At 43.0% G+C, this 69,747-nt stretch overlaps 8 protein-coding genes across 8 annotated transcripts in view; 5 read left to right on the top strand and 3 right to left on the bottom strand.

Annotated features, from left to right (window-relative positions):
• galnt18a (UDP-N-acetyl-alpha-D-galactosamine:polypeptide N-acetylgalactosaminyltransferase 18a) overlaps positions 1–9,624 on the top strand; it is a 197,058-nt gene extending 187,434 nt beyond the window's left edge. The window contains exon 11 of the mRNA XM_085360204.1: positions 5,736–9,624. Coding sequence (XP_085216330.1) covers positions 5,736–5,882 — 147 coding nt within the window. The 3' untranslated portion in view covers positions 5,883–9,624. The remainder of the gene's footprint in view (positions 1–5,735) is intronic.
• Positions 9,625–29,792: 20,168 nt separating this feature from the next.
• pyurf (PIGY upstream open reading frame) lies at positions 29,793–31,249 on the top strand. The gene is made up of 2 exons (XM_085358812.1): positions 29,793–30,042; positions 31,107–31,249. The coding sequence occupies exons 1-2, from the start codon at positions 29,840–29,842 to the stop codon at positions 31,240–31,242; spliced, it is 339 nt and encodes a 112-aa protein (XP_085214938.1). The 5' UTR covers positions 29,793–29,839; the 3' UTR covers positions 31,243–31,249.
• Positions 31,250–31,408: 159 nt separating this feature from the next.
• LOC146629700 (phosphatidylinositol N-acetylglucosaminyltransferase subunit Y-like) lies at positions 31,409–31,884 on the top strand. Its single transcript, XM_085358813.1, has one exon. The coding sequence runs from the start codon at positions 31,422–31,424 to the stop codon at positions 31,632–31,634; it is 213 nt and encodes a 70-aa protein (XP_085214939.1). The 5' UTR covers positions 31,409–31,421; the 3' UTR covers positions 31,635–31,884.
• A 2,768-nt stretch (positions 31,885–34,652) lies between these two features.
• On the bottom strand, positions 34,653–44,535 carry tat (tyrosine aminotransferase). The gene is made up of 12 exons (XM_085360202.1): positions 44,451–44,535; positions 42,535–42,839; positions 42,328–42,432; positions 42,125–42,192; positions 41,785–41,943; positions 41,207–41,345; positions 41,064–41,116; positions 37,230–37,382; positions 36,963–37,091; positions 36,678–36,761; positions 35,465–35,563; positions 34,653–35,374 (listed from the first exon to the last, which is right to left on the bottom strand). Exons 1-12 carry the CDS (start codon positions 44,453–44,455, stop codon positions 35,234–35,236), a joined length of 1,440 nt encoding a protein of 479 aa, XP_085216328.1. The 5' UTR covers positions 44,456–44,535; the 3' UTR covers positions 34,653–35,233.
• A 3,841-nt stretch (positions 44,536–48,376) lies between these two features.
• LOC146629698 (uncharacterized) lies at positions 48,377–55,310 on the bottom strand. Its single transcript, XM_085358810.1, has 8 exons — positions 55,275–55,310; positions 53,362–53,483; positions 52,922–53,145; positions 52,717–52,818; positions 51,397–51,498; positions 50,551–50,664; positions 50,220–50,328; positions 48,377–49,952 (listed from the first exon to the last, which is right to left on the bottom strand). Exons 2-8 carry the CDS (start codon positions 53,465–53,467, stop codon positions 48,436–48,438), a joined length of 2,274 nt encoding a protein of 757 aa, XP_085214936.1. The 5' UTR covers positions 53,468–53,483; positions 55,275–55,310; the 3' UTR covers positions 48,377–48,435.
• pdf (peptide deformylase, mitochondrial) lies at positions 54,809–56,813 on the top strand. The gene is made up of 3 exons (XM_085358811.1): positions 54,809–54,864; positions 55,644–56,254; positions 56,355–56,813. Exons 1-3 carry the CDS (start codon positions 54,860–54,862, stop codon positions 56,510–56,512), a joined length of 774 nt encoding a protein of 257 aa, XP_085214937.1. The 5' UTR covers positions 54,809–54,859; the 3' UTR covers positions 56,513–56,813.
• A 2,209-nt stretch (positions 56,814–59,022) lies between these two features.
• spata2l (spermatogenesis associated 2-like) lies at positions 59,023–62,495 on the bottom strand. Its single transcript, XM_085358808.1, has 4 exons — positions 62,416–62,495; positions 60,914–61,263; positions 60,538–60,831; positions 59,023–60,232 (listed from the first exon to the last, which is right to left on the bottom strand). The coding sequence occupies exons 2-4, from the start codon at positions 61,259–61,261 to the stop codon at positions 59,336–59,338; spliced, it is 1,539 nt and encodes a 512-aa protein (XP_085214934.1). The 5' UTR covers positions 61,262–61,263; positions 62,416–62,495; the 3' UTR covers positions 59,023–59,335.
• A 1,299-nt stretch (positions 62,496–63,794) lies between these two features.
• LOC146629695 (peroxisomal trans-2-enoyl-CoA reductase) lies at positions 63,795–69,414 on the top strand. Its single transcript, XM_085358807.1, has 6 exons — positions 63,795–63,879; positions 65,013–65,120; positions 67,274–67,413; positions 67,543–67,639; positions 68,232–68,356; positions 69,238–69,414. Exons 1-6 carry the CDS (start codon positions 63,795–63,797, stop codon positions 69,412–69,414), a joined length of 732 nt encoding a protein of 243 aa, XP_085214933.1.
• The last annotated feature ends 333 nt before the right edge of the window (positions 69,415–69,747 follow it).

Below are 69,747 nucleotides of genomic sequence, written 5' to 3'. Positions count from 1 at the left end.
ATTGTGTATATACACCGGCTCCGCTCCTGTACACTTAGTCTTAGCTGCAGAGTTAGCACATAGACTTTCTAAGTACATTTGCTGGAAGTGACTCAGGAGGTCAAACACTTAGACAGAGCCAATTGACTGGTTTTCAGCAGAGGAGGCAAGAATGATCATTGTGATTACTTTAATGGGGCACAAGCCTGCTTCTACTATACTATATACAGTAAAAGGCATCAAAGGAAGACTACTATGATTGCTTCCTCCTGCTATAACGTCCCATTAGCGGCCCACTGCAGAAGATGATGGAAACCTGAAAATGTCAATGCCACTCTGGCAGAGTACGTGCACTCTGTCTCACAGCAAAATGGCTTCATTTAGTCAGGCTTCAAACTGCTTTTAGTAACACTGCTTTTGATAGTTGGGCTTCTTTATCTGCAAGCCGCTTTACAACCCACATCCACCCCAATTCCTGCTTTCATCCTTTTACACCAATGCCTGCTCTGTGCTTGGATGAGGGGTGGGGGGTAGCATGTGTGAAGCTCCATGTGTTCCACAGTACACCTGCATCAATCTATATGGATTCTGCTTCACCTTTAACAAGATTGTTTTGAGTTGATGTCTGCTTACAAGTCTCACTCTTCCTTAAACACAACACTTCCTTCCTTATATATGTCTCCAAAAGTTGAATCTGTTCATCTGGACGTAGCGTTTTGTGGGAGAAACATTTCGTCATCATCAGGTGACGTCTTCAGTCTCAGCTGACTGCAGGTTTCAATCTTATAACCAGTACGTTTGCATAATGACTGAAACCAGCCCACTGAAGGAACAATGGGCTGGGAGGGCAGTTCCTTAATCTTAATTATGCAAATTCTCATGACCACTGATCAACAACCACTGATCAATGTCCATGAGTCCCATTCACAGAGAGTTGGGGAATGGCTGCAATCACAGCATTGTAAGATAGTGACAGATGTACCCTTAGGCCCCCTCCTCGATTGGTCTTTCCCTTTTCATGTAAATGGCCTCCTTGACTCCGCGCTCAAACCAGCGTTCCTCCCTGTCCAGGATGTTACATCCTCATCATTGAAAGAGTGTCCACTGGCCTGACGAGGTGGCTCTTCTGTGTTGTGCCATCCGCTTTCCCAGAGGTTGTTTGGTTTCCCTGATGTATAAATCCTGGCAATCCTCCTGCACTTAACAGCGTACACTGTGTTACTCTGTTTGTGTCGGGGGACCCGATCCTTGGGTTAAAAGCCACAGAGACCCGGTGTTTAGAAAAAATGCGTCTCAACTGCTCCGATACTCCTGACACATATGGGATCACTGCAGGTGGGCAGCGGTTGTCCTTCTCTCCTGGATCGGCTGGAGCTTTCTTTAGGTGCCTTTCCAGCTTTGACAAAAGTCCAGCTGGGATAACCACATTTACTCAGGGCCTTCTTGATGTGATGTTCTTCTGCCTCCCTGGCCGCTGTATCAGTGGGGATGGTGTTCGCTCTGTGTTGTAGCATCCTGATGACACTCAGTTTGTGCTCCAGTGGATGATGAGAGTCAAACCTTAGATACTGATCCGTATGTGTAGGTTTACCTGCAGTCAGCTGAGACTACGTCCAGATGAACAAAATCAACTTTTGGAGATTTACTTTCCTGGATGATTGAGAATGCATCAAGAAGTTCTGTATATATAGAGAAAATGTGTTACCATTATTATTAAAAACTCATCTGACCGTGGCTCAGGGGGTTGGGAAGCTCATCTGTAACCAGAAGGTCGCCGGGTCAATCCCCCTGCTCTCTCTGTCCTGGCCGTTGTGTCCTTGGGCAAGACACTTTACCCTACTGCCTACTGGTGTTGGCCAGAGGGGCCGATGGCGCGATATGGCAGCCTGGCTTCTGTCAGTCTGCCCCAGGGCAGCTGTGGCTACAACTGTAGCTGCCTCCACCAGTGTGTGAATGTGAGAGTGAGTGAATAGTGGCATTGTAAAGCGCTTTGGGTGCCTTGAAAAGCGCTATATAAATCCAATCCATTATTAATATTATTATTGTTACTCCATTTATGAGTGTGGAAAGGTAGGGAGGTGACAGAACAGAGCCATACAAGCAAATATAAAACTGTAGCTTGAAAGAACAATCTTCTTCAGACTCGATTCTGACTGAATTTCACTAATTTACTTGTTTTGTTTTGCTGGGTTTTTCGCTAACAACACTGTGCTGTCAAATATTGATCCTGTCAAATGGTGACGACGGTATCATGGTGTTGCCATGTAGTTAGTGTTGTGTTTGACTGCCAATCTCATGATCTTGTACAATTTGACACACCTCAGGTCTGAAAAATGGCATCTTGAGAGCCACACTTCCTCTGAGCCCATTCCTGATGAGGCTTCAGTGAACAGTAGATGAATCAGCTCCCGGTTTCTCTATCAGGTCCCGTTTCTTAACAACGTGACCTTCAGATGCTCTTCATCTGTTGTAGAGTTTTTTAGGTCTGTCATTTCTCTGTTTGTCTTCCTCTTGTTGTTTTTCTACAGTTTGTGGAAACTCTGCACACCGTGTGAGATATCCCAAGGTTGCAGCTAATAAGTCTTTGGAAATCGCCTTATTGTTTAAAAGAAAACTTTTTTATTTCTGTCAAACTGAAATATTTGTGGCATTTTTCATAGATTCAAGTGAAGAAATGGGAACAAATATGTTTTTCTTTTGACAGCTTTCTAGAGACAAAGTACCAGCGATAAAGATAAAATTTCATTGTTTCTTTGCCAATTTGTCTGTTATGTAGAGATACAATTCAGTTTCTCCCTTTAGTTCAGTGCCTTTTGTTATGCTTTGTCCTGTGAAAATGGTCAGTCTGGCTTCTTTAAAGCAAAATGAAAAGAAATGAGGGATGGCTCGTAGCGTATTTCCTGGATGAAGCTATTATCTACTCCTGGGTTTGGAAGTGCTAACACTTCAGAAGGATGTCCCTTTTAATCTCCAACGAGGCTCCTATTTGTGTCGCCCTTTATTACAGCCTCTGAGTCAAATTGCAACCTTCATGCCCTCCAAAAGAAAAATCCTCTGCTTAAATATGAATTTGAAAATATATCAGTTTGGACAAAAAAGGATCCAAATGCAGCTCTGAAGCAGATGAAGGTCCTAAATCTGAATCTTTAAACTGCAGCCAAGTAACAATGAGAACATGAATATAGAAAGATGAAGGCAAAAGACACAGAAGGTTTTTACATCCAGGAAGGAAAGCTGGAAAAAATGCTCACAGTGCAGGACACGAGACCTGAGCTCAGTTACAGGTCTGTAAAGGGCATAAAGGGAAGAAATATTTTTTAAAAATTCAAATCTGATACAAGATCAGCAAGTGCGATATAAGACTCGGGTGGCCGGTTTTAGGGTTAGCTCGAAGTAATCTGTGCAAAAACATTTTCTCTTAAGAGCATCAGAGGTTTTTTCTCACCTGTGCATCAGAAATGTTGACACCACAGTTATTATAGTTTTGTAGTTTCTCGTTTTCTCGTCTTTTTTTGCATCAGTTAGTTTCCAGAGTGAATTTTCTTACTTCAGTTCAGTTTTTATTGTTTGAAAATGTTCGTCTCACAGCCACTTTAACCAAGCTAACAGACGCTAAAGCTAAGAATATTTTCACTAAACATTTTTTATTTTAGGTCATTTTTTTTTACATTTGTGAAATAATTTTAGTTCAAAAGTATCGTTTTTATTTCTGTTGTAATTAAATAAAATGTATTTTCACATCTAGTTTTAGTTTTTTAGTTCAGTTTTAGTTAACTATAATAACCTTGGTTTCTACTGTTTTCCACATTGGTGGTTGGCCCTTGTACATCTAAGTTTTGCCCTGGGGTAGGTGAGGTTTGCAGCATGTATTATAATGCCAAAAACTAAAAAGGTAATAAGTGAGTTCGTCTATCATGACCCTGAAACTCCAGGGTTTAAACGGACTCACTAAGCTTTCAGGCCTTGTGTTTTAAATATAACAATAAGAAACCAAACAGGAACCCAGAAGGACTTCAGAAAGCACGTTAGTCGATTTCGAGGAATGTGTGTCGTCTCTGGGTGCAGGTGAAGGAAAATGCAAAACACAAAGCATTAGTCAGTAAAGAAGCAGTAATGCAGTCACACTTTAAGCATAATAAACAGGCTTAGCGAACACAATAAAGTTCTTGTTAAAGAGGTTTATTCTTTATATTCTTTCTTGCATAAAGGTGCTCTTAGAAAGTGTGCTTTGGAACACTTTTTCTCCTTTTTGGCTGTGAAAATATTGCACATACTTACCTTGAGCTTCGATAAGAAGCCCTCGAGTATTCCGAGTGTATAATGGGACACATCCAGCTACGGTGATCAGCCTGGGGTCAGCGTAAGGTCAGGTTCAAATCTCAGAGACAGATGGAGCTCCACGTTTCTGTCCCGCTCTCTGCATGAATGCATGTTTATGACAGGTCATATATGTGCATGTATGCTTTGGTCACTCTTACGTGTCAGCAGCTTGGGTTTTGTGGGTGAACAGCTCTGTGCCTGAGCAGCTGTGCACAGAGAAAAGCAAGCAGAGAGAATCGATACCTTTTCAGTGAGCTGAGAGCTGAGAGAAGAGCACTGTGTTAGCGCCGTGCACAGGTCCGCTTTTTTGTTGTGTTTCTAATGTAGTCAGGCATTCGAGAACAGCATGCAGGGTTAGCGGTGTGTTTAGGAACACGAAAACACTGCTGTACAGTCAGCTCTGTCCTCAGGCTGATGGCTGTTCCTTTGTGCTTGTGCATGTAATGCTGGGAGGTGTAGAGCATATTGATTTCAAAGCAGCGCTGGTTCAGTCTCCGCTCTCACTGCGCTCGGGCTCATTAAAACATATTACTGTTGTTTGCCACATAACTAAGGACCTACTTTTAGGTGCCAGCGCATTGTTCAAGGAATGGAGAGGCAGCTTTACTGGCACAGATGTCACAGGAGCAGCATTGCCAAAACATCTAAATAACTGTTAATTGAATGGTAAAATACTCACTATGTAATAAACATCAATCACCTGTGGAGGCTGAATTTATAATAATGAAATATTAGCTTCATTGCATAATTACCATAGCACCAAATGTTTAAATATTACTGGACATTAGTTGACCGTACATACACAAAATACTACTACAGACCATCTGTGTGTGGTGTGTTCGGTAACTAATACGGTTCTAATAAGGCGTCAGTCTGGACTCTCACGCTACAGTCTTAAACCGGCAAAAGTCCAAAGCCAAGGTCAAAATATGCTTGAGATACCTGACAGCTCTGCTGTAAACTGCCTCATACGTTTTATGGCAGACGTGTTGTAAACGTTGCAGAGACTCGGTTTCATTTGAAAAGTTGCTTCCTGTTTCTCCATGAATATGGAGATTGTTGCTCTGCTTTTGAGGATGGTGCACTTAATATATGTGTATGTTGGTGTATCAAACCACCAAGCTTCCGATCAGTAGATGACCTGCTGTACCTCCTGAGCTAAAGCCACCCTGTCTACATACATAGATATATCTATATACAGTATAGCCAATAGTCTATAATAGCCAGGCTATAATGCTGAAATTGTGCATTTTTACCATTGGAATCTATAGGAATTGACTTGAGTGGCCATTAGAGCAACTGCAGTTTTTGACACTCGTGCGCGTTGCTCTTCAGCCATGGAGGTTACTGCTCGTCCAAAAACACCAGTAGAACGTCACACCCGTCCTGCCTGTATGCTGAGATATTCCTCACCTCATTTGTCTCTGTCTCTCCAGGGTGGTCCCATCCAAAACATGGAGTCGCAGCGCTGTCTGGAGCTGGTGGAGAGCCGACAGTCAGAGTTCAGTTTCCAGCTGGCAATTCAGGACTGCACGGATCAGAAATGGACCATCACCAACATACTGACTGTCCTGCCACAGTGAACGTAGTGACACCAGTCAGACATTAGGAGACCTTTCATGTGATGGACTGGTCTAACTGAGGAAGTCTGCCACTTCACACCGAAAAACCAAACTGACCCAAAGCCAGGATGGACCATCATAGAGGTCTGGTGCACAAATGATAGTCCAGTTAGAGATGGACTAACACACTGACCTCAGCATCAAACTAAGCTCTCAAAAAGTTAGTTTCAGTACTGGACTTATTTTTAAGGAGAATCTGCATAGAAGCAGATGTGCTCCAATCAGACACGGACCATTAGTAACCTAATAACCATTTTATACCAATGACCTGGGAGAAGAGACACTCACAGATGGAGCCGGAGCTCTTAAAACTCCCCACTCTGCGATGGAAATGAGAAATATAGCCACTTGTTCCGGGAGACAGGCTCATGAAATCATGTAAGCAGTCTGGTTATTGCAGGAGCGGGCCTGTGATGTATTCTGGCTCCCAGTCGGTAGTTTAAGTTCAGGCCTGAGCTGCCACAGCCTCATCACACAATCTCAAAACAAATTGAGTGAGCGCGGTTCAATATGTTTGCGTGCAGACGGACAGATGCGAGGTGAGCGTATTGTTGCAAAGCAGCCGGCGTGTTGCTCACGTTTGATTTTTAGGGCAGGTTTTAAATCGTTACCATCACCGCTCGACTGGAGCGGAGCGACCGAGCAGGTGCTGTAGATTTCCTGATGTCACTAAAAAGGAGCTGGTCTAATGAAGAATACCACAGAGTGATTTAAACTGGCACTGTGATAGAAACACCGTCACTCAGGGGTTTCAGAGTGTGTTTTGGGATTAAATGGTTTACAGACAGAACCGCCAATCATTCTGGCGTGTGTGTACACTTCTAAACAGAAATCTGGAAACACCTGCCAGGACAAAAGACTTCGTGATGTGGAGAAGATGGAGCTTCCACGGCATCCGTCCACTGACACCTGGAGCAGTGTGCTGCAGTGTGCACGATTTTAGAAATGCTGAATTATCTCTGCAGAAAAACAACAACTAACTCTTAGATTTCCTCACTATTTAAAATTTAAGTTTTTCTTTTAACTTTATCTCAAAAATCATGTTTCAAAGCCCTCTCAACACTCAGAAATATAACGTGAGTGCAAAGATAATCCAGTTGGATCAAAAACCTACAGATGTCGTGTTGGTTGCCCACAGGTGGCTGTGTATCAGATGCTTTGCTTTGACTTTAATAGATACCTGCAGTATCCCTCAGCATATGGAAAAAGTGGGAATGATGTGCACATTTGCCCTTTCAGAACCAGACTTTTTGTTAATATGGTGGGGGGTTTGTTATAAACCAACCCTGCTCACGTTGGCCCAGCTCGGTGTCTGACTACAGTTTTCATCCTCACATTGTCTGGCTGCATCTGTGCTGTCTGTAAATTACTAACTGCTCCCATCAGCTTTTTCTCATTGACCTTGTAAAGGATGCCTCTCCAACGCGTTTGAAGAGAGTAATCACACAATGCAACCTTAGAGCAGCAGAAGACGTGGCCACAGCGCTCTCCTCGACGGCTCTGGCTTTTAAGAGCTTACAGCAGAGACGCAGTGATGAGAGCGCTCAGTCCATCATGGTGACTGCTGAGGTCAGTACAGGTCAAAGTCACACCTAAACTAAGAATTTGTTAGGGTGGCCCAAACCTTGGCTAAATATTCAGAAGAATTAAATACCACAGAACGTGTACTAAACCTGATTTCAGGTCCGTAGTTTATCACAGCATGTCGGCAATACTCCTACACGGTCCTCAGAAGATGTCTAATCAAGAAAAATTATTGAAAATGCCTGCGTAGGTGTAGCATAAAGGTGCAGAACCTCAGATATTTATTATCCTATTTCAGACACTTCCTCCTTTTTCAATTTTAAACTTTTCAACAAGAAACGCGGCGTTCTTTTCCCTGGATTTAGAGGTCACTGCTGCCCGCTCGTTGAGTGCCACGTGAATGAAAATTTAACCTTGGATGGTTGTTCATTCAGAATACACAGCAAAAAAGTATGAAAAGATCACAGTAAAATACAGATATTTGGAGTTTTATGAATTTACAAATCCAGCTGTGGTTGTTTTCATCCAGTCGTCACAGGTCTGAATTTCAGGCTAATTTCTTTCAGCTGTTCTTTTTTCAGGGTGAATCGCTGCATTTCAATGACTTAAAAGAAAAGAACTGCGTGCACAAGTTTAAACTTATTTTGGATTTTCTATAATCGACACATGGTCAGAAGTATACGTACAGGCTAAGGCCCATTAACTTGGTGATCATGATTGAATAAAACTTGTAGTTTCTTTGCATCATTACAAAGGACTGCGCTCGTTGGCCCGCCCATACTCGGAGCAATGGGACGGTCCAGGGAACTCAGTGAAGAATTAGTGAAAATGCAGATTTACATAACTTGGGAGAGTCTCTTGGAGCCATTTCTAAACATCTGTAGATTTCAAGATCATCAGTTCAAACAATTGTATAAATTATTCAGATGTGTCACCACTTTGCAGACGTCTGAAAGAAGACGAAACTGTCTCTCTCATGTCAGAGGCAGCTGGTTAGGAATCCAAAATAAATTCAAACTTGTGCACCCATTTCATGCTTTGCATCAAAGAAGTTTACCACACAGCCACCCCACTGTAAAAAAACATCCCACCCCAAATTAGCCTGACATCCATGGCTGTGATGAGTGGATGCAAACTTCTCACCACAGCTCTGTTTTTCTCAACTTTGAATGCTGTTGGCCGAGGCTGGGAAATATGGACCAGACTGACACTTGTAGGCTGGATATACAGTATCTTAAAAAGCAACATGTAAAATATCATAGGTTACACTTAAACAGCTGTTTTTTAGACAGGAGCGACTGTAGTTTTTAGGAATCTTCCCCACAGTCAGTGTGGATAATCACCTTTATTGTTTGCTGTCAAAGTTTCACGTAGCCTAAAAGCTCAAAGCTGGTTTACAGAAGGTTTGTCCTGAACATTGAAACAACTAATGCCAGAAGACCGAGAGCCATTCACTATGATTCAAAACAAACAGGTCATTAAACCACCAAAAAGTGCTTTAAAGACAGATTAGCAACACAACCTACACCTTCCTTAAACAGGTGTTAAAAGTTCCCCGTTTCCACAACCAGCGTTGAATTTTAAACTGATCTCATCAAGGAAAACAGTTTTTCAGATGATTCAATGCAGCTTTAAAGTGGACTGAAAGTGGCCCAACCCAAACCCTCCACGATGGCTCACGAAGGAAAATCAGCGGCTGGCATGACCTCAGCATCCAGGTGAAGGAAGGAAACAAAACAAAATTACACAGCATCAACATCTGTAAGGAAGGAGACCGCATCCATAGCATTGCTACAAACTGCAGCTGCAACTTTCTGACGTGATCAGATGTTTAGGGGATTAGCGACACCCGAGAGGAAGACCTCGGTGTCTCTTTGAAAGAATTAGCAGTTCACTAAAATGGGAGCAAGCACGACAATCCATCCTCCACCACCTACTCGCTGCAGTGAGGTCTTTCTGCACGTCTGTGTGGGCTTTTCAAAGGTATCCTGAAGGATGTGTACTCATCACAAACGAGTTATGTGCAGAATTAATGCAGAATCACAAAAAGTAACTGAACAGATGGAAATCTAGATAGTGGACAAGTTTCTGAAGGGGGAACTTTTTTCCCTTGAAAATTCTCCAACAGGAAGCAAAATCAATACAAACACTGGTGTGTGTGTGTGTGTGTGTGTGTGTGTGTGTGTGTGTGTGTGTGTGTGTGTGCGCGCTTAATGTTGTTCTGTTTTGTTCTTTAAAGATGTAATTCCCTGAAAGCTTTGCATCATAGGTATACAACATGTAATATTAATAAGAACAAAGGGAACCGGGAGCAGGTGGCTTTCTCTCGACAACTATTGTGTGTACAGCTAAACGATGCTTGCAACAACTTGTACCAACAAAGAAGAGTATCCTTCCCTCACCCTTAGGAGGAAACTGGCACCCACATACGCGTAGTTAATCAGCACAGCAGATGCTGCTCTGACTTACAGAGAGTCATTTGTGCTTCAACTCTAAGCATAGGAAGAAGTAGATTGATTGTCACATGGCAAAAATCAGGTCTGCACTGACTTGTGGCACAAATGTAACTCCATACATGTGAGGGTATTTTCTATTTTCTTTACATTAGAGTACATGAACCTTTGCTGATTGGATATGTGTGTTTACTTCTGCTGAATCATGTGCAGCGTTTACAGATCTCTGAAATTTACACTGTTGTGAAGCTTTTAATCAAATATAAGTGCATTGCAGTCAATCTCCCAATCATTCAACGCTGTCTAAAGACGATGAAGTCGAATTGTTAATCTGGCTGTTGTGTATTCAGATCTTTTGTTTTCAGCCGGAGCTTGCTGACGTGTCAGTAACGCGTTTCGCGGCGCTGGTAACTCGTGGAGGACTGGAGCTGCTCATCTTCTATCAGCTACTGTGTAGCATCGGTTACCAAACCTTCTGTTGATCTTTTGTTTTCGTTGTGGCTCAGGTTTGTAGATCCTGAAATTTTCAAAGTATCTCAATTTTTGGGAAGCTGTTACTATATCGAGTCATGAAAAATGTCCAAGCTATTTTGTTAGTGTATTTAAAGCAGATATTTATAATTACCAAAAATTAAAAAAATATTCATGGCTAAACTTGTACTGTGTGATTTTTTTCTTTGTTTTTTTGTGATGGATATTGATCACTAAACACTGTTGAGCTAATATTATTTGATTCATAAAGGTCTAAATAAAAATTGTTCTTTTATTCTTAATCTGTGTGTAAACACCATGAATGACATAAAGTCTTCTTTTCAGAAGAATGGAAAACTGTTCAGTGGATTCAGCACGCTGTTCTGAGGATGTACAACCCAGATTCCAATGTTGGGACGTCGTGCGAAACATGAATAAAAACAGAATACAATGATTTGCAAATCCTTTTCAACCTATATTCAATTGAATACACTACAAAGACAATATGGCTAATGTTCAAACTGATCAGATTTATTGTTGTTTTGCAAATTTTCACTCATTTTGAATTTGATGCCTGCAACACTGCTGGGACAGGGGCATGGTGCGGATGGTCCTTTTCCTCTTTGCCACAAGATTTGTGGACTCGTCAGGCCACAGCACACTTTTCCACTTTACGTCAGTCTGTGTCAGCTGAGCTCAGGCCCAGAGAAGCCAGCAGCATTTCTGGGTGTTGTTGATATATGGCTTTCGCTTCGCATGGTAGAGTTTTAACTTGCACTTGTAGATGTAGCGATGAACTGTGTTAACTGAGCCCGCATAGTAATAGCTTTACAGAATGATGTTGGTTTTTAATGCAGTGCCAAATGAGGGATCGAGGGTCATGGGCATCCAGTGTTCTTATTCGGCCTTGCCGCTTACTTGCAGAGCTCTGAATCTTTTTATGGACAGTAGAAAAATCCCAAGATTCCTTGCAATTGTGCATTAAGAAATGTTGTTCTTAAACTGCTGGACTATTTGCACACGCAGTTGTTCACAAAGTGGTGAACCTCGCCCCGTCCTTGCCTGTGAACAGCTGAGCCTTCTGGGGATGCTCCTTTTATACCCAATCATGACAAACACAATTGAGGTTGTATGTTTATGAGTGTGTAGTGTAGGTGGAGAGGAAAAGTACTGTAAACTGAAACTACTCCAAATCTCAAAAGACTGAAGTCTCATTCAACTCATGTCTTTACCGAGTTTGTGCCTGCACCTACTAAATGTTGCACTGGCCCATGCATTTTCCTGCAGCAGTGTCTCTGCTGAACTTGGAGTTTGACATCATGAAACATGTATGAGCGGCACTCTCTGAGCACTGCTAACATCAGTCCCGGTAATGCGGCTGTTTACGCTCCCACTGTCACATAAAGGCCATCATTTGCATGCACACAAATACGCACAAACATTTCATATTTCATGCTGCCATTTTTTTAAGCAAGGGAAATGAACGATACCTCGGGCTGTGGGTGGACAATAAACTGGACTCATGCAACACAGAGCACCTGTATAAAAAAGCCCAAGGCCGACTGTACTTCCTCAGGAGGCTGAGGTCTTTTAACATCTGCAGGAAGCTCCTGAGGATGTTTTACCAGTCGGTGGTTGCTGGAGTACTTTTCTATGCTGTGGTGTGCTGGGGGAGCAGCACAGCAAAGAAGGACTCATCCAGGCTGGAGAAACTGATCAGGAGGGCTAGCTCTGTGGTCGGCATGAAGCTGGACACTCTGGTGACAGTGGCAGAGAAAAGGACATTAAAGAAACTGATGGACATTATGGACAATGCTGGGCATCCTCTGCACACGGCCATTAACAACCAGAAGAGTCTGTTCAGTGACAGGTTGCTTCTCCCCAAGACAAGAACTAACAGACTTAAAAACTCCTTTGTCCCACACGCCATCAGACTGTTTAACTCCTCTCTGGAGGGGAGAGGGAGGGGAAACAGGAGGACAAAGGAGGGAACAACTAAGCTGTAGTGCCTCTGCACCTCACTGTACAATACCTTGTGCAATACTTTTTGTAAATAGTCAACAGTGCAATAGACTCAATACTTGAAATGTGCAATTCACTTGTATTTTTATTTTTTATTCCTATTTATTCTATTTATCCCCTTTGTATATTTTATTTATATTTGTCTCTGTATTTATATGTGTGTGTGTGTGTGTGTGTGTGTGTGTGTGTGTGTGTATATATATATATAACAGTTCTGTAACTGTAACTTCGGTCGTTGCTGTGCTTTTTTTGGAAGTCGAATTTCCCAGAGGAACCCACCCAAGGGATTAATAAAGTTCTATCTTATCTTATCTTACTTTCAGACCTGTCTCTTGAAAATGACAATATAGAACTAAACTGCATCCTCAGTAAGGTTCTGAGAGAAATGTGCATTTTCTCCTTAAAAAGAGCCTCACAGTTAAAAAAGTAAGCCTATCTAGGCTTGCTGCAGTGATTTAACTTTCATCCAGGGAGCTAAAGTTTGATTTGTGTGTGGTGGAAACTTTTCCTCTATTTCCTGTATTACAAGAGTAATGAGCCAAAGCTCATTTGAGCTATTAATGGTTGCCGATAAAGTCGTGACAGCAGGGAAGCAAGAACATAAATGGTGACAACATGATGATTAAAGTGAACATTTTCTACTCATTTCCACCTTAATGCTTTTTATCTCGGACGCCACTAGAAAATCGTTCACGGTTCAAAATAATAACTTTTCAATGTTGTCCAAAAGCCCAAAATTCCTCCAAAAGTGCATCGATGACTCATCCACCAGGATGAACACAGAACAACATCTACAGACCTGCAGGCCTCACTTGCGTTGGTAAAGGTCAGAGGTCATGATTCAACCATAAGAAAGAGACCGGGCAAAAATGGAGTCCAAAGAGAAAACCACTGCTGAGCAAAAAGAGAACAGAGGCTCGTCTGAAGGCTGCTTGTCTGTGGTCTGGATCCTGAGCTCATGGCTCATGGGCATCACTTGTACGTACACTGATCACATTATTTCAAAGGGTGTCCATGTTGAATATGAACATCCAACGTTGAAACACAGTAAATATGACAGAAAATAAGGAAAAGCAGGAGACAAGTGCATCTGTGATGTCACAAAAATACAAGATCTGGAAATGAAGAGAGAGCTGTCTGAAAAATATTTCTCCATCTCAGTGAAGGGTTGAGCTCCTGATGACGGTCTGAAAGCTCTCATCATTTCCAAAGTTATGATGCTCTGGGGAAAACAACCCAGACCAAAGACAAAGATAATAAAGCCTCACTGGTGCAGTTTATCCTCTGTAGTGCAGCTAAACTGGGGGCAGAAGAGTGGCCCTGTGCAGCCTTGCAGCCTCTGAGGATGCACTAATTATCACTTCCAGGCGGCAGCCCACTCTCTTGTGAGGCCACCGATGAGCTGCCTGGACTCACTCTTTCTCTCTGTCCCACTCGTTCTCGCCTCCTGTCATTATCCTCGCCGCTCTGCCTCCCTCTTCCTCTCACTCCTCCTCACTCAGACCCCATCCTCTCCTCTTTTTAATCCACTTTTCCTGCACTGCCTCCCCCTCTTTTAATAGATATCATTATGAAGCAGATGCATCTCCACTACAGAGGAATCCATCCTTTAACACGGCCCTTTCTTCAAGCACAACAGAGATCCCCAGAAAGGCTCAGCCTCCAGAAGCAATAAAGCATTTCCAAGGATGACTTGTAATAAAAGCCGAAGCCCTGCACCTGTATTGTTTGGGGGAGTTACCATGAACACCTCATAAACAAGCCTCTCGTAACATCAATGCCTTTGATGTTACGAGCACCTCCAATGAGCCGTGAGCACGCGTGATAATAAACACACACACACGCACGCGCACACACATCTGTGCAACAGCGCTAAATGGCGACTGAGTGATTAAAGCCAGTGCTGCACTCGGGGGCCTTGAAGGGAGCGTTAACGACTTAGCAGCAACCTTTGCTCACGCCTCATTGGCTCAGGCTTCTGCTGAGTAACCGGTGAGACTTAATTGAAGGGTACACTTCGTTAACACTGTTGCCAGGTGACCACAGAGGCTTAATTGAAGGGCAACGCTTCATTGGATCTGTGCCTGTCCATCAATCAGGTGCATTAGAAAGAGCTTAGCTTTTTATCTTTGTTGGCAGCCGAATGTGTTGAATGGAAGAGAGAAGAAGTACAGGAAGAAAAGGGAAGCAGGGAAATAGAGGGGGGGGGGAGTAAATGCTTGGAAATGATAAGGGGTGCAGAATGAGGAGAAAAGGGCAACAGAGAGGAGGATTAAAGGTCCACGGGAGACAAGAAGGGCACAAAAAAGAGGAAGTTCTAGGGGATCTGATTATCAGATTAAGGAGCCAACGCTACATCAGCGATATTTCAGCATGGAAATGAAAGCTCTCCTGGCAGGGAAAGGGCCTAATCTTCTGTTTCTAACTGGATAAAACCTGGGCTCAGCAAAGGAAACAATCAGAATTCAAACCCACAGTGGAATGACATTGAATTCTCATGTGCCATTCGGTTCCACAAAAAGATTCTCATTTTGTGGAATAAGCTCCTGCGGGCCAGATGGGGGGAGCTCAGGAATACGTTATACTTTTCCTCTCATTCTCCGTGTATGGCAGTTGTTAACTTTAACACTTTGTTAAAGTGCAGTCATTATTGCAGTTAGGCACACATAACTTCAGCTAGTTGAGTTTCAAGGCCGGTGTGAAATGGACCCAAGCAATGGATTCCTACAAATAGAATGAGATAATAAAATTTCAAATAAAGTCTTTTACTTTGCTAATATGGCAGAAACTGGATTATTTAGCATTACAAGAAATTGAGACTATGGTTCGTTTCTAATAACTGTAGGAATCTCTGTCTGTCTGTCCACGTTCTCTGCATCTATGTCAGCGTGTGGTGCTGTGAACATGAACAAGCACAGCATCACATGTCAGGAGTGTCTCAGGTCCACTGCTGCATGCATTAAAACACAAACACGGTTGACACATTTTTGAGGTCATTCATTGACATTTTCAAGCCTTTTACCCTCCTAGGTTTCGTCATTATGATTAAGTGCCAAACATTTACATTAAACTCAACCTAACCAAATCAAAGTTTAACCCCAAAGCCAAGTCTTAACTTTTAAACAGTCCTGTGAAAAAATGTGGGTCAGTCAAAATCGTTTAAAGATTTTTTTTATGATTACGCCTGTGGTTTAAAACTCAAGCTGGTTCTTACCATAGACTGTGTGCAAAAGATGGATGTGATGTGTTTTTGCTGTCACTTGACATTTTAAAAGTGCACAAGTGAGGTATGGAGAAAAAAAGCCACTGCAAGCCTGTTGGGTGGTTTGTCCTCTTTTTGACTCTAATGGACGCTGTCATAAAGTGAGCATCTGGATGTTTAAAGTAGCGAGTGGGTCCGTGGATTCATCAGTGTAGAGATGGGCGCATGACGCTTTGTGAAGCCTTTGAGACTTTCTCCTGGTATCAGAAAAAAATTTATCTAAAGCTTCAAAGACAAACCGTTCTAGTGACATCTAGTGGCCAGTTGTAATTATAAGTATTAACCGCTAGAAGTGTCGAGCGGTCATTTTGACCCTGGCAGTTAAAAAAAAAACTTTTAAGCCCATCGGAGTGGGCACACTCCAATTTGCATAACTATTTTTAAATCCTGGTGTAACTGCAACCACATAAGCTAGCGCAATAATTTTTTTGCAAATGAAACCGGAGGAGTTGTACTTACATCTTATGCATTCAACTTCCCAGGTCGCGGTTTCTTTCCACAAATGGCTTTTTGCAAAACTCGTGTAAAAAGCGCTGACAGCCACAAAAACATTATAATCCAAAACACACTTTGCCGATCCGATCAGCTGTATAGTTTCTGGGTGGCTTAGAGCTTATTTTGATGTACATGCTGGATTTTTTTGTAAACTGTCAAATTATAAAGACACTCAAAATAATTTTCCTGTAGTTGGAAACTATTTTGTGCAACTTTTTTGCATTTACAGTTTTGACGGATCTACCTCGAAATGTCTGTAACTAGAAATATGTGTAAAAATATATATTTTTTTCTTTTTTTTTGTAGTTTATTCCACTTTTTTGCAATTTACGTACTTACTTAATGCATACATATATTAAAGTCTGGGATATAATGGTATATTGATGTATAGCAACTCGAAATGCTCCCAAAAATGGTACTACAGCATGTAAAAAGATAAGGTCTGCGGGACTTGGGCCTATGGTGGGCTAAAAAGGTTAAAAATGTGTTAAAATTAAAATAAAACTTCATCATCAGACATTTGCTAAACTGGGCTTATAATGCTGAATTTTGGGCTTTAAAAGAACAGGATGTCAAAGGATGCTAAGGACGTCATTTTGATGTAAATTAAACAGCTACTGTCACAGGCCAGGTTGCCTAGCAACATTTATTGATTACACACATTTTGACATGAGGGCTGCTCCAATATGAGCCAAAGCTGGGCCGATGAAAAGATGAATAACTGAAGGATGGAGCATTTCACCTCTGGTTATAACAAATGAAAGAGCGAGTCACATGATCACTGCGATACAAGCCTCGGCACAGTGTTGTCAACGAGTCTGCTTCATTACACTCAAAAAAATTATTTTCACCCTCAGTAAGCATAAAGACATAATTTTGAGTAAAATGCAATTGAAATACACAAGATCAAATGTTTATTTTAATAATTAATAGTGAATTGTATTAAATCAATCAAGTAATTTCTTTTGAGCATTAAATTTAACATTTTATATTGTAGTTATGGAACAAAATTACATGTAATCAAATTACTTAAAGTCAACATTTGGCGGTGTGAAACAGGCGTCGGTGTCAGGCGTCCCGTCTCTAATGGAGGAGGTAAAGGATTTTTTCTGTCTTTTTCCAAACTGCCCTTTGGCCATTAAAGAACTGCAGACTTTCAGGACCTTCAGCTTTGGCTTCACTCTTCAGATCTGTATTGTGTCCATTCTTTATATACAGTCTGTGGTTCTCATAAATGATCAATTCTAACATTATGTATAACGGGCATTGGGCGGCTTCCAAGATCACAGTGCTGAGCTTAGATGCTGAAAAGGTCGAGTGGGCCTATATGCTGGAGACGTTCGGTTTAGGCAAACAGTTTATATCATGGGTTGATATGATATATAGACATCCCACTTCTTCCATTCTTACTAACCAAGATAGATCAGCGCCTTTTTCTTTACACCGCGGGACATGACGAGGCTGCCCTTTGAGCCCTTTGCTCTTTGCAATTGCTATCACAACGTTTCCCAACCAGAAGCCGTGGGTGGATAAAACCATCCGCGACGCTCTGAGATCCCGCACCGCTGCCTACAACACGGGACTCATGACGGGGGACATGGACCCGTACAAAGCCGCGTCATATAACGTGCGGAGGGCGGTGAAAGAGGCGAAGCAGCGCTACGGGAGGAAACTAGAGTCACAACTCCAACAGAGTGACTCTAGGAGCCTGTGGCGGGGACTAAGGACAATAACGGACTATAAAGCACCAACAACCGGTATGACGAACGCGGCCGTGACTCTGGCAGACGAGCTGAACACTTTCTATGCTCGCTTCGAGGCTGCAGCTAAGGTCTCCAACAATGCTAGTGTTAGCGGCGCTAACGGCTGCAGACAGGAAGATACTGCCAGCACCGGAAACGTGCTCGTCATCTCCGAGCATGAAGTAAGGAGAGCCTTCAAGAGAGTGAACACCAGGAAAGCAGCAGGACCAGACGGCATCCCAGGTCGTATCCTAAGAGACTGCGCATACCAGCTAGCTCCTGTGTTCACTGAGATATTCAACATCTCTTTATCTCAGTCGGTGATCCCCACATGCTTCAAAGAGTCCATCATTGTTCCTGTCCCGAAGAAACCCCACCCTGCTTCTCTCAATGACTATCGCCCTGTAGCCCTCACCTCAGTAGTGATGAAGTGCTTTGAACGCCTGGTCAGAGACTTCATCATTTCTTCACTACCAGACACACTGGACCCACTACAGTTCGCTTACCGTCCAAATCGTTCCACAGACGATGCCATCTCTCATCTCCTCCACACATCACTCACTCACTTGGACACTAGAAGGGGGAATTATGTTAAAATGCTCTTCATAGACTACAGCTCTGCATTTAATACCATAATTCCCTCCACACTCACCACCAAGCTGGAGCATCTGGGACTCAGCTCATCTATGTGTCAGTGGATATCCAACTTCCTAACTGGCAGACCACAGGCAGTAAGGATGGGCGGACATGTCTCAGCCTCCACCACTCTCAGCACTGGAGCCCCCCAGGGGTGTGTTCTGAGCCCCCTGCTGTACTCTTTGTACACATATGACTGTGTGGCCACTACCAGCTCCACCACCATCATCAAGTTTGCTGACGACACCGTCGTGGTGGGCCTGATCTCTGATAACAACGAGACGGCCTACCTGAAGGAGATTAGGAATCTGGAGAACTGGTGCCAGAGGAACAACCTCCTTCTAAACGTCAGTAAGACAAAGGAGCTGATAGTGGACTTCAGCACTAAGCAGGAGAGGAACTACCAGACCCCTGTCATCAACGAGTGCCCAGTGGAGAGAGTGGACAGCTTCAAATACCTCGGAGTTCACATCACGCAGGACCTGTCATGGTCCTGTCACATCAACACCGTGGTGAAAAAGGCCCGTCAGCGTCTCTACCACCTCAGACGCTTGAGAGACTTCCAACTGCCCTCCAAGGTGCTCAGGAACTTTTACTCCTGCACCATAGAGAGCATCCTGGCGGGAAACATCTTAACCTGGTTCGGGAACAGCACCATGCAGGACAGACGAGCTCTACAGAGGGTTGTGCGGTCAGCTGAGCGCACCATCCGCTCCGAGCTCCCTGACCTGCACTCAATCTACAGCAGGCGGTGCTGGACCAAGGCCAGGAAGATCGTGAAGGACCTCAGCCATCCCAACAACAGACTGTTCTCTCTGTTGAGGTCAGGAAAGCGATTCCGCTCCCTGAAGACCAACACAGAGAGACTGAGGAGGAGCTTCTTCCCGCAGGCGATACGGTCTCTCAATCACACCACCACACAGTACTGACCCACACATACAGTTCTTACACACACACTGGACTTTCTGGACTTTGTTTTCACTTCATTACTTAAATCACGCTGCTGTTATTGTGTATATGCTGCTGTTATTGTGCATATATTTATTTATATTTCTTCATACATTCTTATATAGTTCTATATTGTGTATTTTGTTGTACAGTTATTTAATTTTCAACTTTAATTTATATATTTTATCTTATTCTCCCAGTTAAATTTACCCTTCATTCTAATTTGTGTTGTACAGTTATTTCATTTTTAACTTTAATTTATATTTTATTCCTTCCTAGTTAAATTTACCCTTTTTAATTTTTCATATTTATTTCCTATCTTATTCATAGCCTTTTCCTTTTTTGTTCTCTTTAGGTCACGAGCAGTTGTCCAAGCATTTCACTACATATCGTACTGTGTATGACTGTGTACGTGACAAATAAAATTTGAATTTGAATTTGAATTTGATTTATTGAACCTCTTGCAGTAGCCAGTAGGAATGAGCCCTCCATTGACCCTGTCCGATTGGGGAAAATCAAGCACTACATTTCTTGTTTTATCTTGTCAAATCCTGAGCGATCTGTTCCTGTACTATTGGATCTGGTAAGGTCGTTTAGGGAAATCTCGGGTTATACAATTAACTGGCAGAAGAGTGAGTTCGTGGCTTTGACAGCAAATCTGGAAGTTGAGTTTTTGAAAACTTTGCCTTTTAAAGTTACAGACAGATTGAAATACTTGGGTGTTGCCTTGCCTAAGGATCTTCTAATTGATCTTTAAGTTGAATTATTCTGCACAAGTTGAAAAACTGAAAAAGGACATTAATGCGACCTGCCTATTTCCATGGTAGGTCGCATTAATGTAATCAAAATGGTTTCTCTCCCTAAATTCTTATACCTATTTTTAAACTTGCCTATCTTTTTGAATAAGCAATTTTTCAAATTGATCGACTCAGTAGTATAACCATTTGTTTGGGGCTTTAAAACTCACAGGATATCAAAAGTTCATCTATGTAAATCCAAACTTAAGGGGGGACTTGGTCTGCCACGGTTTCAGTCTTATTATTGGGCTGCGAATGCTAGAACTCTTGCTTACTGGCACTGAAGGGGTTGAGAATGGCTCCCTTCCTGCTCTTCTTTTTTCATCTTCTAATCCGTGAACCAAGGTCAATAATTTCTGTTTCAAACAGTGTTAAAATCTTTAGTCAGATCAAAAAAGGTTGTGCACTACCAGACACTTCGATCCATACTCCAATATATCGTAATCATGCATTTCCACCCTCATGTTTAGACGCCTCTTTTGAGGCACAGAAAGGTATATTTACTCTTAAAGTCTTATATATTGACAGGCAATTTGCATCATTTACCCAGTTGCAGAACAAGTTCTCTCTCCCTGCGTCACATTTTTTCCATTATTTACAGCATAGGTGTCAAACTCTGGCCCGCGGGCAAAATTTGGCCCGCAGCCTAATTACATTTGGACCACGAAGCCATGCCAAATTACTATCAGAGCTGGCCTACTGGTATTATACAGCTAATATATATATTGTTTAGTATTAAGCTTTGCTTGTTCCATATTCAGTTTTTCAGAAAAACTTGTTTGAGTCCATAACAAAAGATTCATTCTTATATCTGGAGGAAGATTTTTTTTTCAATAAATATTAATGTTAGCCCACGACTTTGTTCCAGTTTCGAATTTTGGCCCACTGTGTATTTGAGTTTGACACCCCTGATTTACAGATTAGAAACTATGTTCGTCAGAGTATCATCAACTTTCTATTTCTTCCGGAGGAGGAGCCAATTTTTAAGCTCCTTCTGAGCTCCCCGGCTTCTAAAAACCTGGTCTCTGGTTTTGCGAACGCCTTTTTCAGAGTATTTGACTTTTAAATTGGACTTTTTGAAGACAGCATTGGAGGAAGAGCTTGGTTTGCTAATTGGAGATGAGGTGTGGGAGAGGATCCATTCTTATTCTATAAATCTAAGGCATCAGTTAATTCAATTCAAAGTGCTTCACAAACTAAATTACACAGGATTTTTCCTTCCATTAGTCTAATATGCGATCGTTGTAAACTTGGAGAAGGCTCTCTTACCCATTTATTCTGGACTTGTCCCAAATTGCATAACTATTGGTTGGATATCTTTAAATGTTTTTTCTGACATGTACAACTGCACATTAGAGCCAGAGCCAGTAACTGCATTGTGTGGATCCTCCTCTTCCCTGTTACACCTCAGCTCTGCTGCACAAACTACAATTCTGTTTGGAATGATAATTGCTAAGAAAATTATCTTGACTCTCTGGAAGTCTGACATTGTACCTCAATTCAAAATGTGGCTGACAGAACTGACTGCTCTACTGCATATGGAGAGAATTAGGTATACATTAGAGGACAAACTTAGTAAGTTTTTTAATGTGTGGCAGCCATTTTTAGATCATGGAATAAAACTAGTGCTGTCAGCGCTAATCTGGTTAAAATGGCGTTAACGCCATAGCCGCATCCACTAATGGAGATTTGCCGCGTTAATGCGGCTATGGCGTTAACGCCAGTTTAACCAGATTAGCGCTGACAGCACTAATTAAAACAAATCCTCTTTGATCGATAATTCGGTCTACCACCCTAGTGTTTTATTTTTGTATCTTGCCAGTGTTGACGTGGTATCTATGCAGTGTAATTTTTTGCCCTTGCTGTGTTAGGGTGCCTGGGTCGTGTTAAGGTTCACAATTGAGGAGGGAGAGTACAAACCACCCATGGTCCAGAAGCTCTTGGTCAAACAATGATTTTTAATGAATACACACGTGTGGGAAGACAACTCTGTACGCCGACAGCAATTGAGCTTCAACTTAATCAAAGCATGAACAGATATTTTATAGCATCAGGGTTTGATTTACTGACGCCCCTTCATGCGTCACAGATACATTTTATACATAGATCAGATCAACACCACAAGGACTTTTAACCCAGAAGATCATCTTCTATTTTCATGGCTGGTACTTTCCGTTCTTGTCTTAAAGTGAATTGTTCCTCTTTCTTGCCGAGACATGACTAATCTCTCCTCTAAATAAATCTAACTCATGTGTGTGTGTCACGACCTCACATGCTCTTTCTCAATTCACCTGTTGCACTTCTGACCTTTTACCAGACCAGAGGCTCACTGAGACTATATGTATGTCTTCTACTAAATAAATGTTTTAACCAAGAACCTCTACTTAAACCTTAATATGAAATGACCTGATATATAAGTGTTTTGTAAGCATGTATTGCAATTCCTTCTATGGCTCCAAGTCACTTGCACAATAGATTGTCCGGACATCGCGCCGAACAAAGCTTCCGACCCCCAATTAATTGACCGAGCTCCAACTCTTTAATAAGCACAGATATGCATTGTGTATAAAATAGTCATAACTGCACCTGAAATACAAGGTCAACATAATAACTGTATGCATAACATCTTAAGGCCTTCTTAAAGCTATCTGTTACATTGTTAAAGCCTCGTCTTAGCCTGCTGCTCAAAATAACTTTCACTTCTGCAAAACTCTCCAAGCCTGTTTCCTGTCCTGTTACTTTTAGCCTTTCTGAAAGACACACACTGTTCAACCCCTGAATGCAATATAAACTCCAGATTATATTATTAATGCAATGGTAATAATGATGATTATTTAACAATAGCAGTAAAATAATTTCCCTGCTCCACAGTCGTTGACCCAGAGTTTAGAGTTTTCATTATTATCGTACTTTGGTTTTTGCCTTTATTTATCATTTCTAGTCTTTTGGTTTCTTTGTCAGAGTTGTGCCTTCTGGTTTCTGTTCTGTTCCATAGTTGCTGTGTCAAGTCTCTGTGTTATGTTTCCTGTTTTACTTTGAAAGTCTGTCTCATGTTAATGCATCTGGTTTATCTTCCTTTGTCTAGTCAGCCCTGATTTGTCCCAGCTGTTTCCCTCCTGTCTCTCATTCCCTGATTGCTCCTCTGTGTATTTAAGCCCTGTGTTTCTCTGTGTCGTGATCTACCCTTATCGTGCTGTGTGATCTGTCTGTGTATGCTTAGTTTGTAGTCTCAGTTTTGTTACCCTTTTGAGTTAAAGCTGTTTAAAGTCTGCACTTTGGGTCCTTTTCCTGCCTGCACACAGCCGTTTCATAACAGAAGATCGCGACCAGAACATGGACCCGGCAGACTGTTCCACCTCAGACTTTAAGACTGAGATGAAGGAGGTCGTTGATTTGCTGAACCGCATCGCTCAGGCTGATAGCTTACAGGCTATGGCTGTGGGACTGAGCGCGGTGGAGGCAATGATTATAACCAACCCCCAGCTTCATCAGTTCTCCATGGACACTTATCTGAGCCACACCATAGCCGCGTGGAGGGAGCACGTCAGAGCCACCGAGCTTGCTATCTCTCTCTCTCCCCACACCAACGCAGCAGCAGCAGACGGAGCTCGCTGTTAAGCAGCTGCGTTCGCCACAGGACGGCATTTCTGCTCGAGGTTCTGGAGAACCGCTCCTGTGTGATGAGCCAGAGGATTTGCAGCCTGTCTTCGCTGGAGGGTCCGAGGAACCGCTTCAGCCGTCTGTTCCTGCTGGAGGGTCCGAGGGGCCCGTCCAGCCATCTTCCGTCTCCACACAGCCGTTTCATAACGTGCTGTTGTGTTGTCCGTTTTGTTTTTTGTTTTTCTTTATATCAAAAATCTTAATAAACATATTTTTAATAAATAAATTATGATTTTATTTGTTCTTTACTTTTGATTTACTAAAACAAACCACTTCAGTCGCTCCCTTGTGCTGTCTCGGTGAGCATTCAGTGAGTGCATCTTCCTCTTTTTAAACAGTAACTTTCTGACTGCGTGCATATACTCATATGAAAGTCATAAGTACAAAACACGAAAAAAATGAACCTGGCTAACAGGGTCCCCGGCAGAGCCCTGCACTACTTAGAGTAATGAGCGTAAGTGTTCCATTATGTGACGCAAGCCTGTTTAAAGGTGTGCAGCCTTCACGGATTCACTGTATCGTTCTTAAAACTGTGCGCTCACCATGACAGCTACTTAGGAGGAAAAAATGTGAGAAATAAAAGAAGCATCATATATCACCACTGAGCTGTGAAAGCTCTGCCGAGTCTGTCGCTGTTCGTCACTCTTAAACCTCCTCCCGGTAAAAAGACAGACCGTCTGAAGCAGCCACAGAAGATATCAATGAGAACTTTGGTGCACAGGTGAGTGGCTGTGGTGAGTTCAGAGGAGGCGTGGGATTGCTGAACGTTCAGTCAGCCATCGCTGGGAGGATCAGGTTTGATGAAGAAGATATCGTTCAAGTTGTGAAATGGCCCACGCTTTGATGCCTTTCAAGCACCGCTCTGTCCCCCACTCGCAGGGAACTGCAGAGACTTTACTGTCTCTGAGGATCTCCTTTACAAAGAACGCACACCTCTGGTGAAATATGTCGCAGCCAGTCTTTCAAACTGGGAAATGTGACCTTATGCATGCAGGAGTGAAGGTCTAATTCTGCTAGCCACTTCAAGGTGAAGTGTTGAGTAGAGAGATTACGAGAGCTCTTTTTCCCAGGCCAGAAAGCTTCGAAGTTATTAGCGTTGTATCAGCTCTGGCAGGGACCCGTTAACTTCACTGCCAAGTCTGCGCTGCCTTTTGGTGAGGCCGCTGTGCTGTCAGCGGAGAAGCGCGAGGCCGTTTTTACATCAGACTCCAAGGTTTTCTTTAGAGGATGCTTTGATTGAGGGCCTAAAATCAGGACTGCCCACCGTGTCGCTGAGGTCCAGCTGTGAGGTCAAAGCACAGGCATGTTTTATTCAGCAGCCACCCAGCATGTGCAGCAGCATGATTCTGGCAAAGGCAGCTGCAAAGATCACCTCAGCTACTGGCCTAATAGAGACTCTTCAGGCCAGAAGCTCAGGGCTTGCTCAGCAGATGGATTTACTGTCGCTCGCTGTTAATATCAAAACATCAGCTGATTTAGACGCCGCATGGTTCGTCCTCTTCTGATCGATCAGCTGTTGCCCAATCTGTCCAGGCAGGAGTAAACCGAACAAAAACTCAACTAGCCCTGACAACTTGTGGCTTTCTTACTTTAAGTTTCAGACTTAATTTTCAAATGTGACAAACAACACTTTCATCTCTCTCTGTCTTATATCTGACTCTCTGGCAGTTCCACTCTGTGTGTCACTGAGTGTTATTTGTTTGAAGTAGGCATGCAAAGCCTCTCGGGAAACTGTAAGAGAAACAAAGCACAGATGGTGTGTGCACTGGTAATGCACTGGTGAGCTAACAGTAAGTACAAAATATATTAACGCAAAACATTTGCAAAGAAGGGGCTTCTTAGATGCCTTCTTTAAACTCCTAGTACACTATTCCTATTTTTAGGTGGTTTTTTCCAGCATCTGTACAGATTCAAAAGGAAAGACGTTAAATGCACAAGTTGAGCAGAGTAAAAGTACATAATCCAAATCTTTAACCCAGGCTAGCAGGCAGTCGATAAAGCAAACAGTCCAGGTGAGGAACCTGTACTATGAAGCAGGATTAGGGGCTTATCGAGGTAACTCCACGTTAAACATGTTTTCAGTGCTGCGAAGGTCCACTTCTGTAACAGCATGGATTACACTGCACACTGTGGAGCGGGTTATGTTTGAGATTAGACATCAACATGTACAAGAACATCGCTGCCTGACCACTATCACCACTCATCACTTTACTGTAAAATCGTGTCATTGTTCCTGAATGATGCCTCAGACGTCAGTGTGCAGGTGTCAGAGACAGTCCAGTGACTTCGTCTTCTTGTGACGAGCACTGAGGTACACCTTGCTCGTACTGGACTGGCTCTTTGCCTTAATTCTTCATAGCATCAATTTAATAACGTGCTGTAAAGGTTTTCGTCCATATCGGCATTATAGCATCACACAGTTGCTGCTCTTTGATTCACATTTCCTGTTTCACCACATCCCAGAGGGACTCTGTTGGACTCCACCTGAGTACAGTCGACTCACTGTCATGTTCAGGTTTGAGAAACCCTGCACCTGTTTAACTGCTTATTAATGCAAGCATCTAATCAGCCAATCACATGGCAGCTATTCTATGCATTCCGGCGTGTAGACATGGTCGAGACGACCTGCTGATGTTCAAACTAACAATCAGAAAGGGGAAGAAAGGGGATTTGAGTGATTTTGAATGTGGCGTGGCTGTTGGCCTGAGCGCGTCAGAAACTGCTGATCTGCTGGGATTTTCCCGCACAGCCACATCTGGAGTTTACAGAGAGTGGTCTGTAGAAGAGAAACTATCCAGCGCACTGCCGTTCTCTGGGTGAAAGTACTTTGTCAATGCCAGAGGTCACAGGAGAATAGGGAGACTGCTCCAAGCTGATAGGAAGGCAACAACAACTCAAATAAGCACTCGCTAAAACCAGCATTGCAAAGAGGCATCTTTGAATGCACAACATGTCAAACCTTGAAGCAGATGGGCTACAGCAGCAGAAGACCACACCGGGTCCACTCCTGTCAGCTAAGAACAGGAAACTGAGGCTACAGTTCACACAGACTCTCCAAAACTGGACAACAGCAAATCGGAAAAACGTTGCCTGGGGATCTGAATGTTGTGTTAAAAAACACGAAGTCATCCTGCCCTGTATCAGCAGGTCCATGTAATGGTGTGGGGATGTTTTTGTATCACACTCTGGCCCAGCTGAGCATCATTTAAATGCCACAGCCTACCTGAGTGTTGTTGCTGACCGTGCCACGTGTGTGTGTGTGTGTGTGTGTGTGTGTGTGTGTGTGTGTGTGTGTGTGTGTGTGTGTGTGTGTGTGTGTGTGCTCTGTTATTTCCAGGTGAAAACACAAATGCCAGATTAAAAACAGAAACGTGATCATTATCAAAAATAATCTGTGGAGGATCAGAGGAATTCCTCTTCTTCCAAAAAACATCTCATGACCCCTCAGATCAGATTGTTTCCTCGTCCTCTATATTTATACCCAAACCCTGTACAGTCTTGGCCTCATACAATCAATAGTCTTTTCTAATGGTGTTGTATCTTTGCCTCTTTGCCTTAGTGAGAGCATGTGGTTGTCTCACTCTGTGTGTTAGTCCTGTCGCAGATCGGCAGCCTGTCCAGGATGTACTCCGCCTCTCGCTGGATGACAGCTGGGATAAGCCCCACTGTGCCAAAGATGTGTTGACACCTGTTATTTCAAAATGGATATAGTGTGAAAGCGAGATATTTCGAATACCGCAGAAAATCGGTTAAGAGATATGAATGATGTGTTATGAGTGAGGCCCACTCATAAAGGTTAATGAACCTTTAAAACATTATTTTATTTATTTATTTTACTTCCTACATTACCTTGGCCCATTTTTTGTTTTCTTTGTTTGCTTGTTACAATTTCTATCCTTAAAAATTCATAAAACCTATGAACTGAATTGATGACAGAATAGATAATTCTCCCACCGTGGGAGAATCCAGCTGCCACTCGATGTGAGCCAAGCTCTCACTACAGTCCTTCAGGGAGGATCAGATCCCTCATATTCCCAAACAAGACTATATCTAGACTGGTTGGGCACACGCTTCTATACCTTGAAATATGTATGAGACAATAAAAACTGAGACTCTGAGATTTAACCAGTACACGGACTCTCCAGGACACCATGAAGTTGGAATACAGCCAGAACCAAAGGGCAGAGGGTGGTCAAAGGATCTCAAATGTTTTTCTCTGATTTTCATCAAGTGTCTGAGTCCACACGTCTCAGTTGGAAAAAGTAGGAGTTCTGATTGTGTCACATCAAAGAGTGAGGGAACAGTGGAGCAGGAGACTGACAGACAGATCTGTGCAGTGTCGGCAGTAATGTGGATCATCCACATGGAAAGGATCCAGTTGCGATGGTTCGGGTATCTGACTAGGTGAGGTGGTTCCAAAATTTCCAAGCAAGAGAAGATTCTGGGTCAGGCCCAGGATGCACATAAGAGAACATGTCTTTGGGAGAGATTATGTCCCCCACAGGAGCTGGAGGAGGTGGCTGAGAGGCACAGGGAGGTGTGGCCAACTCAGACTGCAGCGCCCCTGCTCTGTGTCGAGCACCCAGAAGATGGATGGATGTATTACACTGAAAATGTCAATGTGATTTTTAATGAGATTATTTTCTATTAAAGCAAAACACAAACTTTTAAAATCTGAGTCTGTTCATTCATGGTATAAATAACCTCATGCTCCTCCCAAACAGCTCTGTGAACCCACATCAGCACTTCAAGAGAAATGTTCATTTAGAGCAGGATGTTGGTGGCATGCCGGTCATGTCCAGATGTTCCCCAGAATTCATTAGGCAGTGATTTTTCTGCTGTCAGCAGACATCTTTAGTGTGATCTCTTTGATAAATGGGACATTTTGAACATCAGAGCATATTTTCTTCTGTATTATTTTCAACATGTCTGCTTTACTTTGTTGTTAAAGACCAATAATGACAATCAGCCAGTCATGTGCTGCATTTTGGCTTGAACAGGTGTCGACCTTTTTCAGTATCATTTCAGCCTCAGTCTGTGTTAGAGATGATGGATGCCTCTCAAGCAGGCCCATCTAAATATATATATATATATATATATATATATATATATGGGATATATTACAGCTAGAAGCAGTTTTAAAACAAGTTGGTTGGGGCCCTGCCAACAAAGTCTCAGAGCAATATCTTCAGACATATGGATGGGAGGGAATGCATTCTGCCCTGGCTGGCACTGAGCTCTACCACAATGTTTAATATTGTATGGCTCTAACCTGCTGGGAAATCATTCCTGGGACATCTACGGGGCTTAAAAGAAATCAGACTCCAAACAGCAACTGTTGCAAAATTCACAAAATGTGTATCTACATTAGTTTCCTTCACTTAAAGCCACTGTTAGGGTGGCCGTGACTTTTATTATTCTAAGGATATTTACCACAGTATGGTGGGCAGCATAGAGATCTCTCCTTATGGTGATGTGGTGTGTAGTCTAGCTGACCAAATCAGTGCTTTTCACATTCATTTAATGTTTATTGTTTCTTTGTATGTTTTGTCATTATTTTATTTCCACATCTGGTCAAAGCCCACACACAGAATACGTTTGAATGAAATTAACACTGGGGCACTAACAGTGGAACACTGCCACCATGCGGGCAAATGTGGAAACTGCGCGAACAAACGTTCACCAAATGACATGTACGACTAGCAGTGGTATCTACCGTGTTAAATATAGTATGTTAGTTTGCATATGTGAGCAAGCGCGTGGTAGATATTTTTATTGAATAAGTGAAAAAGCGGAACATTTTAAACCCGAAAGGGCCAGGGAGTCACAGGAAGCGGACTGATTTCACGGTTACACGCGTACTTATGCTTCCTGTAGGAGACTTGGACGCGGTAGGCACTTTGTGGTCATGTTTAAGAATGTTTTGAGCAGATTGCTGACTGAAACCTTCTTTGTTGAGCGTAATGTGAGAAACACGCCGTTATTACGGAGGGTAGCTGCCGTCTCCGCGCCGGTGAGGAGCTTTACGGACGTGAAGGACGAAGCGCAGCCGCCTTTCGACACCGCCCTGCTGGAGGTCCTCGTATGTCCGCTGTCCAAGAAACCGCTCAGGTAACACACACAGACCTGTGCTCAGGTTATTTACACGCTCTGGTTTACTCTCACTGTATTCTGCTTTTTTCTGTTCCTGTTGTTCAGCCGCGTTGCTCTCTAGCAGGACAAACGGCACCACCTCACACGCACTTTCTAATGTGTAAAACAGTTTGAGCCTTTTAAATTGTTCAGTTCTTGTCCAGTTTGAAGACGCAACACTGCGATGTACTTGCTGATTGGCTGGCTTATTAGGGTCTGTCATTTGCCTTCGCAGATACTTTATATCTGTGAAAACAAATGGAAATTATGCCTGAATCTGATTTAGCTGAACATCTGTGTGGCTCTCAACACAACCCCTCACTCACATAGACAAACACAACACCTACGCCAGGAAGCTCTTTGTGAACTACGGCTCAACATTTAACACCATCACCAAACAGACTGGAGTTCAGATGAACCTGGATATTAGATTTCCTCACTAATCGCCCTCAGATTGCTGTTAACCACGAGTTTTGGTTGTTGTTAAGTTTGCAGATGAGATGATGCAGTTGGAATCTGCCAACAGTGATGATACAAACAGCAGGAAGGAGGTTCACAATTTGACCCCATAGACTGATGATAACCTGCTCTTAAACACCACAAAGACCATTACAGACTTCAGGACCTTATGTGTATATACTTCTCAAACTTTATACTTTGTAATACATGTCAGTAAATTGTATTATTTAAGTACTGTCCGTATCCTCCACTGAATCTTTTTTCTGAAAAGTTCTCTGAGATCAGATTTAGATTTTTAGGTTTATCTCCTAAAACTTTTAAATTAATGATCATCGAGCTTCCTGTTGTTGAGTTCCTGAGGACTGCACACGAGCACATCTGTGCTGGTGTTTTTTACACACACCCATTGTGGGCAAATGCTTACATAAATATGATAACATAAAACAAGCATTGCATGTGTGTGTCATGGTTTTATTAAGTTCAGATGAACTACAGCTGCTACTGCTGCTGCATTTACAGTTTGTAGGAAATGTCAGCACTTCAGTGCTATGAAAGACTTATTCTGCTATGTTATTCCTCCACAGATACGAGCCTAAGACCAACGAGCTGATCAACGAGGAGCTCGGCATTGCCTATCCCGTCATCGACGGCATTCCCAACATGATCCCTCAGGAGGCCAGACTCATTCGGAAAGATGCTTCAGACACACCTGCACAGTAACAGAAAAGCCTTCACTTTGAGTTGACCTGAGCAAAAACAAACTGGACGCTGGCTTTAAAAAAACTGTTTGACTAAATAAAATTGAGGTGTTGGATTCTTTCAGTTGTATTTTGGCATTCTAAAGCGCACGTAACACATCATCATCCGGCAGCGCGTTACCTCCGAGCCCATCTGCAAACATGTTGTCCCTGTCTGTGATGGTGGGACTGGTCCCCATAGTGTCCCTCTTTGGTTTGTTCTACTCTGCGGCGGTGGATGAGAACTTCCCTCAGGGCTGCACCAGCAGCAGCAGTCTGTGCTTCTACAGCCTGCTGCTGCCCGTCACCATCCCCGTCTACGTCTTCTTCTACCTCTGGAGCTGGATGGGGATCAAGCTTTTCAGACACAACTAGGCTGGCAACTCAACACAGATGTGTTGAGCTGCCAGCCTCACACAGTTGTAAAACATCTGTGGCTGAAGTGGCTTTCATTTCTTTAAGCCCTTTGGAGGAAGGTAAAGACGGATGGTGCATGGATGCTTTTTAAAGCTGAAAATATTTTTGTGTCTCATTTAGAGTATGAGACACAGTATGTTAGTCAATACAGCTGTTAAACAAACCCCTGGATATCATTTGCACATAAAGTAGAAGGCTGTATATTTTCTGAGCAAATAATAAAAATCTTTATGCAAATCCACTGTTTCCATACTTGAGTCCTGACTTCACAAAACGGGAACATCTACTCGTTTTAAATGAATGCATTTGAATATATAACAGACTACATTTGTGCAGAATCGACTGTGCTGTGATCTGCAGTGTGTCTCAGTTTTATTGCATTCAGAAAATTCACAAGCTGACATTTAAAAGTGGAACTCAGACAAACTTGCCTGACAGCTCAAACATGACAGAGCACCCAAAACTTTTAAGTCGCGCTGCACAACACCGTCCTCAGATGTGTTTTTCTACCACAGTTCATGTTGAACTCATGAAAGCGTGATTCCTCTTGTGATGAATGTTGGGAACGTTCAGCAGGAGCCTTCAGCGTGCATCATAGAGGGAAACGCGATCTGACAGCATTAGAGCTGCTGACTTTCTGCTCAAAGTCTCGGGTTGAGCTCGAGGTTCAGGAGCAATGCAAATTTGACACACGCTGCTCTTCACCTGAAGCCACGAAAACTGAACTGGTGTTGCAGAAATGATGCAGTGTCTGCTGGAAAAGTTTTGGGAATGCACAAACTGTGACGTCTAAGGACTTTTATCTGAATCAAGAGTTATGATGGAGGCAGGTCGGAGTGTAGAAACCTGAAGATTCCTGCTTTTGAGTTTCAAACTTTGATTTTAAAGTTGTTTCTTTTCTTCTGTGTTCTCACAGTCATGCTGTTTCTTCTAGATTTTCTTTCCTCACAGCTGCTCATCCTTCTGTGAAACAGAAAGAGACAGGTTGGTTATTTTATTGAATTAGCGTGACTTAGTGCTCTTTTGGTATGAGCAGAGACGCCCAGCACTGAGCTGCTGACGGTCATTTTAAGTTGGAGAAAGTTGAAAAGAGTCACTGCTTGTTTGATTTGTCAGTTTTGCAGACAGCAGCACACAGAGCACTTGTATCATCAGTCATGAGCAAACTTCCACTGGCTCTACTACGTATATATCAAAACAAAGCAGAAATTTGATGCCTGTGATATTCCAGAGAAAGACCTCAGGCTTTATGTGGCCAGGCTCTGTGTAGTTTGACATTTTACTGAGCACATATGTGCACGTCTATCCATAAACTGGATTAATCATGCAAACTGCACGAACGTGAGATCCACGTGGCTGCATGAGGAGCTGTCAATGCTACGTTTGGTGCCTTTAAAGTTACCCTTCAGGATAGATATTGCTCTTATGACTTATTAGTTTCCCAGGTGAAATATGGATATGGCATCCTGCAGTTGCACCAGCAGCACAGTGGCCAGCAAGGCTTGCAACGCCTGCCCTGACCTCATTCATTAATGAATCTGTGGAGGATGGTCATCATTTCCTCCACAGTGCTTTTGGTTATCCTGCACAGTGTGGCAAGAAAACAAACCTTCCCATCGCCCAGTAGGAGGCTCCACAGACCAGCCAAAAGTTATTACCAGCTGTGTCACGGCTCCATCACTGTGGGCAGGCAGATGGAGCAGCATGTGAGTGTTGTTGATAGTCTGAATGCTGGTTTGAGATCAGCTTCAGTGATGAAGGAGGACATTCGGTGTGCATAAGGAGATTAAAGGCAGTCTTTAGGTCCCAGCTAGCTCAAACATGAGATAAAATACGCTGCACAGGTAAACTCGTGTTTTCTTTCTGAGCAAATCAGTTAAGCCAGGACTAAAGTTAAGCTTCATAACTGCATGAATGTAAGTTTTATATTTTACTGGAGCAGTGCTAGTCAATCCTTTCTTTTTTATTCCCTAAATATAGAAGTGTGTTGTTTGTTGTAATCATTTGTTTTGCATCAAATATTTTTAAAAATATTTTAATCCAGAGACAAAACTCGGCTTCTGGAAAAGAAAAAATGATCACGTTATGAGTCCTAATATTTGTTCCACTGTGTTGTAAACACAAGTTCTCCAAAATATTTATAAGAATTGATAAGAAACGAAGATCACTGAAACTATTAAAACCTCATTTTAACATGTTTTTGTTCAATAAGCCTCATAAGTTATGGATAAACCACATGAACCTTGTGTTTCTGTCATGTAGCGACTGATGCTGATCAACTGTATTTGGCTTTGCAGTTGTGCAAAAGTCTTGAGTCACCCCTCGTTTCTTTATATGTTGCTTCCTAGGAATCAGACAGACTTTCTTGTTGAGCAGCAGTTCTCTTTCTGAATCTCTTTTAAAGTTTTTCTTTGTTAAATCATTTACACTGATCTATGAATCAATTTTGCATAAAAAATACTCCGAACCCAAGGGATGAAAAGGGGTTGTGTAGATACAACTTAGCAAAGAACCAATTTGAAATTGTATGTTTACACTTTGTTACTAACTGCCTGTAGCAAAAATATCATTTGTTCCAGTTTCTTTAGTTGAATCTCTGCAAAATGCCAAAGATAGCACACTTTGAACTGAGGACTGGTGGGTCTAAAAATACTGTCTGCAGCAGATAAACAGTATCTGAAAGTCATGAGGAAAACGTCCTGCAGAGACCCGACAGGACCTGAGGGATGCATTTGGATGTTCAGCTGCTCCATCTACTGTTCACTGAAGCCTCATCAGAAACGTTCTCCGTGGAAGAGTGGCTGTCGAGAAGCCATTCTTAAAGAAGGGAAACGGGAAGAAAAGGCTGTGAAAGTTACGCAGGAACTGGACTGAAATCATGGAAACAGGTCTGATAGAGCAATGAATCCAAATGTGAAATTTTTGATTCAAATCATCAGAGGAGGATTATTTTGTTTCTGTTTATATTTTATTCTGCGATTTTTCTTTAACATTGAATATTTATCCTTTACTTGTTATGTCAGTACAGTTTATTATATTAACTGTTAACAATGGCACAAAATGCTGTGTCTGAAAATAATGCACAATATTTATACTTCGTCTATCTACATACATAGATAGATAGATAGATAGATAGATAGATAGATAGATAGATAGATAGATAGATAGATAGATAGATAGATAGATAGATAGATCGATCTCATGTATGGAGGTGATTATCAGTATACAAGGCTTATAAAAATAAACAAACACATTCACTTCCTCTACTTGTAGCTCAGGAAAAAAAGCAAGCATAAGCTAACAAAGAAGCTAGCTGCAGATTATATCAAAGAGGTGTGTAAGTGAAATACAATTTATATAAATATACAAGTACAGGTTAATACAAGCTGTCAGTATAAAATATAAATATCACATTTGTTCATTTCTTAAGCGTTTACATAAAAATTACACCATTAGATATGCTGTTGCATGCTTTTTGTTGCCATGGCAGCTTTTGAAAAAAAGATTTCAGGGTAATGTTGTGGTGGGACAGCTGTAAGACTGGTACAGCCCCTGCATTACTGGTCCAGGTCATTGCTGTCACGGCTGGGGGGGCGATAGTGGCTCTGGCAAAACTCCCTGATCCGAGCACAAGCCTCCAGCATCATCTCCTCCGGGACTGTCACCACAATGCGGAAGAAGTTGGGATACTCAAACGCCTGTGAAACGTCAGGAAGGATGGAGTTTAGAAATATGTCGGTGTGAGGACCGACGAATCAGCAGTGAGAGGAAAGGTGATGGCGTCTTACCGAAGCAGGCAGACAGAAGACAGACTGCTCAGTCACCAGCCGTTCGGTGAAGTCCACATCGTTCTTAAAATCTGGGAAGTGATCCATGTCGATCCCAATCTGGAAAATGTAAACACCATGGTTGGTCTAACCTCTGAACTCTGAATGCTGACATCATTCAGACTCCTTTACTGTGTGCACACTTCATTTGTAGTTTCCCACCAGTCAATGAAATCTTTCATTTTCAAAGGTATTCAGACCCTTTTAGTGGTTCCGACATGTTCTCAGCTGTATTCCATTTGCCTGAATCATCCTTAATCATCTGACTGGAGAGACTTGAGAATTTCTCACATGGGATATCAAATCCCATAATTTTTATTTCACGTCACCAAAACTCTCAGTAGATCTCTTTGATAAAACTATGGTGAAGCAGAAATCTGCCAACAGTGTCCCCGGGTGCTTAGCGGCCAAACTTTGGGAGAAATTTAAAACCATGAGGATTCTTCCTACATCCGTCAGTCTGGCCAAACAGAGTAGCCAGGCAGGTAGGTCCTTGATCACAAAGGTGACCAGGAGCCCAAACAGTCGCTCTGATAGAGTTTCAGAAGTCCTGGAGAACCTGCTGGTAGCACCACCATCTCACCAGCACCCCATCAATCAGACTTTTATGTTATGGGCAAAGAGAAATGTAAACTATGACAATCTGTCCAAAAGGCCATAATGTAACTATTTGTTGCCATAGTAGAAGCACTTTGTCCATGTATCTACATCTCACATCTGCACATGGACACGCCTAAACTCATTATAAACCCCAATACACTCATTACCTGCTGACACTAGCCCCACAGAGAAGCACGGCGGTGGTATCATCGTGCTGTGGGGTGCAGCAGGTACAGGGAGATGAATGATGAATGCAAATAAATATAAATATTGTAGAGATTACGTAAGCTGTAACTTCTGCTCAAAGACCTCATTCAATGTGTGAATTAAAGGTCTAAAAGCTTCTGTAAAGTTTCTGTTTTAAACTCACAAATCTGATTTTTAAAGTCATTTAAATGGTTAAGTGTGAGTCATTTGCAAAATCCAGACACTGTGGAAATTTCCCATAAAATGTGATAACCTGGGCACAGAGCACAGTTCACTGCAAAAATGATGATGCTAAGTAAACTAAATGTGACTGAGAAAATGATCATGGCACAGAAATTTGAATGCAAACCACACGTTCAACACTCACCATGATGTACATGGCTCCTGAAGGCATGACAGGGTTCAGGCCGGGGACTGAGGACAGCTCGCTGAAGCAAATCTCTGAGTTAGACTGAGGAAGCAAAGGATGATAAACCGTTCACACAGTGTCATGTGATGCATATTAATGTGCATTACTATGTGATTTCAGACAGAATTAAGACATAACAACAAGAATGTGGACTGAAGGAACAAAAAAGGAACCAGGGTCAGCTACTGCTACTCAAAGTTAATTATAAAGGTGGAATATATTAAAACAACTTCTCTCCATTACCTTAAGGAAGCCGATGGTGTTGTTGTAGAAGCTTTGAGGAGTGCTGTCGAGGATTTGCTCCAGCGCCCCCTGAACGATGCTGCAGGCTCCCAGAATACGCTGGCTGAGTTTTACCAGACCCTGTCGAATCTGAACGAAGAAACGTGTCAGTCGGGTAAATGTAATGTGCAAATTATTGTATATCATTGTGTGTTTGGGTTTGAGTATTGGAACAATCAGTCAACGCTTCCCCCATCAGGAACTGTAAAATAAATAAATAAAAAGTACCTCAGTTCCAAATATATCATCCCTGTCATGGATGAGGATCCATCCCATCCTCCAGCCAGGCACCAGCCAGCGTTTAGCCAAACCGCCACAGGACAGGATGGGAACATCACTGCTGAGGGATGCCATTGAAGGAGAACTGCATCCTGGGAAAACCTGAGGGCAAAAACAAGAATAAAAACTTTATATTACATATGCAGATATTTGACGTTTACAGATGTTTCATTGAGGCAAACTGACGTGCAGCCGTTTTAATTCATATGACTTAAAAGGAGAAAATCATCATGCTGTTGTTGTTTGGATCAGTTTGGGTTTCCCACAGACTGACACCACAGTGAAAAAAACGAGAGGGCTTGGAGATAAGCGGAAAAAAATCATAGGAATTCTTGGTCATTTTGAAATTATGTTATTAACACGAAGGCTCGGTGTTAAAGAGAGACCAAACTTTCTCAGGCAGATCAGAGGAAGGACGGGAAGACCCAGGGCTGGAGGTGGGTTGCAAAGCAAGTTGCAGATGCACAGCAACTATTGCTGACTGAAGCAGCTCAAAGAGAGCACTTGCTCAAAGAGATCAGCTGATGTCTTATTTATTAATTAAGCATTTCTGTAGTTATGCTTTCTTCATTTCAACTTGTGTCTGATGCCCTCCTTAAAAAGAAGAGGAAACAAACTTCTGTCATTTACACAGCGATGTATAGTCAGAACTACTTTCATCCTCATGTTCACTAACAGCATGACAGCAGCTGTTTACAGAGTAAAACACAGCAGCGAGGAAAGTGTTAAAAGACACAAACAACAATTACATCAACTTTTTGCATAATCTTGCATAATATTCTTCCTGAAAGTCTCACAAAAATACCAGAGAGAAACAAAAGGAAGAGAGTTAAAGAGGGAGGCCGATGCTGAGGTAACCACAAAGAGAAACGTTTCACCTACAGAAAGCTGGTTCTTATTAAAGCTGCGTGACATGGAGAAAAGACACTACCCCGCATCCTATTGGCCAGACTGAAGTGAATGACATAACAGCAGCACTAACGTGATTGCATAACTCGTTTTCTGGCACAAATGTCTTAAACGCCTCTCAGATCAAGAGGAGGACAAATGTAAAGCATTGATCAACATAGATGCAATGAAAAGCTTGATGGAGACAAACATCTCCACAGAGAGCATGTTGACTGTGCAGACGTGCCCCATAAAACCACAATTTATCACTGAAGGGCTTACAGAGGTGAGGAGCAGGGGCACTGACCCACTGCCTGAAACGTCCTAGGTGTTGCAGCTCACAGTCGCCGCTCACTGAAAAACAGGCCTCACCAGTGCACCCTGAGGCCACGTCTCCACCCACCACACGGCCCCCATTCCTCCCCAGGTTCTGCTGTAACAAAACCAGACAGCTGCAGTAATTGCAAGCACATGCAGCCAAAAAAGTGCAAAGTCATTCTGGTCTGCACATGCTCATTATGGAACGGTCCAATGGTGGCGAGGTGGTTTGTGGAAGCACCCAGTAACCCCGACTTTAAACTATTACACTCACAACAGCTCCCACAAAAACAAGCTTTCAAAAGTTGTTTTTTGTTCAGCTTTAATATCATCAAGCAGGCGAGTCAGCAAGTCCACTGCGACACAAGGCCTCCCAGTGTTTTTCCACAAAAGCACACATCTTCATCTCAACTCCAGAGCTGAGATGAAAACGTGTGAAGATGGCAAAGGAAATATCACAGACGATGCAGTGTGCAGCATGCATGTACTAAATGCCTCTTAAACGACTGATCGATCGATTGTTTTAGTTTGCACTCATTAGACAGACCAACACATTGTAAAGTGCAAAAGTCAAAACAGCTCAGATGTAACAAAGGACTGGAGGGAATAAATCCGAACAAGACCCAAACTGTCAACTTCAGCTGAGACAAAGATGATCGGAAACTCCTCAAAACGAACCCCCACGAACTAAAAGATGCTAAAGCATCATCGTTACTGTCTACTGCTACGTGAGTTTTATTTAGCAGAGACATGCCTGGAGGATAAAGGTGAGGCAACAAAGAAAGAAAGAAACGAGTGTAAGTTCAAATATTTCGGGAACCATTTATGTCAGAGGTAGAACACTCTATATGTACATATCATTTTTAAAATAATAGTTAGTATAAATGCATATGATGCACTTATAGCCTATAAAAAGGAAATAAAGGTGTTCTTGCTGATCAATTTGAATTCTCAGTGGAAAATTACTGCACTGTTGCCTCATCTCCATTTGTTGCGAGCTGACAAACAATATGATGGCTGCCAGAGAGTGTGTCTGCTTATCTGTGGACATATTTGCATGACCTTCAACTAAACTTTGACCAGTACAGATTTTCCCAGACTGATGGTAAATGGCCTGCATTTGTATAGCGCTTTACTCAGTCCCTAAGGACCCCAAAGCGCTTTACACTACATTCAGTCATTCACCCATTCACACACACATTCATTGTTATAAGATATGCATGTTAAAATGTGTTGCATCACTGACGGTTTCAAGAAGAGTTGCAGAATAAGAACTTTTCACATTTTATGAGCGGAGATCTAATTTTATTACTTTCAAGTGCGAGAAAATATTTTAGCAAATGTGAGGACAATAAGCTTGTCCTCATAAACGTTACGTTACATTATTATTCTTATTATGAGCAAATGCAATACTGCTGATAATGAGCAGAGAAGGATTTGTAACTGGAAGGTTTATATAACATATTTAGTTCTGAATATAACAATATTTAAGACCCTATTATCCTTCGATGTACAGTAGACATTGATTGGTTTTAATATGTTGGAAAAGTTTTGCTTTTGAAAAAAATATCTGAAAGAATCTTGAGAAACAGGAATATTTCACAGTTTCTGATAATGCAAAGCTGATGAGCAATCAAACTTTTGAAAGAGCTCCATGATTACACCCACGTGTTCAGAAAAACAGTGTGACTGGTCCAGTATAGACCGAGCTGTCACTATATGCTGATGATTTAATTCTGTTTATTAGACAAAAATCTGTTCTAGCTTTATTCCATTTAATCAAACCTGAAATCTTTAAAGAAAACCTGTAAGTCACTGGGCCTAGAAAAACAGACCACAGTTTTGCTGCATAGTTCTACTGGAAGTCTGTTCCTGTTAAAAGGCAGGTCTTTCTCCCCACCATCACCAAGAGATGTTCAGAGAGGATCGTCTGATTGCTCGGGTCTTTACCTCACTATTTAAGGTGCCCTGAGAAAACTGCTGTAAATTGGAATGAAATGTAATATTCCACACAGGTGAACAAACCATACACTTATTAGATAATGTCAACATAACTCCTTTTGGAGCAGTGCTGGTTATACAATGCTAGTACTATTTTGTGAGTGTACACTCGATACTTGTTCAAATGTTCAAATCACATGTTTTTGCTCCTTTTTGACAAAAGTTGCTTTAAATGTCCAAAAACATTTGTGTGACAATTTGTGGCTTTTACAGTTTTTACAACCAACATGACAAAATGATAAAATAGAAACATGTGGGACTTACCTTTTATATTTAGTACTGGACTGTATGTTTTAACATGGATGCGGTCTCACTTTAAATCTTTATCTATCCACTGCTTGTCCTTGCTGACCTCCCGGCCACTGGCCTGCACAGAGGCACTAATCCCCCCCATGTGCTGATGTGAGGTTGTGCACGCACATCAGCACATGCAGAGCCAGGGCAAATGCCACCAATTGGAACAGAACATCTACTGTCATTGTGGTTTAAAACAAAAAGAAAGTGCCTCGCTGGTGTTGCACGAGCCAAGCCCACCTGTGCTGAGATGCAGCTTGTGTCGACAGCTGCTACACTCACCATATCACTGTAGATCTCATCAGCCAGGATGGGGACACAGTGTCTGGAGGCCACTGGACAAAGTAAGAATGGAATTGTTTGAGAGATGTTGTGTTTGTTTGCTTACAAAACTGGAATTCTTCCCCACTCTGAGTGCAGCCAACCTTTGAGGATCTCCTGCAGGTGCTTCTTGTTGAAAACAGAGCCACACGGGTTGGATGGGTTGGTGATGATTAGACAGGAAGTCCTCTCATCAATCAGGCTCTCCATGTGCTGCAGGTCAACCTCCCACGACTTCTCCGGCTGTGAAAATAATCATAATACATGTTTATGCACCGATGAGTGTTTATTATCATTACTTTACTTGTATATTATGTTCATGCCACTTTTACTTTAGTAACTTTACAAATTACATGCTCATAAAATCTGATTCTTTGATATAAATGAATCCAGTTAACAGAAAACATAAATGCTGTGTGTTCCACAGCCTTCACCGTCACCAGCCTCATTCACATGTTTCCTGCTCTGTTGCTCCTTTGAGATGTGGTCATTAAAATATGTGAAATCTTTCTGGGAGAAATAACAGATAAGCTGAGTGTGGCAGATCCATTTGAGTTTACCCATGATTGATGTACTTGAAAAGATGATGCCACTAAAATGTAATAATCATAACTGTTCCAGCCCAAAAAGTGTTTAGTGCTTAGGCCAGCATTAAAAACAGAGAAACTGTCCCCACACTTACAAGCAGGTTGTAAAGTTTGACCTCGATGCCCATGGAAACAGCCAGAGTTTTATATAAGGAGAAGCCTGGGCACGGTACCAGGATATTGTCTCCTGGGTTGCACAACACACTGATAGCCAGGTCGATGGCCTGACTGCATCCGCTGGTCAGAATCACATCCTGGAAGAGAGACAGGGTCTTCTTTAGTTCGGAGAATCTGTTAATTTCACACAGGAACTCAAAACAATCCACTGTAACAAGCAGATTGACGCCAAAGCCATTTGCTACTGAGTTTTTAGTAAAAGTGTAGTTCACATTTCAGATTTAGGGGCAGACGGTAATGTGTGTGAGGAGTGAGCACCTCTGCCTCCAGTGGAGCCTCAGGGCAGCTGTAGAAGTTTGCCACCGCCTGCCGACTCTGCAGGTAACCTGTCAGTGGACGCAGAGAAAGGATTCATGATTGTATATGTTCAACAGTTTCTTCTGCGCTTTGCTGGCTCTTAGAAAAACATATTCATCTTTGCATCTATCTTTTCACATCATTTCACTTTAGGGATGGCTCACCGACAGAGGGAGCATAGCCGTTGTATTTTTGGGAGTCTATGGCATCCTTCATGGCCTGAAGCACTGCACCATCGGTGGGCAGGTTTCCAAACACGGTGGGATCCCCTGAGGAGCAAAGGTGAAGGTAATCAGCAGTTAGAAAAAACAAAGAATAAGCATGATGCAAACCCCCAAATCTAAAGGGAATTTTACGAGGAATCTCCTCACCGATCGAAAGTGCGATCATGGGTTTTTCCGGGTTCGGGGTGAGCTTCATCCCATCCACGATGGCCCTGATGGGGTTGAGCGTGTTGTTAGCCATCTCCGAAGGCTTCACCTCCCACCTCTGCCTCCGGCTCTTAGATTTGATCGGGTATAAGGCGCCTTTGATGTTGACATGGTGGACGCCATTCCCGTGCACCCCGTTTCTGTTCACTCCATTTTCATTTAGGGTTTTTCCATTTACCGTAGTTTTGCCACAAACTCCATTCCCGTTCATCTGAACCATGTAAGACTTGGTCTCCATCCTGGAACTAAAGAGTCCAGCACAGGATTAACAAATGATTCATTTAATCAGACTCAGTCTTGTAATGTGCCGTACTTTGTATCTATACTCTCCTAGATTGCAGAGGTGTCAATTTCATATACAATATTTATATATTAAATATATAAAAATATGTATTGATATTTATCATATTTATATCTGTAACTGTATTACAGACATATTTATTAATATATTTATTTAATGTAAACGTATGTATTTTTATTTATTTTTCCCAGTTTCTGTAAATATGTAAATTGATACAAATGCATATAAATACCAACGCAGAAAAATCCTAATTCTATAAATTCATTAGTTCCTTTGTTTATTTTATTATGACTGATTTCATCATCAGTGATTCCTCTGCATTATAGAATGTTTATTTATTTCTATTTATTTATTTGTTTAGGTATTTACTAAAGAGAGAGCTCTGAGTGTTTGTGATGGTGCGGTCACCAACAACTAATAATATATAAATACATACATGCATACATTTACCAATTAATACATAAAGCATGTCAAATTAAAAATTTATTTTAAAAACAATTAAATCACCACAAAAATTAATTCAAATGAATACGAACATTTTACATTAATTAGATTAATTAGAATCTTTATTTGTATTTTTTATGCATTTAATTGCTCTTTGTGTTTTTAGTACAATGACATAAGTTGAGTCCAATGAAATAGAATAAATGAATTAATCTGGGCCTTTGGGTTCGCCTTCTGATGTTGATGCATTTAGTTCCTTTCTATTAAATACATTTAGTTTATTTAATTGTTCAATTCTGTTTTCATTTCTTTAATTTGGCTCCGTCATCTCCGGTATATGAACAAAGGGCTCCAAAAAAAGGGGGGGGGGAGGGGGGTTCTTGGTGTTTATTGGGCCTGATTACTCCTGCTTACTTCCAGCTGTGTGAACTTTGTGTTTGGAAAATACTAAAATAAAATACTAGAAATACTAAAAATCTTCCACCGACAACCTTCATACATCAGTATTATCTATGGGGGTTTTTTTTTTTTTAAAAACGAATATATATATATATACACACACACACACACACACACTCATATATATATATATATATGTACTACACTATATATACTGTAACAGTTGTTAATGGTCTCGCCTACATTGTGAAAAAAATCTTTTTCCTGAGGTACAAAAAAAAAAAAATTTGTAAACTTTAAGTTTTGTGCGTAAAAAAAGAAAAAACAAGAAACAATTTATATATTTTCCTCATCAACGTGAATTATTGATCTGCTCAGATTTTGATCTCTTTTGCTGGATTACACTTTAACTTTCAAAGCTTTTCTGTTCAAGATTGTAATAAATGAAAGTGACCGCATTCACAGGTTAATATTTCATTGATAATTCATTCATAGATTCATCGGTCTACAAAGAAGCTGAGGTTTAGTATTAAGTGGTTTAAAGCATAAAGTTATCCAGTCGTAATAAGAGTGCTGTAATGTGTAATATAAGTCTTTGAAAACTTGTAATTTATCAGGATGACACTCAATTCATACATGATTTTAAATCTGCCAATTAATGAAATTACATAATTTTTTAAAAAAAGAAAGAAAAATAATGTTGTTTACTTACCTCATGATTTATTCAAAGTCTCCAAAAAGCAGCAGCGCAGTTTAATCGCTCTCAGTTAAATTAAAGAACAGAAGCCAGGATGTACAAACCCGGCTTTATAGCGAGATCCCTGAAAATGGGTGTTGAGCCCTGCCCATAATTCCATTGGTGGAGGTTGAGGGTTGTACCATCACACCCCTCTAACATCACTAACCAGAACCATACGACCACAAAACCTTAACAGCATCAATCAGCATGTAGGAGCAGTGAAAGAGAGGAGCTGGCCTCACGCACAGGGAGACCGCCTCAGTGCGTCACGCCAGAATCAGCTGGGGCCAAAGCGAGGGTCTGACAGCAGGGCAGAAATCTATTGATCGTGAAGGCAAATATGAGTCCCACAGCCGGGGACATATGAAGGTCTGCAGGAAGTGAAAGTCATCTTCATCTCAGGCCAAAACATTACTAACATTTTAATGCTTTTAATGACCTAAATACACTTTTGTGTGTGTGTGTGTGTGTGTGTGTGTGTGTGTGTGTGTGTGTGTGTGTGTGTGTGTGTGTGTGTGTGTGTGTGTGTGTGTGTGTTGTGTCCTTTACATATTGTTGTGATTTACATTGCTGTGCTTGAGAGTCACCATCTACTGGAACCAAATTCCTTGTATGTGTTTGTGCATGTACTTGGCCATTAAACGCACTTTCCATGGAAGAGTCCTTCTTCCATGGAAATGAATGAGTCTAGTTTCCAGCACTGATCAGAGACCATCCAGATCAAAGCTTTTCCCAGGAAATATCAAAGAGATGTCATCACCTTCCACTGCTTCCTAATTTATAAACAAGGTTTCTTCTTTGCTTTATGCACATAAAACCATAAGACAACAGAAAAATTATGAAAGAAAATTGTGAGAAAACAAACTAGGCTCTGCCTGTGAATCACAGTCTTCCTCCTTCCATCTCCTTCTCTGGTCTTTCACTCTCCACTTGCTGTCCACCTGAGAACGAGGCACAATCTGCTATTATTTAATTATCCACACTTAATAATAATAATGATGGATTGGATTTATACAGCGCTTTTCTAGGCACCCAAAGCATTTTACAATGCCACTATTCATCCACACACTGGTGGAGGCAGCTACAGTTGTAGCCACAGCTGCCCTGGGGCAGACTGACAGAAGCGAGGCTGCCATATCGCGCCATCGGCCCCTCTGGCCAACACCAGTAGGCAGGAGGGTAAAGTGTCTTGCCCAAGGACACAACGACCAGGACAGAGAGCCCAGGGATCGAACCGGCGACAGATGCGCTTCCTGACCCCCTGAGCCACGGTCGCCCCACTTAACAGCTCTTGCACCTAATCCATAATAAAGTAATGACAGGAAATGTTATAGAACCAAGAAATTGTGTTTATTATTGTTTTTATACCTGAATACCTCTGTGATGCAACAACTGATGCGTGTGTTATTGTGACCTGTCCTGTACTCCAGCTGCTGAGGGATTCACTGCTTTAGCCTCACACAGCTGCTTCTGTCACTGTTTCCTCCTCGTGTCCTTACGGGGCATGTCTGGACAATAATATAACATGAGTAATAATTTTAAAAAATCGATACACATAAAACACACACACACACGCACATGCAGTGATCTCCAGAATACTGTATATACTGTATGGCCACAAGTTTGCATCATGGTGCTGATCCATAATCCTTCCCTTATTGGGCGATCGTGGCTCAAGAGTTGGGAGTTCGCCTTGTAATCGGAAGGTTGCCGGTTCGAGCCCCGGCTTGGACAGTCTCGGTCGTTGTGTCCTTGGGCAAGACACTTCACCCGTTGCCTACTGGTGGTGGTCAGAGGGCCCGGTGGCGCCAGTGTCCGGCAGCCTCGCCTCTGTCAGTGCGCCCCAGGGTGGCTGTGGCTACAACGTAGCTGCCATCACCAGTGGCTGTCGATCAACAGAAGGCCAAGAAGAATAGCCGAGACCATAATCCTTATTTAAATAAAGAAGAATTACTAAATTCATTTTCAGCAGGGATGCACCAGCATCTGGTGATATCAGCCAATAGACTGATGTGAGTGCTTCATATGAGTCGCTTTATTTTAACATCAGCAAAAGCTCAGAAAGTTAAAAGATGATTAAAGAAGCAACAACAACAATGAAAGAAAGGACTTAAGGTCTTATGGGAAAGCTCAGAAATGACCGTCTCTGGGACTTACATCAGACACACGCAGCAAAATGAAAATAAAACAGGACGCACTGACAGTAGCTGAAATCATCATCATCGTAATAACTCCGCTTTGTTTGTAATGGCGAATAACGGTTACTGTCACCTCGATGTGATTTAGATTGTGTTGTAGGTGGTAACAGGTCACATGCTGATCTCTGTGGCAGATATATTGGATTATAGAAGGTGGCAGCATGAGGCGTGAATGTTTTCGGTCTCTGTGTTTGAGGCAGCAAAACTGAACCGGTCTGTTTGAAAAGGAGCTCTGCTGCCTGTCCAGTATGTCCAGTATGTCCAGTATCCGTCATGGAACAACACTGTCACGTCCTCTCCACCACAGGGTGGAGGGTACCAGCTCTCATCATTTTGGTGCACACACTGAAGGATCTTAACTTCCTTAGGAAGTAGAGCCTACTCATCCCCTTCCTGTGCTTCTCCACATCACTGATGTCAGTAAACTCTGTGTCTGTGTTGGCCTTCATCTCCATACAGAAAACACAAGGAAGAAAGAAGCACGTCTGACATCTGCAACCTGTTAGCTTTGCAGGTTCTGATTTTACAGGTTAAAAAGCCTCTGGGGGCGGCGTTTAGCTGCACACAAACTGTGGTTAAACCACATCACAGGGTCCGAGTTCATCACGTGACGTACATCTCATCTTCCTTTGTATCCTGTCCTGCAAAGACCTGTATTCAAGCACAAACTAATAAAAAAATCACATTGCAAAAGATAGTTACTGACAATTTCTGAATGGCGTTTAATTATATTTCACAAAAATGCAAAATAAAGCAAGTCCGTGATCATTTCAGGCTTTCATCGTTAATGGTTTTTGAGATATACGAGCACAAATGTGCAAAAGGAGACGACTCAAAAACCACAGAAGAAAGTAGCAGTTCCAGGTAACACTGCACTAGCTGTTTGCTCTGTTTATCTTTTTATCCTGGCTCCATCATTCAAGGCCAGGATGAGTTAAGCTAGTTAACAACGTCCTCATTTTACCCCCACCATGACGCTGCGCTTATTTACTGTTCCCTCCAATAGACCTGTGTAAATACGCATCTGCAAACAGAGTGGGTGGGACGATGGTTGACCTCGGTGCTGACCTGTGACTTGTAGATGTCCTGCAGAGGAAAAGTATACACGACTACCAGTGATTGGTCCTTGGAGTACGGAGAGGAAAACCAACTAGAAGCAGTGCTGGCAGTGACGCCAGGCGATATAACCAAAAGCACTTTAAATTTAATAGGGGGTTAAAAAAAAAGCGTGTCCTTGTTTTTATGTCGTGTGAAGTGAAAACAGGAAGCCAAAAGTTAGCTGTGCAAATGGAAATTATATAATCAGAAACATTTACCTCGGTCTGGACTTCCAGGTGGGGTAAAAGTCCTGAAACGTTGGACCTGCCGACGGAGCCAAACAAAACACATTACGAAAACACAACGATCCCCTCTGTGTTGTTTATTCTCAATTATATAATCAGAGACCTGTTATGATAAACCCGAACACTCGATACACACCTGCTACAATAAAGCTGCACCATACAAACGTTTACAAGAAGCTTTTCTTTCCTTTCAGTTGAACGTGTTTGAGTGCTACCTTCTTCACATTTTAATAGGGAGACAAATCTATTTAAAACAATTCTATGTTCTGTGTTTTGCACATCTACATTCAGTTAGCGTAGAGGAACCGTGTTGGCTCACAAGAACAGACAGATCATTAGAGAGCACTGATGGCTGTATCTTCACGCGGCATCTAAAAATACTCTAAAAACTCGAGTACTCGAGTAGGAGAAATTAGTTCAACTGCTGTCACCGTGACTGAGCACTCTCGCATTTTCATACTCTAACAGAAGTCTTTTCTTTTTGATGTGAGGTCTATAATCAGGGTCACGGTCAGGTGACTCCTCTCCGTCACTGCTTGAGGAATCAGTGGAGTAAAGAGCGTTCACATCGAAGGAAGAGTCTTCCTCCTCTTGCTTCCTCCTTTCCTCGCCGTCGCTGCCTTGCTCCACGGGCTCTTCCGGCCCGGCTGAGGCTTTCCTTCGGGTCGATAGGTGACACTGCTCAGAGCTCAGCCTGGTAAGACTCACGTAGGGTTGTAGCAGCTTGGAGTGCAGCAGCACACCCTGACTGGGCAGCAATAGCCTCAGCTGAGCTCTGAGGCCTCGGCTGGTTTTGTCCCTGCCTGCGGCAGAGGAGGAGCGTGAGGAGCGCCGGGCGGTTCCTGATCGAGGTCTGCTGTTCTTTTGTGGCTGACGATGGCGAAGAGAGCTCCGAGGGACGACTTTTTTAGATGACTTGGAAGATGGTGTGATTTGATTGGCAGCACAGGCGGAGAACAAACTCTCTGACTGAGCACCTTTCTGAGGAGGTCCAGAGACACTGATGTCACTGGCTGTGGCTGGAACACCCATCTGAGAGGTACTTGGGTCCTGAACAAGCTGCTGGGGGGTTTGAGCAAATGCCTCCAAATCCTCCTTGTGTCTGTTGGTACTGCAGACCCGTCTGAGCTTTCTCTGTTCAGTCGGGGTTTGACACCAGGCAGAGCGAGATGAACTGTTTTTGTCTTTTACGTTTCCTGAGGTGTGATGGTGTGGAGAACTTAGCATCTCCGAACTGGAAGAAGCTGCCAGAAGAAGCTGCTTTGGTGATGCTTGCTGGTGTTTACAGCTCGTCCCGAAGGAGCCGATGTTCACCAGTCGGACCACCGGTGACAGCAGAGCAGGCAGCGGAGAGCCCCGAGCAGACGAGGCCTGAGGCAGAATTTGTGCTTGTGAGGTGTCGCCTGAGGATCCGAGTGACCCGGAGCTGCGCCTGTATTTGGGTTTTGCTGTTCTGGATGCTTGGACTGCTGCCCGAGGAGGGCTGGGGGTCTGCGAAGGTGGCTGATCGGACGGACAGGGGATGAGGTCAGATGGTGTGAGGTCCTGCGATGAAGAAGTAGAAGACGACGACGGGAAGAGCAGGGGAGATGAGGAAACGTTCGGCTGAAGGAGAAGCTCCTCCGAGCATCCCCGCAGGATGCTCTTCACCCATCGCTGGTGTTTGGAGCAGAACTGAGGGGTGGGGGCCGCCTCCTGAACACTTGTGCTGCTTCCCTGACTGCCCTCTTCCTCCGCTCTCTTGTTCACCTCATCTTCCTCCTCTGGTTGCTGATGTCCTCTAACGTCTGAGCTCCTGTCCGAAAAACTGAAGCCATCTTCGGACACGTCGCGAGGAGCCTCCTCTGGATGAACATCTGGATTAGTTTGGCTTAAAGCCGACTTAAAGAGTTGAGGCGACCGAGATATCGACGACTGACGATAGGAAGCAGCATCTAAAGAAAGAAAACAGCGACACGCTTGATACTGATAACAGTGGATATTCATAATTTCACACAAAGATCTAATCCTGCTTGTGTCCTAACAGTAAAAATATACAGTTTAAAAGGAGAAAATTACATAAATAAAAAGAAACAGCAGAAATGGTAAAAGCCACGACTCAAAGCTAAAGAAATCTACCCTAAAATAAAATAAAATATAAAGTTATTATCTTTTTATGATGTAAACTTGAGGTGAACTTTTCGTGTTGAGCTGTTTCTTACCGCAGTGCAGCAGCTTCTTCAGGGTCGCAGCTATGGTGGTGGAGTCAGAGCTTATCACCTCTAAAAGTAGCTTCTCCTCTTCAGTCACAGGGCTCTGTTTCTTCAGGATCTAGTGAAGCACAAATGTTCAGTTATCACAGCGAGACATTCTCACTGCTGGCATTTCTGCTCGTCTTCATTTCCCTCATCAACAATCTTAAAGGAAACTTGTGGAGTTTTTGACCACATGAGGTCGCTGTAGAGCCAACGGGACAGTTTATCTACATTCAAACTCTCATTTTTACAAACGCATCTTTAAACCCAGCACACACACACACACACACACACACACCTTATCAATGTAGGTATCTCCTTGTAACACAGCATCCAGCTCATGGAGATAATGCAGCAGCCTGTCCTCGACTTTCTGGGCATACCGTTCCCCATACTGCTCGTCCATGTCATTCTGCAAGACAGACAAAAGGCATCATCCCATGAAATTCAGCATAATAAGTGCAAAAGTCTTGAGCCACACTCCGTTTCTACGTCCAGATGGGCAGAATCAACTTTTTGGGATTTCTTTACCTGGATGACTGAGCATGCAATCATGAAAGACGTGTTTGGGAATCACTTTGTTGGTGCAAAAATATGATTTTATGTCTGTCAAACTGCTTGAATGATTCAAGCTAAGTGTAAAAAAAAAACATTCCTCTGGAAGTGGTGCGAGGACTGAGAACGAGCAGCCAATGTCCAAAGTTCTAGCACATTACTGTTCCTCCACGCTTGATCACTTTTTCAGGTTGGCAGCCCTACGACTCTGCAGCTCACGGAAAGATTTTGTACATCGTAGCTCTGCAGCGCACCCTGCTGGCCACAGTTAGGACCGCTTCATTTTTGGCCCAGCTGGGATGAGTTTTTCTCTACTAAGAAATCTAGTTGTACAAATACATGCAGGGTTGCCTTTATGATAATTCCAAACATTCGAGGTTTGATCAAACCCGACTGATTATTGTGAACAGCACTGTGTCTCAAAGCATAACTTTGGGGAAACTGCAATGCCTTTATCCAACAAATCCCAAACTGTATGATTTAGAAATGTGCTGAATGTGCATGAATCACGTAGGCCATGAATATATTGGGACTGAAATGTATATAGAATATTCTGGATCTGTCTCATAATCACTTACAGGAGATTTACCTTAATGTAATGTTCAAGTTTGTCTTTGTCCATAGCAAGTGTTTGCGCCAGAGTCCTAAAGTCCAGGTGGTTCTTCCTCATGAGGAACATTTCTCGTTGGCTCTGTGCAAAAAACACCAGAACACATAGAATCACCTGTTGATATAAGTAAAGTTTTTCATGCAGGCAACTGTAACTGTTCCCAAAAGCCAATTCCAGGTATGCTATCACATTTTTCAATATGCAACAACACAAAATGTTATGAACGATTTACTTTATTCACAGAATAAAAGTGCCTCGCTCGAGGCTTCAGAAAGAGGACTGAAGGAGAAAGAACGGGTGAGGTCACAGCGATGAAGTACATCTATTATATACAGTCTATGACAGCACACCACCAGTGTGCCATCTGTGAGGAGGCAAAAACTAACAAATAGTTCGATTCAGTTTTATTTATATAGCGCCAAATCGCAACAGCAGTCGCCTCACAACACTTTATGTTGTCAGGACAACATACAGAGAAAGCTCCATCAGTCAAACAACCCAGTATGAGCACTTGGCGACAGTGGGAAGGAAAACTCCAGCAGAGCCAGCCTCACAGACTGAGGGAGGGGCGGCCATCTGAGCAACCGGTTGGGGGGTGAGTGGAGGGAGGCAGGAAAACCCCCCCACAAACTATGGAAGACATCCAGAGCTTGATGCTTCCTGTCTGGTGTCTGAACTTTTCCTTTACCTTTCTTGAATATTTATTATAAAAATGTATCATTTATATTCTTAATCCTGCTGTAACACAATCATTTTCTATGTGGGATCAAAAAGTATCCATCCATCTATCTTTCTTCCTGATGTCTAAGGGGTTCATTTAAAGGAAACAATCGATGCAACATGTATGAGACATTTATGAGAGCTCAATCAGCCACAATAATAAAATCATTGACAGGTGAGGTGAACAACAGCCATCACTGTGTTCCAGTGCTGAGTTCTGCTGGGAAACCTCGGTCTCGACATGTTTTACCACCCAACCAAACACCGCGGCGGACAAAACACACTCCAACGGACAACAACACTGCTCAAAGGTAGCAGCCTCCCTCAGCAGGACAAGACAGCAGCAGCACACACAAGCTCATGAACATAACAAAGCCTCCGACTGGACGTGCCAGGACAAGTCCGATCCTGTAACCCACTCAGACCCAACAGGACACCCCCGGAGGCTTTGTGCCCCAGTGGTTCGGAGCTGTTTGGTGAGTTATGCATAATATAAGGCAGGTACTTTTAACTCAGTTTTGGTCTCCACCAGTTCAACAGTGGCTTCCAGTTAGTTCCGGTGCAGGGCAGGTCACTTACACACTGGTCTTGGTACTCGGGGAGTTTGCTCGGGAAGAACTGGCCAATTTTTGACACGGTGTCAACCATTCCCCGGCCCTCTTTGAGCATCCACATAATGACCTGGAAGGAGACACAGGAACCACCAGGAGGTGAACGTTCACGAAGAAACAACCCCATTTGACATTCCTGTACACGCTTACTGGACCACTACTTATTTCCCTACCATGGTCTTGAGGCCAAACATGATCTTCATGTGTTTGATGGCAGGAATCAGTCTGGGTAGAAGTCGGTACGTGGTTTCCAGAAACCCTATCACCCTCTCAAAGTGCTCCAGGTCCCTGCTCTTTATGATGGAATAGACCTGAGCAGAGACGACGCGCAGCCTCCACGAGTCTTCCAGACTCAGAGGTTGGGAGTCCACATCTGGCCAGCTGGACAGGTCCAAAACTGTGAGCACACAAAATGAAGCCAGCATGTCACAAGCAAACGCAAAGGCATGAATACTTTTGTTTCTAAGACTTTCTTTATCTCTGCTGTTTGAGATTAGCTTTGCAAGTTTCATGTATATGTTTCTTCTACATCAGTATAAAAAACACTCAGACAAAGGAGTTCAATAAAGTTTTTGTTGTGTTAAAACTTTTTATTAAAATCCCCAGAACCAACCTTGTTGTATATCCATCATCTTGTGAGTCCAGACATGCTCTATGATCCACACAGGCAGCTTAGAGAAGCTCTGCATGCGTCCAGCCCGCAGCTCCCCTCCGTCCATGGCTCAGCTCCGCGGGCTGTGTGGAGGGAGACGGAGGAGAGCATCAGCCCGCTGCACCTCCTTAAACCCCCGAACCACCACAGCTGGACATGTACCGGCAAGTTGAGGATGTCACGCATCTGAACATCCCCGGCTTTTTTTTTTAAAAAAATGTTGCAAATAACTTCCTTTGCATGCCTTTATTTAGCATTTCAAAATAAAAGCTTAGGAAGCAAGAAACCCCGTCTCTCTCTGTAACACCAAGTGTGTCAAATTTGCTTCATGTTTGAGTTTTTCAGACTTCGTCATCGGTGTTATTTTTTCCCTCCTCGAAAAACTAATAGATTGCACAAAGATTCAGCAAACATGATACCAGGTAACCTTTTAAAACCTGAACCATAAAATAACAGCCAGAAATCTTTCGTTTTTTGATAATGGAGTGTTTGTTGAACCTTTAGACTAATATATCTAAAAATATATCACATTTTAATCTGCATATATGAGTTTTAATTTGTATCACATTTGCTACATTAGCCGTATGTTTGCAATTTAGGAATTAAAAATGTGTCATGCAATTTATATCATTTTTTGAGGGTAAAAAAAGTCACGCTGATGATGTAGAAGTCTCAAAAACTCACAAAAACACATGTATCAAATACGATATGCTTGGCTTTAAAGGGTTAAAACTCAACTACAAGTTTTTTAAATTGTGAGAAGATTCAATTCAACTCGATTCTAAAATAAAAAGTATCATTATTATTTGTCAACTATTTAATGGTTCAGGCTTTAAAGGCCTAACAGACATTTACCAGTTTGAGATGAATCTGCTGTAAAGTTGAACACAGTACAATATGAAATAAAAAGGAGAAATAAATGTTAAAGCAGTATATGGATATATAGAGATATAAACTGATGAATATTATGGTGTTCCCATCTTTCTTCAATAAGTTTATACGTTATTAAATTTGAACTAACTAGTTAACTGTATAAAAATTGCTCAAAATCAGTCATCAAGATTTAATTTCCTATGATAATTAATATCTATGCAGCCAATAAATGTGTCTATTGATTCTATTTGTTTGTTTTTATTACAAAACATGTTTACGTGATGCAATCATCTGATCCGAGCCACGGTCTGAGTAACTCACTCACACATGCACTGTATACTTAGATCAAGTCCTTTGCACTACTTTTGAGCACTTTGTTCACCCATGTGTGCCTTTTCTATTGGCCATAATTGGCCCATATTTCGTTGTACATGCACAATGACAAAAAAGGGCTGCACATGGACTTTTATTGTGAAAGCGTGGTTGACCAGGAAGAACTTTACCGGAGCCGTGAATGTCTCTGCCCTGACTTCACCCTCCAAACTATGCGGTCTTGTCTAATCCACAGCGGAGCTCAGACGGTTCTATGAGGTAACGGGAAGCTGCAAGGCTTCGTTTTTGTTGCGCTCAGTCAGTGCTGACAGTTATCTGACTTTTTATTTTTATTCATTGTTACATCAACATGCTAACGACCTAGCTTCAACAGCTCACGGTCGCTCTTGAACTGGCGCGCATGTTTCGTTGCACCTGGACAAACCGCTAGGTGGTGTCTGACTTAACGCTAAACAGGTGTTTCTCTAATTGATGTGTGCTGAGGGTAATATTAAAGAGCGTGATGTAAGAAATCACGCGGCGATATAAACAAGTTCAAGGGTGGCTGGTAATGCTAGCAGCAGTTTGTAGCTCTTGGGTATAAGCTTATATTTCAATGACAGAGCTAACCATCGAGCTCTCTGCATCAAACGGCGATGCTTGAAAATATAGAAAGCCATAAGACTTACCGGACGTGTTAGTTGTAGTCATTAAAATAAAAAGGGTGTCCACTAAACACTTAAAAATATTTTTTAAAAATTCCAAGTTGCGGCCCTCTCGTGTTAGCCGGTGTCCGCCATCTTTGTTTTGGTTCGGAAACACAGGTGCGACTTGGGAAATTGAGTTTTGCTGTATGGTTTGAAGATGGTGGCACTAGCAAAAACAGGCATGGGGATGCTAGAGATGCGGTGGCAGATGTGATGATCTGTGGTGACCTCTTAAAAGAAGAATGAGCAGTATTTTAAACCTTCTTACTGATGGAAGTCAACAAAGTGTCAAAAGATGTCTTTGCTTTCTCTGACCGACCTAAATGGCCTCCTTTTGTCTCTTTGTCTCAGTCCCACCATGAACACGTCCTCAGTGTCTCTGCTCCAGCTCTCCTGGACCGGGCTCAGACTGTATGCATCTAAAGGCCATCGCTCCGGAGCCCTGAGCCTGATGGCAGCAGCTTCCACCCGTCTTCCACACACCTCACCCTGTAGACGCTCCTTATCCAGCAACGTCAAAGTGCGCTCCTACCTGCAGTACGTCAAACGCAAGATCATATCCCCCCCCAGTCCTCCGTACAGCCATGTGTGTCAGGTAGGAGACCCGGTGCTGCGTTCACATGCAGCTGCTGTGGACCCTTCAGCTGTAACAGGACCTGAGATCCAGCGTGTCATTAAAACTATGGTGGCAGTAATGAGGAAGCTTGAGTGCGTGGGACTGAGTGCGCCTCAAATTGGCGTGCCACTCCGGATCCTGGCTCTGGAATATCCCCAAAAAATGTTTGAAGAGAGCGCGCCTGCCACGAGGGAGGTCCGCGGTCTCTCCGTCCAGCCCCTAAGGATCTTTGTGAACCCACAGCTGAGGGTGCTGGATGGTCGGACGGTGCTGTTTCAGGAGGCCTGTGAGAGCATCTCGGGCTTCTCTGCCACGGTTCCCCGCTACCTGTCTGTGGAAGTGTCTGGTACGCATCCTTAAAGCTCAACAGTGACACATCTCATTTAAGAGTGTCCACATTTGTAAGGTGTGCCTTTGTCTCGGGCTTCTGTCTTCTCACCCTGCAGGTCTCAATGAAAATGGCGAAGCTGTAACGTGGCAGGCTAGTGGCTGGTCGGCCCGGATCGTCCAGCACGAGATGGACCACCTGGACGGCGTCCTCTACGTCGACCGCATGGACACAAAGACCTTCATTAATATCAACTGGCAGGCACACAACGAATAGAGTGAACACCTGCTCAGGGCAGACTGGCTAACTGGCGATGCACATGTGAACGTGTCTTCTGGTTTCTGTGGACCACAGATCTGTACTTTGACAATAAATGCTGAAAGGATGCAGAATGGATCTTTAAATGTTGTTGCCTTCCATCATAGTGAAGAAAGGATACGATTGGGCAGGACTCAGTTAAAAGGCTCCAACAGCTGGAACACCAAAACACTGATGTGGGCTAAAATATTGCTACCTTATAGAGCGTGGAAACTGCTTTTCAACACATAAGCAATTATTTGTGTCATTAAAATGTTAATTATAGAAGTTATGAAAGCTGGTTTTTTGTCTACAGGATACCTGAGGGCTGTGGTACGAAGCAAGATGAATGATTTAGCCAGCTTCGTCAAGCTTAAAGAGTTTTCTGTGTCACAAACTTCTAAACCACCGTGGTAATGATGAACACATAACCTGAATTTCAGTTTAAAATGAACTGAATTTGAATTAAAATGTGCAAAAATCACCAACTTTCAACAGTTTAGCATTTTACTGTTATATTTTTATTTTCTGACAACATCCCTGTTTGGAGTAGGGCAGCGGTCTCCAACCTTTTTTGCGCCACGGACCGGTTTATGCCCGACAATATTTTCACGGACCGGCCTTTAAGGTGTTGCGGATAAATATAAGAAATAAAACTAGTACCGGTACCGAAAAAAAGATTCATAACACACGTGAAAAGACCCAGGAAAACAGAGCTAACGATGACAAAATAACGCTGAAAACCGATAATTCAATTCAATTCAATTCAATCTTTATTGGCAGACTACATGTCCATAAAAACAAGACAAGAAACACACACACACACACAACTCCCCCCCCCCCCCCCACACACACACACACACAACACAAGGTATACCATTAAATATATATATTTAATGGTATACCCTGAAAACTATACATTTCACACCTGAGCCTCAACTGTCGCGGCCCGGTACCAAACGACTCACGGACCGGTACCGGTCCAAGGCCCGGGGGTTGGGGACCGCTGGAGTAGGGGACACTCACAAGGATCATTATGTGGAGGGAGGAGTCACATGACCCCACAAACTGCCCCTTATTATGTGAGCACGCCTCAAACCCGAAACAAAAAGGCTAGCTTAGCAAAGTGGCTAACCATTGTGTTTTTCCTTCATATCTCAAACTGAGGTTTCAGGTTTTGTTGAGCCAGCTAAGGCAAAGAAAGCCTGACTGTGTTCAACTTCATTCTCAGGCATTTAAAAATTTAAAAGTAAATGTGGGTAAATGCCAGAAGTTCCTCTAATGGCCACTGGGGGCCGGTTCCAAAAACGAGTCGATCCATGATGTCATCTGCTGTTAAAGCAGCGGCACCAATGTGAGAGCACTGTAACATCATGACATCAACACCACTGGACAATCCTGGCTGCTGTAGATGAGTTAGCAAAATATAATATCAGAAAAAATGATCCTAAAAAACATTACAACTATATCTATAGTTTAAGTGTGCTGTGAAGACATTTGGGAGTGCTTGAGCACCTGAAAAAGGACGAAGCAGCACCAAGCTCTGGCTACTGTGATCTTTGTCCAAATATGAACATTTTTGGTTCCAAAAAACCCCCAATAACAAATAGATATAATATCACTTTGAATCACGAGATGATGCAAAGTCCAATCTGCCCTCAGTCATCATGAGATATTCTAACATTAGTAACTATGTGCTAACGCAGCATCTGTCACAGTACAACAGCAGGAATGGTTATAAAAAACAGACTCGGATTAGTTACAAGACGTCTTTAAAGACAGCAACACAAATTCATTTCAAACAGAAGTAAACATAACGCTCAGTGAATTACTGCAGGAAAAGTTTCTGGTAGAAGGCTGACCGGGTGGTTACAAAAGGATTTTACAGAAAGAAGTGTTATCCTTTTATTTTTGCACCGTGTATGAATATCACACAGACGCATGACCGCCGCCGAGGTCGGCGCTGCCGTGCCGTGCAGCTACATTTCTGGGAAGGGTGCATGTCAGGCTACATTGCAGCATTAGCAGAGTACAATGCAGTTTGACAAACATTTGGTGTAAACAAATGTTTGTCCTAAACGTGGAAAGACTCCCTTAAAGTGTTCCTGAGATGTTGCATTAAGGCGACAGTGGAAAAGCTAGGAAAACAAAGCTTCCAGCTGCCACTGACATTTCAGAAAATGTGCTTTAGACAACAGTGAAGTCACCTTAAAGGCAAAAACAAGCAGATTTCAGCACTCGGCCAAATGATTACTCGAGAAAATAATTTCATAGTTACAACAAACGTTAGTTTCAGCTGTTTTTACCTTTCACAGCAAATTACAACAAAAGAAAAGAAAAAAAAAAAAAATGAGGAAAGCCACATAACCTGCCAAAAAGTAATATTTGAAAACTTCTCTAATACAGAAAAATGAAGGTTCTTAGTGTTAGTTATGAAGCAATTACATTTTAAATGCTGTGACTGATTTTATATTAAATCATACCCACCACACCACGGTGATCACGCCAATTCATCCCATGTTACACACGTTTACCACACATACACTTTAATGGCACATTGACCCTTTTACTGCAGTCTGCTGCAGGACACAAACATAAAACACTTGCTTTTGCGTCATGAGTTACCGCAAAGCGACCTGCGAGCGCAAAACCACACCACACAGAGGCTGTTACATGCAAATATCAAATAAATGGCACAATGGCAGAACTTCAAGGCAGCGTTTTCAGTTCCAGTACGCAGATTTAAGTCACTGTAACTTTTGCTAAATGCATCTCGTAAGTGCAAAGCTTTTCAGACCTTTATCACACAGATGTTGACTGATCAAATGTTTGGCCGCAGCTGCATGCAAGCGGATTTCTGAACCAACAGCCACTACAATATTCGTTTCCACAGTATCTGCACAGGACCAGAGGCTTTCTGGAGCACCACTTTTTACAGGAGGAGCACTTTCCCAGATGTGTGCTGTGATGGAGTGACAGGCAGCATTTCGCCATGTTGCAGGATTTCAAGTGGAAGACTCTGCACTTGTGGCACAGGATCTGAGGGTCTGGATTGTTGAGATCGCAGCATTCGTGGTAGGAGATGGCAGGAGGGAGTGCAATTATTGATGCGGGGTCTTCACTCAGAGGTAAGGAGCTCACTGCTGCACTGCTGCCAGTGAGAGTGGGTGATCTGAGGCCTCCACTCTGCATTTTCTTCACTTGTTTCACGTTGTGGAGATTCTTTCTGCAAATCTTAAGGACTGCACAGGTCTCATCGTGCAGGGTTTTGCATTCAGAGCAGTAAGAACAAGAATCTGAGTTCTGGACGCACCTGCAGAGGTTGTGGTTGCCATCCTCGCTCTTCAGAGCCTCGATAGGATCTACCTGCAGACTTTGAGGCTCAGAGTTTGTTTCACCCAGCCTCGTAGCACCAGGGGAACGCCAGCTTGGCCTCTTGCTGTCCACGGAGTTTCTGCCGGTGAGCGGCTCTCGCGGTGGGAATGATGCTGTTGTTCCGTTGCTGTGTGTTTTGACAGTGGTGGGTGATACGTTGTCCGCTGTCGTCCAGATGAATGAGCAGGGACTCTCTTCCTTGTTGACAACCATCTGCGGGTCCCCTTCATTAACCGGATCGGTGTACAGATCCACGTCTCCATCGGGCTGCTCCATTAGGGCCTCGCCAACCTCCAGCATCTTCTTGGTGTTCTCCACAGCAACCTGTAGGGAGATATAAGTAATAAAGTCAATTAAGGCATTTCATATCCTACTGTTGCATTTATTAGCAGGAAGAAAGAAATCATACAATTGACACTTTTCTTTGCTAAACATTTTGCCTCACAGTACACCCTCCTGGACCAAACATAGTACGACAAAGCAAGATTAGTGGGTTAGTGAGGAACGTTTTCTAAGATTTTAAAGGGTGGAAGTTAAAAACAGCTTGCTTGAGGCAGACAATGAAGCGATTGGCTGCACCAAGGCTGAAAGAAAACAAAACAAAAGATCTCAGCATCAGCGTCACATACCTGCAGGCCGTTTCCTCGCTGCCTCTCCATCACTGCGCTCAGCTCCCACTGGGTGTCACCGCAGTGCTTCCCCAGCGCTGTTGTAAGAAAGTGGCACTCGCAGCGGGCCAGGAAGAAGGCGCAAGACAAACAAAGGAGGGTATCCGAAGAGGTGGAGTTCACTCTGTGCGTCTGGAGATGGAGCTGCTCAGATGATGACGCGCTGAGCTCGTAGCCCAACAGGTTGAACAGGTTCTCGATCTGAGCCGTCGACAGCACCGGGGTGATGTAGTGCGTGAACGTGCCGGAGTACATCTGGGACACAAAATGTGAAACTTTAAAATCACATTTGATTATTTTAACTGAACACATGAACTTTTTTCTCCTTCTGGCCCACCTGGATTACAGTGTACTCCTTCCTCCAGGGACCCAGGTACAGGTTCAAGGCTGCTTGCTCCAGCACCTCAAAGGCTTTGGCCAGGCCTTGCAGGCCTCCTCTGGTTCCAACTTGTCTGCTCCATCCTGCTGCTGTGACTGCCTTGAGCGACTCCTCCATCACCCTCAGTGGATCCACACCCAGGCAGTGGATCTCCTGAGCATTTCCCTCCTTCATAAGTCCCTCCACCTTTCTCCACAGCTCCTCATCTCTGCACGGCAGGCTCGAGCCCTGTTCCACGATTTGGCGCTCCAAACTGCGATCGTAGGCGCCCGTGAGATCTACGTCTCTCTTCCGGGAGAAGCTCATCTCTTTCATCCATTTATAAGAGAGAGAGACAAAAATAAACCAAGATGATCCTAATAACTGAGTCACACCTTTTTTTTTCTTATTGCTGTGCATCAACCTAACAGTGCCCACTGGCAACGGATGTCACTGAGGGAGTGTCCTATGAATTGAATTCCACCTCATTTCACTCCAATGGGATTGACTATATTTCTCTGTTCTGTTAGTAACTATTCAATAAAGAGTTACAGTGTGACTAAAGTTAAACACACACACACACACACACACACACACACACACACAGGTGTTTTCCAGGCTCCTGCTATGTCTGCAGCACATGCTGACGTAACTGTGGCCACTGGAAATATAAAACATTTCGACCTTTAGCCTCATTAAATAGCACACTCTGTATCAGCTGCGACTCGCTTTGAGCACATGTTAATAACGAAAGTGAAACTTTGCCATAAGTGAAAATAAGTTGACTCACTTTGTTTTTTTTACATCTACCAAACTTTAACGTGTTTTCAGGGAACATCTGGGAACTTCAAGCTCATCAACGAGAAAAACGAGAACCTTTTTTTTTTAACAGCCCCACTTAGCATTAGCTTAGCCGCGTCTACTACGTTAGTTACCCAAGAGAACTTACGGGTCGGACAGTGAACGCACCCCCCGCCCGCACATTGTAAACCGGCTTGTTTTCCTTACTTTACCCAGTTTGCGGTGAAGTGGCGCAGGGAAGCTTGGTACCGAGCTGTTCTTCAGTTCGGCCGATATATAATCCGTCGACGAAAGCGAAATCAACTTTTATCAACCTTCCAGTGTGATGTCAGGCTCAGTCTGTGTGGGAAAATACCCAGGAAGTGCGAGGAAGCGGCTGAACCTCCCCAAGGAAGATGTACATTTTTCATATTAAGAAGACATCTATGTCGTTTTGAAAACACGCCGAATTACACGTACGCTCCCGATAAACTTGTAAACGTAACGATTTAAGTTTTAAAATGTGTGTTTTTAAGCCAAAGCGCGAGGCAATAGAAAACCGGTATAATTTGTAGGAAAACTCGGACTGAGAGAACATGAAGGTATGTTCGTAGGTATGCGAAGCTAACGTAACGCAGCGGGCTACAGGTGGGCGAGTCTGGCTTTGTTCGATATAAAACGTGTCTGACACACAGACTCACCTGTTCCTGGCACGTAATCAGCTGTTTTGGCGAGTCCGGCCACACGACAATCTGCTCGATTATCTGGGTAACGTAAACATTGTCACGTGGCACGGGATTTCCAGTTTATACAGGGTGTGTTTGGCAGTTGTTCCTGGATGTGCCGTTAGGTGGGTGGAAACAATGGAACAATTGCTTTAAATTAAAAGAAAAGTGATGTAAAAACGGGCTGAAATACAGAAAAGGTGGAAACAGGAAGAAGCTGCAAAGTGTGCTACCGAATAAATCGATTAAATCAACAGTTTTCTTGCGTGTAGTTTCAGCCACTAGATGGCAGCATTTCACCTGCTGCGGCAGCCTCACCTCTGCATGAACCACTGACACGGCACACGCAGACACACAAACACACGTCTTCCTGTCTTTGTGAGGACGTTTACTGACATGATCACAGGTGAGCAGCTAGTTTAAACTCTTTAGCAGAGTTTTTCTGGTGCGATGGGAACATATCCATACATTATACAAATAAACTGTAAAAGTATTTGTTCTGTGGTTGTTTTTAGGGCGGATTTAATGTGTTTCTGTTTATATCTAGTTCTGAGCAATAGATTTGTGAGAAAAGTATAAATGTATTGCACTAACGAAATATAATTCCTGATAATATACCACAAGTTCATTACCCAAAGTGACAAGAGGTCACAGAATGTCCCAATCAAGGCTGTAAATTCTCTGTCAAAATCTTGTAACACTTTCGGGGTTTTGTTTGTTTTGAGCCCATTTGATGCAGAGTTCAGATTAACATAGACTGTATATAACAGATGGATGTAACCATAATCTCTGGTTTACAGAAACCTTTTAGTGAAGCCTTGAGATGAATGTTTTTGCTGCTCCCATCTTAGTTTGCCACAATCTGACATCACACACGGGGCAGACCTGACTGCACACTCATAAAGCGGTGTACTTATGAATGAACAGCCAGGCCCATCATGGAGCACATGCTGCTTTACCACCTTTCTAGATCATTGTGTGCAATATTATGTTGAACTCAGTAGTAACTTAAACTGGTCATCGAGCCAATAAACTGACTGCCTGAATTAATGGTCACAGATCTGAATTTATCCTCACCCCTGAAAGGTGCCCTCACGCTCAGTACATGTTCCCACTTCCCACATTTAAATCTCTCCACCGGTCCTTTCAAATTTAGCTGTGCCGGGATACACATACACACGGAGACAGAGTATGGGCGTGGCTTCAGTGACCCCGTAGACAAGGGCGGACCCGTGATCCTTTAAAGCATCCCGGTCCGGCCAGGATGCTCTGCACAAGCCAGCAGCTTCACTTCGCATCGACAGAGTCATCCTCCACCCTCCATCCTCCAGCAGGTCTGTGCAGCTACAGTCGGCATGTCGAACTCGGACAGGGTTGTGTTAGCTCTCGGAGGAGCGGGAAAAGTGGGCTCCGGGATCGTTAAAGGACTGCTGGATAAAGGTAAGCTTCTCTGTAGCTCGAAGGACATTTGGCAGGGAAAATAAACTGAGTGAAATAGAGGAGGACAAATCTTTGGGACATCTATGCGTTTTTACGCGCAGGTGTCTTTCCCCTGGGCTTTTACGCGTGAGGAACTCCATCATTATAAACCGCACTGTAAACACTTTATGGGGATTTTTGTGCGGTATGGCCACTTTTAATAAATACAGTTATTACTTATTTATACTTTATACTTATTGTTTTATTGTGTCTGAATTGTTAGACAATTAAATAATGACTCGCCATAAGTCATCCGCCCGCGTGCGTAAAACACTGTATTGGGCTTTCTATGCCACGCTCTACACCGACAGGTCCGCTTATCACATTTTTATGAGGGTAAAAATAAATTTGAGCGCGCAATGTGACAACTGATCGACCAAAAATCCCCTTCCACTCTCATAAAACTAAACTGCAACACAAATGATCTATAGTTGATAATAAAATGTTGGATTAATAATCATAGACGTGTCAAAAACAACAGGCTGTTCAGCCTACTGTACAGGCTCCTTTAATCTTCCTTTAATCAAGACTTAGGGGGAGTTACCAAAATGACACAATGGAGTTCTCATAATAATGCTTCATTGTCAATAAAAGCATGTCCCATCAGGAAATCTTTGGAACAGTAAAGACAGAATAAACATTCTCAGGCAGTTGTGTGTGTCATTGTACAGTTTGGCTTTGTCATATCTGGGATTGCTGTGTGGGTGGTTTTATCAGCACAGTCTCATAAAATCATATCGAAATTGATCTGAACTCCTATCATCATCATCTTAAACTAAATTACAGTTTATGGCGAGAGTTAAAAGAGCATAATTTCAGTTCAGCTTCATCCCTGTTTGGATTCTGTTGTGTTCTTAAAGCTGAAATCTGTTGTGGGCATTTACCGTTCTGTGCCTCCAGGAAGGAAGAAGCTGAGATGAGAGTTTATTGGTTGCATGCTCACAGCTTCTTTGTTTGAACTGAGCAGTAAGTTACTGTCGACATCCCGGTCAGATTTCACTTTCTGATGACCTTGACAGAAGCAGCACAACAACACAGGTTCACTCCATCCTACTGTCTCTGTATTAAAGGTCTCTGTGTGTTTGTGTGTCAAGGTTTTAAAGTTGCAGTGATCTCCAGGGACAGCAGCCGCCTGGAGAAACTCCGATCGTTTGTCTCTCCCAACACAAAGGATAACCTCACCACTATAGTGGGAAATGTGGGTAAGTCAGGTTACTTATCCTGCCCGTCTCTGCTCTGAGGATTGTTTGCGCTTGTCCACAGCCCTTATCGCATAATTACTGATTCCCCCCCGGCAAACACTTTAAATACAAATCCAAACTGTGCAAAAGAGAGCCTGCAAAGTATGGGAGTGGCAACATACTGCACCAGAGCTGCACTAAATCTGTAGAAACCCTCACATGTAGTGCAGCAGTGAACTTAATGTTGCAGGGAAACCTTTCTCAGGTGGATACAAGCACCATAACTGGCTCATTTACTCTTTTATCAGAAAGCCGGTTAGAGATCTGAAAATGAAGGACTGATTTTCTGTTTTGGTTGTTTTTATTTCCAAGATGGTCACCAACTCTGATGAGAAAATCTCATTTTACCATCATTCTTAGTATCAGGTTGTTTGTGTGTATGAGCTATCTTTAGAAAATACTCAAAAACCTCTTTGCGCCATTTTTTAACAGTGAGCTCAGGAATAAGGGTGTAGAGGCAGTACTTATGTTTCAGCCACATCACCTGAATGAACTCCAGGCACTCCTCATTACTAACTTTCTGTGGGGCCATAGGTGAGAGTTAGAGCTGATCATCTACTCATCAGAAGGTGGGTGGTTCAATCCTGGCTTTTCCAGTCTGCATGTTCAGCTTGGACTAAAGCCCAGATTGCCAAATTGGCACATTCCACTGTTTGCTCAGTAATGGAGGGCAGACAGCGTCTTGTGCAAGTTCACACTCCGCAAGTTAGAGTTTGGTTCATGCAGGTTAAAGCGAAGCTGCATGAACCAAATTCATCATTTAGAAGTCTGAACTTTACAGGTAAAAAAGCAAAGCTTCAGGAACATTCACCATAGTTGTTCATGTGCACTCTCTGGTAATGAGTTCTTGTTATCATCACACACTCTCAGGTCAGGTATTTCCTATGACTCCAGTGTGACCCTTCAAATTTGTGCCAAGTGGAGCTGATGTTGTAAATTCTTATTTCAGACTCGGGTCGTCCAGCTTGCAAGTAAATGTAAAAGAGTCTGCACTCGTTCACTCACACAGTCTCCAACTGCTCATAGAGCCCAACCGGTCGCAGCAGATGGCCGCCCCTCCCTGAGCCTGGTTCTGCCGGAGGTTTCTTCCTGTTAAAAGGGAGTTTTTCCTTCCCACTGTCGCCAAAGTGCTTGCTCATAGGGGGTCATATGATTGTTGGGTTTTTCTCTGTATCTATGAAGCGCCTTGAGGCGACTTTTGTTGTGATTTGGCGCTATATAAATAAAATTGAATTGAATTGAATTAATGGTGCAAAGCCTGTGAGCTAGTTCAGGCAGGCAACCTCAGGCACACCAACACGCCTGCCTCTCCTCACGTCCAACACCAAACACACCCTCTCTGTTTGGCGGCCAATTTAAGCTGCAGAATTTTCCATCTGAGCCTCTGACATGTCAGTGCTGCCCTGCATCACCGCCTGCTGGTTCGTCCCCTCGTATTTGTACTGAATAATCAGCTTAGAGACATGACACCAAACTCTAACTAGAACATTTCAAACTGCTGTAATTGCACAGTGGTAGTGAGAGGGGGGGATTAAACCCAACCGACCTCCTGTCTCAGAAGTCTGTGGGCTTGTATTCAAGTACAAATCCTCCACCGTACAATGTGATAAAGTTCCCATTTCTTCGGTCATCATTTGTCTGCATCTTAGCGACTGTCTCAGAAATGATTTACTGACCTGATAACTGCTTGTTTGGGTTTAGCAAAAGACTGCACCTTGGGGTAACGAACATCAGCGACGTCCACCTCTGCCGTAACCTATCAAGTGTGCGTCCTGTGCAAAAAGGAACGTTAATGGTGATTTGTTATTTTCAGATTTAGTCAAATTATTGTTTTCAGCTGCTGATTTATTAGGTGGAGGTGCAAAAAAAATCCTGTATTTTTTCCAGTATGGAAAGGGCTTACACCCCATAAACACACCAAACATTATTAAGAAAACTTCAGTGATAGTTGAGATGACATCACAGCAGCAGGTGAGGAAGGTGTTTATCTTCTACTGCGATGTTTTGTTATTCCCCAGTAGGGCTGAAGTTCTATATCGATGCCGATCTCAGTGATTCATTAGAGAAAACAAGTTTGCCTGTCCTCTCCTGAAGTCCAGCGTCTCTGTGTTCAGGCTCAGAGGAGGAAGCCGAGCAGGCGAAGCAGGCCCTGCTGAAGGAGGTGGGGAAAGTCACCGACATAGTTTCCTCTCTGGGCTTCAGCTGGTGGCAGGGAGGACCCCCACACACCCAGTCCCTGAAAGATCTACACTGGGTCAGTACACACACACTTTCCAATATACTTATTTAATTTCTTCTCCCTCACTTTAAACTCATGCAGCATGTAAACACTTGCAGGAGTCATTGGGGTGCTGTGATGTTTTCTTTCCTGTGAAATCTGCAGGTAATTGAGACGTTGCTTTTCAGCACATTTGTGTCATGGAAGGCCTTCTACCCCCTGGTGAGGGACGACTCCAACTGTACCTATACGTTCATCACAGGTGAGGCATCGCAGACAGCACCCTCCGTCGCCACGACGTCCACATTACAGAGAAACGCAGTCGTATTGCTGATGTCGCCTATGTCCTGTAGTGAAGACGTGTGTTTGCTCAGTGGGATGAGGCGGTGTGTGTGTGGCGCAGTGCTACTTTGCCTTTGTTCTGCCTCTCTCTAGTAGTACTGAGGTAGCATCTGCCAGACCTCAGGGCGACGTTGCTGAGCTCTGCTTCACCGATGCTTCTTCTCTCTCTCTGTGACTTTGCTCAGAAGTGATTGGGTAGCATGGAGACTGTTTGTGGTTAGTGGTAGCTGGATGGTATTACCATCTTTGGAACGATAGATTCAGATTCAAATTTACCAAAAGGATGAGAGAAGTTTTTAGTCTGGCTGAGCTGTTTGGTTTTCTCTCTTTATTCTCTCTGTCCACTTGGGGTCAGCAAAACAGCTGCCATGTTATTTTACTCACTGCATGTTCTCCGACTCTGACAGACTGCGTCCGTGGGTGTGCCCTGCCTCTCGTGCAGGGTCACCTGCGATAGCTGCTCGCCTTGCATTCCTGGTGTGTTTATGTAGTGTTTTGCTGCTTTGCCACAGGAGGAGCAGGAGAGAAGCTGCTGATGCCTGGTACAGGCTTCCTCACAGTGGGCGCTGCCAGCACCCTGGCTTTCTGCCATGTCCTCCGTGAGGAGTACCCCGAGGTGCCCTGCAAACTCAACCAGGTGAGATATTAATGGGATTGCACAGCAGGGCCTCAGATAAACTGCACAGAGTCGGCTAACATGACTCATGACCCTTTAGACCTGACCAAAAGAAGTCAGCTCACAGCTCAATTCACATGCCTGCCTCCACAATCATCTACGTATGTAATTCTCTCTGCTTTCTAGTGTTCACATGCACAGCCCTGAATTTCTTTGGCATTTGCTCACTCGGGGGAAATCTGTAATACTGACACCACTTTACCACCCATGCAGATTCAGTTCTTCCTCGATGCCTTTGTGAGAACCAGCTCACATTTCAACACATCCACATTACATAACCTTATTCTGTAATCTTGCATGACAGAAGTTAATCAGGCATTTTATCTAAATAGTGCATGTGCATATTTCTGCCTTTGTGCAAACATGCATATTTAGTCAGGAATATGCAAAAAGCTTCGTGAACTTGGCTGATAGAAAAACAACTTTGATGAAATCAGCCCTTATTAATCAAAACTTTACCTGATCTCCTGTATAAGATCAGATCAAACTAGATGAACTGCTCGTCTCTACCTCCACGATGTCTCTGAACCTGATGCATCAGATGTTTTCGTACATCTCAGAAATCGCCTTTGGAAACTGTTGAGAAGTGGACAGGGACTTGTGAGTTGTGAGATGATTGGATGAGCCATTTCACAGCTAAAACTTGATCTTACTACCAGTGCTTCCTCACAGGACGCTGACTAATCTCCCCACAGCTTTAACTCAGAGGTTGAAACCTGTTTTATGAGGACAGGAGGAGCCAAAGCTCGAAGCACAAACCCCGACATAAGTAGACGACCTGCTCTACATCCTACAGTCATCCCTCTATTGCATTCAGCCCCTCTCCTCTTCTCTTCTGACAGGTGAAGATTAACACAGGTGTAGCCACTCCTGATCACATGGTGCCCGGCTTCCTCAATCATCTGGACCTGGGCGAGGCTGTTGCCGCCCTGATCGAAAGACGAAACACTGCCCACAACGTTTTCACCATCAACTGCCCTGCAGACTTAAAGAGCGTCCTTCTGGAGAGGAACCTTTAGACTCCAAAAAAAAGACCCCACCTTCCTCCAGCCTCACCTGGACAGGATCGCACTGCTTCTTCTCCTGCACTTTCCAGAAATAGTCTCCTTTGATTTCCTGTCATACAACTCTGAAACCTTGCTAGGCGTTGCATATTTTCCTGCCTGTTCTCACATCGTTAGCAAGTTTTCTCTCAGCATGTGCTTTTTATAGGATATGTAAGAAAACCAACGCCTTCTCCCTATTATCTGTTTCTGTGTGTTGTTACATAGTCTGTTCTGCCATCAACAGAAGACGTGACACACAGCTCCTTCTGCTAAATATTTTTGGTATAAGTAGACGTCTTAAGGCCA

This window comes from Diplotaxodon limnothrissa, linkage group LG7, assembly GCF_057381915.1.
Source record: "Diplotaxodon limnothrissa isolate DT_005_m linkage group LG7, D_limnothrissa_male_GT1.1, whole genome shotgun sequence".
In the NCBI taxonomy this organism is placed as follows: domain Eukaryota; kingdom Metazoa; phylum Chordata; class Actinopteri; order Cichliformes; family Cichlidae; genus Diplotaxodon; species Diplotaxodon limnothrissa.
This window is presented reverse-complemented; position numbering and strand designations above follow the sequence as displayed.

What these genes read in the sequence shown, in the direction of transcription:
- pyurf (XM_085358812.1), top strand. Translation starts at nt 29,840, where the DNA reads ATGTTTAAGAATGTTTTGAGCAGATTGCTGACTGAAACCTTCTTTGTT. An exon ending in CTGTCCAAGAAACCGCTCAG is followed by an intron (nt 30,043 to 31,106) that starts GTAACACACACA and finishes ATTCCTCCACAG; the next exon opens with ATACGAGCCTAAGACCAACG.
- LOC146629700 (XM_085358813.1), top strand. Translation starts at nt 31,422, where the DNA reads ATGTTGTCCCTGTCTGTGATGGTGGGACTGGTCCCCATAGTGTCCCTC.
- tat (XM_085360202.1), bottom strand. An exon ending in CATGATCGCACTTTCGATCG is followed by an intron (nt 42,433 to 42,534) that starts GTGAGGAGATTC and finishes TTTGCTCCTCAG; the next exon opens with GGGATCCCACCGTGTTTGGA. An exon ending in CGGCTATGCTCCCTCTGTCG is followed by an intron (nt 42,193 to 42,327) that starts GTGAGCCATCCC and finishes GTCCACTGACAG; the next exon opens with GTTACCTGCAGAGTCGGCAG.
- LOC146629698 (XM_085358810.1), bottom strand. Translation starts at nt 53,467, where the DNA reads ATGGACGGAGGGGAGCTGCGGGCTGGACGCATGCAGAGCTTCTCTAAG. An exon ending in AACTTGAACATTACATTAAG is followed by an intron (nt 50,665 to 51,396) that starts GTAAATCTCCTG and finishes TCTGTCTTGCAG; the next exon opens with AATGACATGGACGAGCAGTA. An exon ending in GAAGAAGCTGCTGCACTGCG is followed by an intron (nt 49,953 to 50,219) that starts GTAAGAAACAGC and finishes TTCTTTCTTTAG; the next exon opens with ATGCTGCTTCCTATCGTCAG.
- pdf (XM_085358811.1), top strand. An exon ending in CCTGTCTGTGGAAGTGTCTG is followed by an intron (nt 56,255 to 56,354) that starts GTACGCATCCTT and finishes CTCACCCTGCAG; the next exon opens with GTCTCAATGAAAATGGCGAA.
- spata2l (XM_085358808.1), bottom strand. Translation starts at nt 61,261, where the DNA reads ATGAGCTTCTCCCGGAAGAGAGACGTAGATCTCACGGGCGCCTACGAT. An exon ending in AGGAGTACACTGTAATCCAG is followed by an intron (nt 60,832 to 60,913) that starts GTGGGCCAGAAG and finishes TTTGTGTCCCAG; the next exon opens with ATGTACTCCGGCACGTTCAC. An exon ending in AGCGAGGAAACGGCCTGCAG is followed by an intron (nt 60,233 to 60,537) that starts GTATGTGACGCT and finishes ATCTCCCTACAG; the next exon opens with GTTGCTGTGGAGAACACCAA.
- LOC146629695 (XM_085358807.1), top strand. Translation starts at nt 63,795, where the DNA reads ATGTCGAACTCGGACAGGGTTGTGTTAGCTCTCGGAGGAGCGGGAAAA. An exon ending in CACTATAGTGGGAAATGTGG is followed by an intron (nt 65,121 to 67,273) that starts GTAAGTCAGGTT and finishes CTCTGTGTTCAG; the next exon opens with GCTCAGAGGAGGAAGCCGAG. An exon ending in CCCTGAAAGATCTACACTGG is followed by an intron (nt 67,414 to 67,542) that starts GTCAGTACACAC and finishes TGAAATCTGCAG; the next exon opens with GTAATTGAGACGTTGCTTTT.